Source organism: Oryza sativa, chromosome 1 (genome assembly GCF_034140825.1).
Source record: "Oryza sativa Japonica Group chromosome 1, ASM3414082v1".
Lineage (NCBI taxonomy): Eukaryota > Viridiplantae > Streptophyta > Magnoliopsida > Poales > Poaceae > Oryza > Oryza sativa.
In genome coordinates, this window is record NC_089035.1 from 18,432,843 (window position 1) to 18,497,035 (window position 64,193).

Sequence of the window (64,193 nt, forward strand, 5' to 3'; positions counted from 1 at the left end):
ATAATAAACAGATAAGTGAAGAAACATAGTGCTTGCTTACACCAGATGAAAGTAAGATAAGTGTGAGAAGATACAACACGCAGACATGGCAATATTTCTGGGATAATACACCATAGCTTGTTGTCATTGCCACTTCTGATGCTCTTCACAGTAGTTGTCTTCCAAATCAAGCCATGCAGTAGTAATGAACATAAAAATCTAAAAATTGCAATGAACGATATTACATCGAATAAGCATTCTATCGAGCAAATCTTTTTGCAACACACACATGAGAACAAAGAGCACCATAAGAACGTGGGAAGGGAAAAGGGAGAGAGGCCGAGTGTTGAAACTGACCTGCTAAGTGATCATGGAGGCGACAACCATGTAGAATGCTGGCACACTCCTAAGTAGTTGGCAGGGCAGGCACCTCATTGGCGGATAGCACTGATGGAGAAAGCGTTTGTAGTCCCGGTTCGTAACCCCCTTTAGTCCCGGTTTTCAAACCGGGACTACCAATCCGGGACTAAAGATCGCTATCTTTAGTCCCGGGTGAAATAACCGGGACTAAAGATCGAGCTGACCTTTTTGTTTGCATGGCCTTGTTGCTGCATGGTTTATATATATATATGACCAAAATATATATTTACATTAAAGAAAATGTGTATATGCATATAGAAAAATAGACATGTATTAATTACAATCCATTATGATGTCCTAGCTAGCTACGATTTCGACGTAGTAGTAGTCGTAGTCGTTATCTCAGAAGCTAAGGACCAATGAATTGTATTTCCGTCGTAGTAGAATTCACCCTTGGGATCAAGGATTTATTCGTTGATGAATCCCATGAGTTGTTCTTTAACCGCCGCGATAAATTCCTTGTGTGTGATCAGGTTATCCCTCATACGAATAAACTATATGAATGTATGAAATTAATTAGTAATTAAAAACAAATCGATATGTACGCAATGAAATTTTGAATTTATTTGTACGTACATCGAGCTCTCTTGTGGTGATGATTTGGTCTGCAAGGCAGTGGCAATACTCGCACACGTAGTAGCCGCACAAGTTAGTTCCCTGCTTTTGCTTTGCGCACTATAAATAAATGACAAACGGCAAGAGATCTAATTAATATACACTTGTATGTATTTGAATTGGAGATTGAATATAAATGTAGAGCATGTGTACTCACAGGAAAATTGAACTTCTGCCTAAGTCTTTCTCTCCATTTGCCGCGGACCAAATGACGGAACCGATACCAAGCCCTACATGCAGTTTAAAGCTATGATTCATAGTAGCAATTAATTATAACAAGATTCTTAATTAACATAGGAACTTATGACAGTACCTGTCTATAAGTTCGAAAACATTGTCAAACGTAGACTTTTTTATCTATTGAGTCATATACGTTGACGGTGCAGGCCTCTAGGTCGAAGAGTAAAAGGACCCAGTGGAATCTGCAATGTGCGTGGGATGCATTACATATGAAACACTTAGCATGTTCGTGCGGGAATGATATTTGGTATAGGAAGACAGTAAAAACTAACTCTGTGTTGTACGGCAATAGTATGAACGTCTTGTAATGCTGCGCCTTCAAGAGATGGACGAGATTGTCCTCTGTGGCTTGCGGATACTGGTCGAGCATTGCGACGTTTACTTTCCGAGGGTCAATGAATCCAGTATCAAAACCCCCCCGCCGTCGGGCCCTTTGAATCTCCATTCTACAACGATAAAAGGAAGTATATATTATATATAGTCTACTTATATACAAGGACCTATTTAATTAAAGGAAACGTAATAAGAAATCTAACTGAACGATACTTACAAAATCTAGCAACTCATAATAGAGACGTCGAGGGCGTCCAGCTGGTATAGTTCGTAGATACCCTTGAAATTGATCAAGAGAATGTCATCTCCTTGCAAGAAGTCCGTGTCCCTGATCCTCGCTCCGATCATCTCTCTACCGGTGGCGCTCATCTCCATGTACAGTTGATGGAACTTGTATATTTGTCTGGGTAGGGACTGCAGCTGCTCAGGCTTGACAAGCGGTTTACCGAGTTCGTACATGTATTTCACTTCCGCCTTTTCGATTGGTGCGCCTCGTAGCAATTGATCCATAGTTAGCCCGGTGTCATTAATAAATTCTTGTATTCCAAAATCTTCACCGGTCACCAACGGCTCGATCTCTTGGTTTGGTTCCTCTCCAAGCTGAGGGACTGGTTTGCTCATAGTCCGATAGCTTTATGGCCTCCTTGGTAGGTGCAGACATACCCCTGAAAAAGTTCCTGGCACTCGGGTCTATAGGAATCTTCTTTTCTGGACTTCGAGGCTTCAATTGTCTCCTGACTTATGATGCCACATAAGCGTCAAGCTCCTCTTGCATGCAATCGTACCCCGGGTCCTTGTTTTTTGTGGCGTCAACTTTCGCCTTCTTCGTTGCCCTTGTGGGGGCATGCGGTGGAGCTTGGGGGGCCCTTGACTTGGAAGGTACCGGATGAGGAGCTTGCGGAGGAGTTGGTGTAGGAGCCTGAGGAGGAGTTGGTGTAGGAGCCTGAGGAGGAGTTGGTGTAGGAGCCTGAGGTGGAGACGGTGCTGGAGCATGAGGAGGAGACGGTGCAGGAGCCTGAGGAGGAGATGGCGGAGTCGGAGGAGGAGATGGTGGAGCCGGAGGAGATGGTGCACGAGACGCTGCTTGTCAGCCAGGGAGGATGATATACCGCTTGCGCCATAGTATAATGGCGTGGCTTGTGTCTCGTAGATGCGACTCACCGTCTCCTCCAGGGTAATCCAACTCGAGGTCCTCGTACGCACCTTCCACCAACTCAACTTCGACCTTGGAGTATCCTGCTGGAATCGGCCTGCAGTGGTAAGTACCTGAAGGGTCCGTCGGGATGGCCATGCCCGACGCCACCTTCACGTGGTGAGAGGTTATTTATTAGTAATCAACATATATAAGCAGCAACTTGCGGAATGGACAAATCTAAAATCTATAAACTACGAGCTTACCTTTATTGATAAGTTCTTGAAGGGAATATGCAGCTCACATGGTGTCCGCTGAGTGATGTCATCAACGGGGCAGGTGATTTCGTCCTGGGTTTGCATGGCGTCCATGCTCTGTGATCCTACCTGCCCCGTGGAGGCGCAGCTGCTACGATTGCCTGAAGGGCTCACCATTGCAGGAGGAATGGTCGGCTGGGGATCATGGGACCGATGTGCGGCCATGTGTTCACCAACCTTCCTTGCCGCCTCCTCTTGCATGCTTAGCTCGTAGCTCGATACCCTGTACTCAAGATCTACAATCTTCGCCTCGGTATCTCTCTTGCTCCTCATCTGACTCCTGTACGTGTGGATGTCCTCCTTGAATCCAATCTTCCAAGGAATCACTCCTTTCCCTCTTGTTTGTCCTGGATGCTCTGGAGTCTGCAGGGCGAGTGACAGCTCGTCCTTCTCTCTGTCGGGTCGGAACGTGCCCCCCGAAGAGGCTTCCACTGCGTCCGTTAGTCGATGCGTAGCCTCGCGTATCTGATCGCTGAAGACCAGGGAGCCATCAACTGGGTTGAGCATTCCACCGTGAGCATAGTACCAGCACTTCGATCGATCCAGCCATTTAGCGGTGGCCAGTTCGATACCCCTCTCAAGCAAGCTTGCCTCCATCTCCTCCCACTTCGGCATAGCGACGCTATAGCCGCCTGACCCCAAGTGGTGATGGTACTTCTTCTTGGCGGCATTTTCTTTGTTTCTTTCCATCATCGCCTACCCTTGTTGACCTGTCTTATATGCAACGAACTCGTCCTAGTGATCCCTTAGCTTTGGGAATGTGTCGAAGTTCGGTGTCTGCCCCTTCAGGATATATTTCTGGTACAGATCTCCCTTGAAGCTCTGAAACAGTTCTGCCATTTTCTTTAGAGTCCACCTTTTCACTTTGTCCTCTGTACCCGCGGGAAGGGTGAATGTCTCGAGCATTGTGGTCCACAGCATCTCTTTCTCCGAATCTGGGACAAAGCTCTCATGATCTCCGCGTGCCCTTGTTCTGCGCCAGTACACCATACTGACAGGCACGTTATCCCGCACAACCCAATAGCTGTGTCGTACGTAGTTCTTGGCTGCTTCCGCTGGGGCACTAGGTCGGCCATCTTCGTCCACTTCCGTTATGATGTGCCGACCCTCTAGTTTCTTCGTGGCACCTCGTTGCCTGCGTGCCCTCTTCTGTCCAGCGGAGGGTTGACTTCCACTAGCCTCCTCCTCCTGGTTCCCCTCCACATCCCTCTCCACGTTCCCCTCCTGGTTCCCCTCCGCTTCCCTCTCCACGTTCCCTTCCTCGTTCAAGTACTGGTTTGGATCCTCGTTCCCCTCTTCTTCGTTCCAGTACTGGCTGCTTCCCTCCACGATTGTATTGTACAGTATCTGTTCCTCATCGCGATCAGCCATCTGTTCATACAAGAAATATTTGCTAAGTCTATAGGTCATTTTTGCTTTAACAATCTTATATGCTAACAATCATATATGCTAAGTCAAATATACTAAGTCTAACTGTCGTATATTAGAACCCTACACAATCCTACATGCTAAGTCTTATTAAAAATCTAATAATCTTATATTAAAGCTCTAATAATCTTATATTAAAACTCAAATAATATTGTATTAAAACTCTAATAGTCAACTATGCTAAGTCTAAGTGTCGTATATTAGGACCCTAGACAATAATTATATACTAAGTCTAATTACAAATCTAATAATCTTATATTAAAACTCAAATAATCTTGTATTAGAACTCTAATAATCTTATATTAAAACTCAAATAGTCATAAATGCTAAGTCTAACTGTCGTATATTAGAACCTTACACAATCTTATATGCTAAGTTTTATTACAAATCTAATAATCTTATATTAAAACTCAAATAATATTGTATTAAAACTGTAATAGTCAACTATGCTAAGTCTAAGTGTCGTATATTAGGACCCTAGACAATAATTATATACTAAGTCTAATTACAAATCTAATAATCTTATATTAAAACTCAAATAATCTTGTATTAGAACTCTAATAATCTTATATTAAAACTCAAATAGTCATATATGCTAAGTCTAATTGTCGTATATTAGAACCCTACACAATCTTATATGCTGTCTTATTACAAATCTAATAATCTTATACTATGCTAAGTATAAGTGTCGTATATTAGGACCCTAGGTAATCATATATGCTAAGTCGTCTAAGTGTCGTACATTTCAAACTTAGATAATCATATATGCTAAGTCCAAGTGTCGTATATTAAATCTAATAGTCTTAATTGCATTAAAAATCTAACAATCATATATTTACATCACTTGCCTGCGCGAATTCCTTCGAGGGTTAGCTACCACTCCGGCTTGAGGGACGACGACGACTACGTCTTTTCTGCAACATACAAAAAGATGTATTAGGATAAACGCAAAGTAACATATATTGTATTTCACGTTCGCGTTCTCACCAAGTTCATGTTTCATTCACGATCGTTCACGTTCGCGTTCTTGTTAAGTTCACGTTTCGTCCACCTACGTTCGTTCGTTCACGTGCGTTCACGTTAACGTACGTTAAGTTCATGTTCGCGTTCTTGTTAAGTTCACTTTTCGTTCACGCACGTTCGTTCGTTTACGTACGTTCACATACAACGTTAAGTTCACGTTCGTTCACGTTCACGTTAGGTTTACGTTCGTTCGCGTTCATGTTCTCGTTCACGTACGTTTCGTTCGTTCACGTTCGTTCACGTTCTCGTTCACGTTCGTTCGTTCGTTCACGTTCACGTACGTTTCGTTCGTTCACGATCGTTCGTTCGTTCACGTGGCGGCAGCGGAGCGGTGGTGTGGCGGCAGCGGAGCGGCGGCGTGGCGGCGCGGCTGCGGCTTGGCGCGGCGGCGGAGTGGCGCGCGGCGCGGCGACGGCGTGGCGGCGCGGCTGCGGCTTGGCGCGGCGGCGGAGTGGCGCGCGGCGCGGCGGCGGCGTAGCAGCGCGGCAGTGGCGTGCTGCGGCGGCGTCGTGGCGTCCTGGCGTTGTGCCGCCGCGGCGGCGTGGCGCGGCCCGGCGTCGTGGCGCGGCGGCGCGGTGGCCCGGCTTCGTCGGCACTGCCGGCGCGACGTCGTCGCCGGTGGCTGCCGTATCGAGGTCGGGGTCGGCATCGTCGGCGCGGCGGAGTCGTGTTCGGCCGCGACGACGTCGGCGGCGGCGTCGGCAACGAGGCGGCCGGCGGCGGTTTGGGGAGAGAGAGAGAGAGATCAAGGTTGGAGAGAGAGGGAGGCGGCGGCGGCTCTCACCCTAGAGATGCGGCGGCGGCGGAGGTGGCAGAGGCGGCGGAGGCGGCGACGACGACGCCCGCGAGACAACGGCGAGATACGACGGCGGCGTCGGCGCGGGGATGCCCTAGGCAGTGGCGGCGAAGGAGAAGCCGAGAGAGATCGATCGGGGAAAAAACTTCTAAGTGTTGGTGGAGAAGACGAGGGCGCGCATCGGGAATATATATATACCCCTAAATCTTTAGTCCCGGTTGATGAGAACAAGAACAACTGGGAGTAAAGATCTTATCAATCGGGACTAAAGATAAGATCTTTACTCCCGGTTGTTCTCAACAACCGGGAGTAAAGATATCATTACTCCCGGTTGTTCTCATCAACCGGGACTAAAGATAATTTCCCTCTATTTTCAAATTCTTTTTAAACCCGGTTAGGGTTAAGAACCAGGACTACTGATAAACGCACTGAATATTGATTTCCATTACATATGTGTTTCTAAAATAGAAAATAATGCACTAAAATTATTTAAAGTCGAAAAATTAATGACAATTACTTCGAAAAATTATTGTTGTCTGTAGTAAATTAAGTGGATAAAACGTAATAAGCAAATATATGATTTAAAATTAATAAAAATTCTAATAATCATATATAATTAGCATATGAATGATATTAAATTAATTGTTAAAAACTCTAATTAACATATGTAAATGCCACATGTATGATTTAAAACTTTTAAAAATCCTAATTATCGCATATAACTAGCATATGCATGATTTAAAATTGTTAAAAACTCTAAGTAACATATGTAAATGCCACATGCATGATTTAAAACTTTTAAAAATTCTAATTATCGCATATAACTAGCATATGCATGATTTAAAATTGTTAAAAACTCTAAGTAACATATGTAAATGCCACATGCATCATTTAAAACTTTTAAAAATTCTAATTATTGCATATAACTAGCATATACATGATTTAAAACTGTTAAAACCTCTAATAATCGTACGTAATTAACATATGCCATACAACAATTGATTTATATGGATAATCAATACATCCAAAATAGTTTACATCGTGTATACAATAATTACGGCAATACATCGGCGGTGACGGTTGACCGCACGTACTATCTCCTCACTATTGTTCCCTCCTTGTGATCGCTACGTGAGTAAGGGGTGTCTTCATTTGATAGGAGGATGCTAGGGTCAATCATCACCGTGGAAGGGGGTTGCCCATCCAACTAATCGTAATCCTCGTCAGTCTTGTCCTCAACTCCGACGATTTTTCTTTTGCCTGGGTGAACCACGTGACGCTTCGGCTCGTCATGCCCTCTACCCTTCTTTCCTTTGCTAGACATGTCCTTCACGTAAAAGACTTGCGTTACATCATTGGCAAGGACAAAAGGTTCGTCCGAGTATCCAACCTTGTTAAGGTCAACCGTTGTCATCCCACTGTCATCAATCATTACGCCTCCACCAGTCAACCTAACCCATTGGCACCGGAACAGAGGGACCTTGAGAGGACCATAGTCAAGTTCCCATATGTCCTCGATGGCACCGTAATACGTGCCGGTTGTTCCATCGTGTCCCATGGCATCGATACGAACTGCGCTGTTTTGGTTCATGCTCTTCATGTCTTGGGCTCTCGTGTAGAATGTGTACCCATTGATCTCATATCCCTGGAATGTCGCGATCGACCCAGATGGTCCCCTCGCCAGGAAGGCCAGTTGTTGGTTGATCGTCTCGTTACCCATGAGATGTTGTCGTAGCCACGCGGGGAAAGTATCAATGTGATGCCGTGTAATCCATGCATCGGACTTACCGATGTTTCTAGCGTGAACTAGAGCCAAGTGCTCCTCGATGTAAGGAGCTACCAATGAAGATTGTTGCAGAACCGTGAAATGGGCTTTACGGAATAAATTGTTGTCTACCGTCATTATTGCTTTCCTTCCGAGAGTTCCCTTTCCCCGTAGTCTCCCTTCATGGCGTGATTCAGGTACCCTGATTGGGCGAAGGTTTTCAATAAATTTTACGCAAAATTCGATGACCTCCTCTGTTCCATACCCCTTGGCGATGCTTGCCTCTGGACGAGCACGGTTACGAACATACTTCTTCAGAACACGCCATGTACCTCTCGAAAGAAAACATGTTGTGTAGGTACACATGCCCGAGAATACTGTTCTCTTTGACAAGGTGACAAAGCATATGCTTCATTATATTGAAAAATGAAGGTGGAAATATCAACTCAAAACTGACAAGACATTGCACCACATCATTCTGAAGGGCTTCTAATCTATCCGGGTCGATAACCTTCTGCAAAATTGCGTTCATGAAAGCACATAGCTTTGTTATTGTTGCCCGGACATTGTCTGGAAGGATACCCCTTATTACAACTGGTAGCAGTTGTGTCATCAACACGTGACAGTCATGAGACTTTAGGTTTATGAACTTCTTCTCCTTCGTGCTTATTATTCGGTTGATATTCGTGGAGTATCCAGACAGTACCTTTATGCTCTCCAAGCATTCAAACATACTTTCCTTCTCTGCCTTGCTAAGAGTGTAGCTGGCTGGACTCAAGTAATGGCTTCCTTTCTCCTTTGGTTCCGGGTGAAGGTCGCCGAGTTGTTCCATATGCTTTAGATCATTACATGCTTCCAATGTATCTTTCAACTTTCCATATACACCTAGGAAGCCAAGAAGGTTTACGCAAAGGTTCTTAGTGAGGTGCATCACGTCAATTGCGTGGCAGACGTCCAAGAATTCCCAATAGGGTAACTCCCAAAATATAGAGTTCTTTTTCCACATCGCTGCGTGACCACCTTCGCTCTCTATAGGCTGGCTTCCAGGCCCCTTTCAGAACACTACTTTAAGGTCTTTAACCATAGCAAACACTGTTTTCCCGCTGCGATATTTAGGCTTCGTACGGTGGTCCGCCTTATGTTCAAAGTGCTTGCCTTTCTTCCGTACCGGGTGGTTTGCAGCAAGGAATCGACGATGACCCATGTACACAACCTTCCTACAGTGCTTACGATACGTACTTTCTGTTTCATCCATACAGTGAGTGCAAGCCTTGTACCCCTTGTTGGACTGACCGGAAAGGTTGCTAAGTGCAGGCCAATCGTTAATGGTTACGAACAGCAGCGCTCGTAGGTTAAACTCCTCCTGTTTGTTCTCGTCCCACACGGGGACACCTTCCTTTTTCCATAACAGTTTAAGATCTTCGACCAGTGGTCCTAGGTACACATCGATGTCGTTACCAAGTTGCTTGGGGCCTTGAATAATAATTGGTATCATTATGTACTTCCTCTTCATACATAGCCAGGAGGGAGGTTGTAGATACACATCGTAACGGGCCAAGTGTGTCACGACCGGAAATAACCCAACGGGCGTTCCTTACGTGCGTGTATTATTCCTTGTCCTAGGAGGCAAGGTACACCAAAAGTTGATACAATTCAGAGTTTAACAAGCGGAAGCGTAAATAATTAATTTATTACATGGGCGGCGAAGGCCCAGCACACAAGAAGACAAACGAAAAACAGCGGAAGACTAGGGCGACGACCATAGGCGCTTGACGGCAGGCACGAGCTAGACACCAAAGCCTTCATCATCCAGGAACTCCTCTTCTGGGTTTGGGAAAAATTGAGCAAGACTGAGTACAACCACCATACTCAACAAGACACACCCACAAGTGCAGAATAAATGCAAGGGAGTACAAGGGGGTTATAATATGAGGGGTTAGGGTTTGCAGTAAACAGCATTAAAAGACACTTAGTTGCTCAAAGCTTATTTTGTAAATACGATCCTAGAGCTATACAAGATTATTAATCAAGGCCATGAACCCACACGAACCTGCCTTAACCCAAGGCCTACGATGATTCAGACCGAACTGGCAACCCGACCCTGGGTCCCAGCTCGTCCCAAGCCAACCCAGGCCAACCATTCCATATTTTAGTTGTTAAGCAGGTTTTAAGAATTAAAACACTAACTTGGGTACATTGCTAGGCTTGCCCATAACCGAGGGCGCGGCTATTCGAATAGGTTATACTCTGATCAGAGGTGTACATCTTTACCCACAAGACACATCTTCCTCACGTGTAACCACATGCCACATACCACCACGGTATACGGACGGAAGATGTGACATAGTTTCCAACCCATCCTAGCCATAGACAAGAGTACCGACCCAACCCCACCTACGGCCGGAACCTCCGGGACAGGTAGGCAGGACTGAGCCCCTAGCAGCAGGACACCAGCCCTGTGCCATGACATCTCGACTACCAGGCCGCAGCTCGTGTAGCCTTCATTTGCCCTAGAGATGTCCATCGACCCCCGACTTCGTCCATCTCCATCCGTGTACTTTTGTTTATAACCAGACTGAGCCACAAACTAAGCCTTACCCACTAGACATGTGGAAGTACGGTAGTGCTTTGCAACAGAAGCCCGAAGACCGGTCCTTATATGGCCGAGGCGCTACTATCAAAACCATGCACCCCGAGCCCAGCCTAAAACCATTTTGAGGATTTTGAATAGAGGGGGAGGTGTGAATCCAATTCCACAATAATCCAACCATTCCATAGTGTCCAGGTGATATGAATACTCCCAAAGTCTAGAGTTGTAAAACCACCTAATGTTGCCTAATTAACCAGCGAAGCATCTACCTAAATTCATACTAGTGGTACCACGCATAGGGTACCCACTAGTTGGAGGTTTTGTTTAGTCTAGGGTGAACAAGGTAATAATAATAATAGCAATAATAATAAGGTCATAACAAAGGTAAATAGGCATGGCTAAATAAAACAGTGATAACGCGGGAATTTAAATAAAGCGATAATGCATTAATTTAAATCAAAATAATTTTATAAACTGGGATTCAATATGTTCAAGGATGATGTGACTTGCCTTGCTCGCTTTCCCAAACGTCGGCTTCAACCTCCACGAAGAGCGGATCTTCCGAAGCTGCAGCGTCTACACGACCAATGGAAAATAAAAAGGCTTTTACTCTAATAAACTTCATATAACAAGTAGGAACAAAGCACAAAAATGGGTTCTTGACTTCTTAAGGAAAAATTAGAGACTTGAACGGTCCAATTCCGAGTTCAAATGGCCAAGTTATGGCCATTTGAGGTTTATATGCTCTTTAAATGAATATTTACGAATTTCTTCATTTAAATTTTAATTTAAAAATGGATTATTGCGTCAGCCGAGGGGGAGGGGGGCGCGGACCGGGTCCACGGGAGTGGGGCCCACGTGGCAGCCTCACGGTCCACGGTGGACCGGGCGCACCCGGGCTCGCACCGGCCGGCGCCGTGGGCCCCACGCGTCAGCCGCACCCGAGGGCGCGGGCGGCTGACGGCCGGGCCCCACGCGGCAGCCGCTCGGCGCGCCCGAAGGCGGCCACGTCGGCGTGGCCGGCGGGAGGCGGCGCGCCTGCGCCCCTATGGTCGCCGGCGGCAGCCATAGGCGCGGCGGAGCGGCGTCCGAGAGAGGGGAGGGAAAGGGGGAAACGAGGCGGCGGTCCACGGCTCACTCTAGGTCGACGGCGACGACGAAAAAGGCGACCGGAGCGGAGGAAGGCAGCGGCGCGGCTCGGGCGGACGGGGACGGCGGCGCTCTGGCGGTCGGCGAGCTCGACAAGGGGGTGGACGGTGACGGCGGCGGTGCGGCGAAGCCGGAGAAGGCGACGCTGGGGCGGGAAACGGTCCCGGCGAGCGGAGAGAGCCGGCCGAAGGTCGTCGGCGACGGAGGAGAGAGAGGGCGACGGCGCGAGCTCGATTCCGGCGAGGAGAAGGTGCGGCAAAAGGGTGGAAACGGGCGAAGGAGGTGCGGGGAGGGTTTAAATGGGGTTGGAAGGGGGAGAGGGCGGCCGGGGAAGGAAGGAAACCGGCCGGGAGGTCCGACCGCCATCAATGGCGCCGGCGAGATTTGCGGGAGCAAATCCAGCCGTTTGAATGCGAGAGAGAGAGAGAGGGGAAAATGGGGGGAAACGGGGAGGGGATCACGGGGAGTAATTCCCCCCTATTGATTTCACGCGGGGACGACGGGAGGCGGCGGGATTCACGGCGGCGGCGGCGCTAGGCGCGGGCGAGGCGGCGGGAGCGGCGGGAGGAAGGAGATGACGGGTGGGCCCCACCCGTCAGCGAGGGTGGCGGGCGGGCCCACCCGTCAGCGGCGCGCGCGTGGGGAGAGGCCGGATGGGCCGCGGGGAGAGAAGGGAGAGGGGGAGGGAAATGGGCCGAGCCGACCCAAGAGAGGGAAGGGGGATTTTTAGGGTTTTTCTTTTTATAAAACATTTTTAACTTTGTTTATTTCTTAACAATTATTATTTGTGCTCTGAAAATTCCACTAAAATTTATTTACACATTTTAGGCTTTTAGGAAATATACAAAAAATCCTCCAAGCCTTTATTGACTTTTAACTTTGCACATTTTAATTTTTAAAGGCTTTCACAAGGATTTTAATTATTCTAGGCATAATTTAGAGGATGTATTTTAGGGTTGTTTTGGGGCGCGACAAAGTGCTATGGCTGCTGCTCATCTCTCCAAAAGGATTCATGCCATCCGTACTTAAACCAAACCGTATGTTTCATGCGTCCTTTTCAAAGTCTTTAAATTTTTTGCCGATGTTTCGCCACTGCGAACCATCGGCGGGGTGTCTCAGCATCCCGTCCTGTTGACGCTCTTCAGCGTGCCATCGCATCGTTCTAGCATTCCCCTTATTCCTGAACAAATGCCTTAGCCGTGGTATTATAGGGAAATACCACATCACCTTATCAGGAATTCTCTTCTTTGTTAGCTGCCCGTCAACTTCTCCTGGATCGTCTCGTCTAATCTTGTATCGTAGTGCTTTGCAAACAGGGCATGCTTCTAGGTTCTCGTACTCCTCACCGCGATATAGGATACAATCATTCGGACATGCATGGATCTTCTAAACTTCCAGTCCTAGAGGGCAGACTATCTTCTTAGCCTCGTACGTTGTCTCAGGCAATTTGTTTCCCTCCGGAAGAATGTTCTTGACGAGTTTCAATAAATCACCAAATGCCTTGTCACTAACACCATTTTTTGCCTTCCATTGCAAGAACTCCAGAGTGGTATCCAACTTTTTGTGCCCCTGCTCGCAACCTGGGTACAACGACGTTCTGTAGTCCTCTAACATCTTGTCCAATTTATGGGCCCCCTTTTCACTTTCGCAGTCCTCCTTGGCGTCCTGCAACATCTGACCAAGATCATCCGCAACGTCGTTACCATCAGCATCCCTTTCCTCCTCGCCCATTTGATTTCCTTCAAATCCAGCGTCCTGACTAAAGTCCGGAATATTATCGTCTTCCACTTCATCTTCTTCCATTTCAACCCCTTCCTCTCCGTGGGATGTCCAACAGTTATAGCTTGGCATGAACCCCGACTCAAACAAATGGAAATGAATAGTCCTGGATGCAGAATACTCCTTCTGATTCTTACACTTATTGCATGGACAACAAATAAAACCCTTATGCCTGTTAGCTTCGGCCACTCTCAAAAAATAATGCACGCCGTCAATAAACTCTTTGGACCGCCGGTCAGCGTACATCCATTGCCGATCCATCTACATGAAAAGAAAAAAAATCATACATAAATAATTATTCGTACAATAATGACAGTCATACAATAATTATAAAATAATTACAAACTCTTTCAACAGTCATACAATAATGACATATCATTATTCATACAAAAATTATAAAATATTACACCAAATAATTCTTATTTACTATTTCTAAAGTTTTAAACTAATATTAATGTGTTGTACTTCTTTTAATTTTCATTTTAGTTTGTTTTCTATTATTTAAGATTAACTTTCACTATATTTTCCTTCTCAACTATTTTATAAAACCTTCTTTAGCAAATAAACTAAATTTCTATATATTCTTTCTTCCCCCACACAAATTTTCTCTCTCATCAACTTACAACTAAATTTTGGAGACAAAAAAGTGTGCAAAACATAGCTCCAAATGTAATATGACAAAAAAAAACATTGGAGGATGAAGTTACTAACCTTTTAGGCACCTCCGATTTGTATATAATCACCAAAATAAATTCACTAGAAATTTTGGCATGACCTCCCCTCTTTTTTGAAGAAATTTTGAAGCTTGCTCGGGCAGCTGGAGCAGGAAGAAGACATATATATAGGGGTGGGACTTTAGTCCCGGTTGGTGTTATGAACCGGGGCTAAAGATCCCCGTGATCTTTAGTCCCGGTTGGTAACACTAACCGGGACTAAAGTTACGATCTTTAGTCCCGGTTGGTAATCCGGGGGAGGCCTGGCAGGCCCTGACAGCATTTGAACCGAGACTAAAGATCATCTTTAGTCCGGGACTAAAAATTAAATATGTCCGTTACCCTTTTTAACCGGGACTAAAATCATCTTTAGCCCCGGTTTTTATTGCAACCGAAACTATTGTGGAATTCGGCCGACCGACGAAAGATGGTTTCTCCACCAGTGTAGAACAGCCTCCTGTATCCATGCACCATCTAGACCATCAGTACACTGAATAGAAAAAAGTTAAAAATTAGTTAAAAAAGACAAATCTAGACAGGAAATCCGGTCCCGTTCACAGGGTCCAGATGAAATGAAAGGTATGGACTTACAATTTGGCAGAAGATGGAGTGATTAATAAAAACACACACACACAATTTTGCAACGGACGAAGAGAAGACATGTCATGATCTGACGGTATCTCGATGTAGTAAGAAAAGATCAGAGCAGCCAGGCAGAAGGAAGAATTCTTAGAATGAATTAACCACATGAGCTTGCATTTTTTAGATAAAGGATTATCAAACCCGGCCTCTACACCTTTGTGGGGTATACACAGCCAAAATCCGAACACGAGTACATAAGACTCTCCCTAATAAAAGGGTACAAAATGCATCAACTGACCTCTCCCATTACATAAGAGATGACAGCACAAACAAAGGTTTTAAGAACAACAAACGAAGAAAAGACTAGGCTTCCAATCTTCTTCTAAGGTTCCAGCCATACACGGAGAAGAATTCCACCACATGCTTCTCCAACACTTTGCAATAGTTCTTAACTATTTCTTCATCGGTTCCCTTAAGAAGCAAAGACCAAGTCCTTGCCCAATGTGTTCCCATGAAAATGATCTGCAAGAAAGATGTAGGATTGGAGCCATTAAAGACCACATCATTCCTATATAATCAAATTGCCCAAAGAAATACAGCTATGCCCACACACAATATTCTCTTGAGCCTAGGTTCAACACAATTCAGCCAATTCCCAAACATTTGAGACATGCTACACGGTTGCCTAATCCCAAATGTAAAAAGGAGCGCACTCCAAATATATCTAGCCATTGAGCAATCAAAGAAAAGGTGTTGTATTGTTTCCTTAGAGTTACAAAAACAGCAACTTAGGCTACCCTTCCACCTTCTCTTTGCTAGATTATCCTTAGTGAGAATTACCCCTTCCTTGAGGTACCACAATAAAATTTTGATTTTAAGTGGAATTTTGAGCTTCCAAATGAAATTCTTCCTAGGAACCAGCCCTTCATACATGAGGAACTTGTACATAGATTTTACTGTGAAAATGCCTTCTTTATTGTTTTTCCAAAAGAAGCGATCTTTCTGATCTGTCAATACAGTGTTAACAACTTTCGACACTAGCTCATACCAGGCTTCCAAGTTTCTTCCCACTATTGATCTTCTGAAAGACAGATTTAACGGTATTCCACTCATTACCTTGGCCACCACCTTATTTTTATTTCTAACTAGATTGTAGAGGTTAGGATACTCCTTCTCAAAGGATTGAACTCCTATCCAACAATCCTCCCAAAATCTTACTTGTGAGCCATCTTGTAATAAGAAGGAACCGAACCTTTGAAAAGACTCTTTGGCTAATATGAGACTAGCCCAAAAATGTAAGTCCCCTGGTCTTTTTTGGACTTGCAAAATGGTTTTCTTTGTCAAATATTTTTTCCTAAGCAAAATTTGGTCTTGCATAGACCAGATATAATATAAATATGGCTGTATGAGAAAACATCAAACACCACTTCCCATATTTCCTAATTCCTGTCATTAACAAACGAATCACATTACAACATAACATGTATAATTTCTAGGTACATCAATAATATTAGTAATATAATCATCTAAAAATATTGATACAATGCAAGCAGTAGAAATCTGAAGTGCCGAATCAGCGTGGAAATAATTTTGTTGAATAACCATCCTTGATTTTTATTTGTGACGAACAACCACCTTACTGTATTATAGCTCTCTTCCTAGTACTATTTCAATTAGTGTATATGAAAAAAAAAACAAATATTCAATTAGTATTCATACATTGACAGTAGATCATGCCCACATTGTTGTTTGTGATGACATTCTTCCTTTTGAAGAGAACTGCTCAGTCAATGTACAGGATGCAAGTAAATAATTAAGGAGTTAGTTAATGTCAGCGTTGATTAAAAAAAGATGTGAAGGTGAACTTTTATCAATCATGGAAAAAATTGACCTATAAACAGTGGCAAAATTATGAATAGTGTATCTGGCATGTACTAACATTTAGTTTTGTATGGGGCCTATGGGCTAGTAGATTAAATGAGAAGAGTGCAAATACCGTGTTGTGGCATGTACAGAAGTGACCATGATCCCTAGCCTTCACACATTACAATAACCATCCTTCACATATGCGCTGCAAACTCAATTCGTCAAACAAATACACGCTGCTAACATACTGCATCTGGCAGGCGGTGTTGTTTTCCATCACCTCGTTGTCTTCCCCTGTTAAAAAACCCTGACAAATTAGGAAGAAAAAACAAAATAGATGATGGACTGATAGTCTGATACAGGGAGATCAGACTCATAGTCCCTCATAAATCAGGAATCACAATTTTAGATCATGGACTAAGACGTACAGGCAGATCAGGCTTATAGGCCAAGTTTGTAGAGCTCATCGATAAGGTCGTGCTGGCGTTGACATTGAAGTCAGCCAGGCTATTGCAACTGCAAGCCCTCGACAACATCACCGATCCTGTCCTGTGACCGAGATCCTCTCCATCGGCAGCGGCCGAGGCTGCGTGTCAGCCTATGCAGCCAACCCGATGGGTGATGGCCGGCGTACCTCGTTAAAACCTTCTGATCCTGCAGCAGGAGGTTGAGTGTAACGCCCCGATTTTCGTTGGGGATTAAAAATCAATTAGTAATGCATTTTCTAGGAATTATATTAAAATTTAAAGTAATTTAATCAAGGGAAATTATAAAGGAAATTAAAATTTTCTTTAAAAATCATTGGCCGGAAATATTTTGAAATATTCTCTGTGCCTAAATATACTCTCCGGATTTTTCTGTAAATTTTCTAAGAAATAATTTTAATAGCACAAAGTTCATTTAACCAATTAAATAAAAAGAAAAACAATTAAAATCCCCCTCTTTCCTTTCGGGCCTCCTTTCGGCCCAAGTTCTCCCTTCTTTTGGGCCGGCCCAGCTCCTCCCCCTCCCTCTCCCGCAAGTCCTCTTTGCATCCCTCCATCGGCCTCCTCCCCCTTCTCTCGCCGACAAGTGGGACCGCGGGCCCACTCGTCAGCTTCTCCCCTTACCTCCATCCGGCCGGCTGCAACCGCCATGGCTGCCGGTTTCGCCCCACGATGCCGCGCTTCCCGCGCTCCACCTCACCTCGCGAGCACGTGGACTCGATCCCCACCTCCTCCTCCCCCATTTCCCCCACTCCTCCCCGCAAAATCAGCGCCGAACCGCCGCCAACCTTCCCACGTCGGCGCCCCACATCGCCGGTCGGTTCCCGCCTTTCTCGGTCCCGATTTCCACCTCCCGGACCTATAAAAAGCATCCCCGGGGCCCCCTCTCCCATTTTCCCCAAATCCCCGGGCTCGCCGCGCCCCCTATCGCTCTCCCCACGCCGAGCCATGCGCAGCCGCCCGCCGGAGCTCTCTAGCCGCACCTCGCCGCCGCCCTAGTCACCGTCGCGCCACGCCACTTGCGCCGTCGGCAACGCCGTGCCAAGCTCTACCTCGGCATCCCCTCCGTTTCCCCAAAATACCACCTAAAGCACCTCTCCACCGTGCTCCCTCTCTCCACCGCCTCCCATCGCATTCAGCCGTGCACCATCGTCGCTCCCGTCCACCCCGCACTGCGCCGTCGCTTTTCCCGCCACCGCAGCCATCGTGAGCACCCCGTCCACCGCTCCATTTCCCCAATCCACTGCCGAAACCCTACCGCCACCACATACAAATAAATCATAATATTAAACATATAACTATATAAGCTAACATTATCACCTCACATAAATATTGCCTAGATATGTATACGACAATACTAGACATGAATATATCAAATATACGAAACATAGTTAAAACATACCGACGATTTTGTTCTAGACGAGGCGCGGCACTCACTGCCCATACGACGTGCGGTACAAAATATTGATGACAACACACATCGATGGAACATAGGAAAATGAGCCACAGTGGATGAACAATGAGCAGTCGTGCGGAGCACTTCCAAATCTTATCCGCCCTCTCTGGCTAGGTGCAGGATGTTAAAGGCAACTGTTGCATATAGCTGCTCTCCCGGATGCCCGTGCATGGTGGCGGGCGTGATGGAGTAAACAATGAGCAATGGGGCAATACAAAAGAGAAGGCAATTGTTTTCATGTAAGTTGCATATAGACGGCGGTTTGGTATTTATAGAGATACTGCAACGTGTGATCAAGAGGCTTGTATGATATCCACGCCACGCAGCAGACCATCCAGTGAGTTTAACAAACAAACATCGGATAATTCGTTAAATACAATAAAGCAGAGCTATAGAAAAAAGCGGCGTATGCGCGACCATTTGGAGCCCCATGCCTGAGCCCGGCCTGACGAGGGGTACGAGCATGCACATTTCTCTAATTCTTACCACATTGTTCAAGTGACTAGACGTCTACTATACTAGAACTAATAAGGTGGTACTATAAATTATAAATAATAAGATGGCACTATAAATATTTTCTATCAGGTAGGCTTTTAAGATATTTCTACAGATTATTCTTTCTGTAGACTATCTAATAATCTACTAATTTAGGTCTTCCAGCAGGGAAGACATTATGTTTGTTTTCCTTCAATACCAGCATAGAATGGCTCCAGCATAGAATGGCTCCTTCCATAGGATCTTCGAAAGAAATTTAAGCATCAATATTTTGTTTTAATTGTACCCTAAAGATCTAGATCCTCTAGAAATCCTTCACTTTTTCTTTTTTTTTTCCAAACGAGCCCTAAAGCATAACATTACCTGGGGCCATTAGAACTATAGAGGTCTCTACAGTATTATTTCAAGTAATAATATAAAGGCAAATTTTGTTACATGACACTGCTATTGTGTTGTTTTAGCCGTAGGACACCGCCCGAACTTACTTTTGGGGGAAAGAAACTAAATAAAAGTGGTAATTTGCCAATGTACACCGCACCGATTAGAATAATAATTTCCGATTGAAGAGGAGAGAGAAATCGCGTGAAAGTTCTAAAATGCCCTTGGGCCCACATGTCATATCTCTCTCCCATCCCTCTCTATCCCGTCCATGGCCTACGGTTGCCCACGGCCACACTTCCATGGCGCGTGCCGCGTGCCGCGCTGCCACACCACCACCGCTCTCTCATCTCTCTCTATCTGTCGGAAAGCTCGCGGACTCGCGGTGTCCGCCGTTGCCATCGCGGCGTCGGCGTCGTCCTCTGCCGCCACGACGATTTGACGGCGCTGCACACGCTCAGCCTCCACCTCAATGCGCTCACTGGTGCGCTCCTGGGAGACCTTGCCTCCGCCACGGCGCTCTGCAACGTGTTCCTCAACGGGAACAGGCTCTCCAGCGAGTTCCTGCAGCGCGCGCGACAGCTGCGGGTTGAACAGCTCCGCCGCGCGCATCACGTGCGGCGCGCACCCCAGCGGCCCCGTCCCCATCACCAGCACCCGCCTCGCCCCCATGTCGTACAGCCTCTTCCAATGCCATGCCATGCCAACGGACGAACACATCAGAGACGAATTGATCGAGAGGAAGAAGACGAAGTGTATACGGACCTTGTTGTGGCAAAACCCTCACACACGCGATCACTTGGATAAACACAGGAAAAACAAAAGTGTAGACGCGCGTGAAAGCAAAACGAACAGAGATGAACACAAGAACACAGGTTTTTGGTGCCGCGCAACGTCTTGCAGCTTTTCTGGTTTTTTTATCTCATTTATTCTCCAACGATTACATGCATAACAAACTAACAGCTTCACCTATTCAGCCGCTATGACCACTTCCTCCGCGCCATCCCACGAAGTGCTGATCAACGCTGCATTCTTGGCGAGTCACGCACACACGCACTCTCGGCCATGACGCGAACTCTGCGCGCCTCTGGCTCATGCAACATGTAAAAGAGAAACTAACTCGTGACAGAATCCAATGACCTGCCACGGATGCACAAACAAATGAATAACTAACCAGCTAAATGTGACAGGCTTAGTCTAACAAATCACCCCCCTAAGCCTTGTCACCTTCACGTTCTCGACACCCAGCTTCCGCCTTAACTCCAGGAATTTGACACGCCCAAGTGGCTTGGTGGGTAAATCAGCTAGCTGACCATCTGTGCCAATGTGATCAATCTGAACCTTTTCTTCCTCAACACACTGACGAATAAAATGGAATTTGGTGTCAATATGTTTGCTTCTGTCATGATGAACAGGATTTTTCGTAAGCGCTATGGCCGACTTGTTGTCCACCAACAACTTGAACTTCTTCGCTGCACCTCCAATCAAGTCATTAAGCAAGCGAGATAGCCACAGACCTTGACACGCAGCTGACGCGGCTGCGATGTACTCAGCCTCACACGATGAGAGCGCCACGACTTTCTGCTTCTGTGACGTCCAAGTAACCAAGCTTGCTCCAAGGAAGAAAGCTGCACCTGACATGCTTCTCCGATCATCGAGATCACTAGCGATATCGCTGTCACTGTAGCCCATCAAGCCATTATCAGACTGGTCTTGTTTGCGATAGCAGCAACCAAATCCAATAGTTCCACTCAGATATCTTAAAATATGCTTCACGGCAGCCATATGCTGTGATGTTGGAGCTTCCATATATCTGCTGACTATGCCAACTGAGTAAGCAAGATCAGGCCTAGTATTTACCAAGTAACGGAGACTTCCCACTATGCTTCTGTACTCGGTTGGATTCACAGCTGCACTGCCATCTTTCTTGCTCAACTTCAGTCGGTTCTCCATAGGTGTTGCACAAGCATTGCAGCCGATCATCCCAGACATCTCTAGGATCTTCTTTGCATAGCTACTTTGACACATGGTGATTATTCCTCTAGACTGTTGTACCTCGATCCCCAAGTAATAACTCAGGAGACCAAGATCACTCATACTGAACAATTTCCCCATTTGAGCCTTGAACTCCTCAATATCAGTATCTTTGGACCCTGTAACGATTAAATCATCCACATATACTCCAACTAGCAGTAGATCATCACCAGTCTTTCGCTTGTACACACCATGCTCCATGGGACATCGATCAAAACCAAGTGACACCAGGGTGGCGTCCAACTTGGAATGCTAGGCTCGCGGTGCTTGCCGCAGCCCATACAATGCCTTGCGCAGCCTGAGTACTGCACCGCCCTGCTTGTCGTCAATAAATCCGGGAGGCTACTGCACATAGACTTCTTCCTCAAGATCACCATTCAAGAACGCTGATTTGACGTCCATGTGATGAACTGACCAACCGTCATGTGCAGCCAAAGCAAGTAGCAGCCGCACCATCTCCAAGCGTGCCACCGGAGCAAACACTTCATCAAAGTCCACCCCCTGGCGCTGCGCATACCCTTTCGCCACTAGTCGTGCCTTGTACTTGACGATGTTACCAGCAGGGTCTCGTTTTACTTTAAAAACCCACTTAAGCCCAATGGCTCGATGCCCTTCTGGAAGCCTTGCAAACTCCCAGGTTTCATTTCCACGGATGGAGCTCATCTCGTCCTCCATTGCACGCCGCCAATTGGGTTCGGCCAGCGCACGTTCCACGCTGTCTGGCTCCTCGGCAGCCACGAGGCAAAACCCGCTGAAGTCGTTGACGTCCGACATCACCGTGTCATCGACCGGCAGCGTCGTCTGTTGAAGATTTTCCAGCGAACGGTAACGGAGTGGCATCCCTTCCGAGTCACACGAACCTCCCATCGGCGGACTGACAAACTCCACACCAGTCGAGGTGGTCGGCATGGATGGCGTGGCCGGCGGCGGCCGCTCCGGTGTAGCCGGCGACTGCTGCCCCGGTGCGTCGGACACCTCTTGGGTGCCTCCGTTGGATCCCAAGCTGTCTCCCATGTCCCTGGGAGTATACACAACAGTGAACGTGCCAGACCAGTCAGGATCTTGTCTGCCAGTATTGGTTTCCCAGTTCCACTTCTTCTCCTCCTCAAACACCACATCACGTGACACATACAACTTCTTTGCAACCGGATCATAAACCCGATATGCCTTGGCATTGTCTTCATAGCCGATGAACACGCCTGGGATGGAGCGATCGGATAGCTTCGACACCCCAGGCCCAACCTTTTTCACAAGAGCAGCACATCCAAAAGTACGCAGATAATGTACCTTGGGTTTCCGACGATACAACGCCTCATAGGGCGTCATGCCGTCGAGAGCGCGCGTGGGCGCACGGTTCAGGACGTGCACCGCCGTCTTGACAGCCTCCGCCCAGAAATGTGCCGGCACGCCCTTGCTCTTCAACATGCTTCGAGCCATCTCCACCACCGTCCTATTCCGCCGCTCAACCACCCCGTTTTGCTGGGGTGTATACGGCGCCGTGGTGTCCCGACGAATGCCCAGCTCGACACAATAGCTGGTAAACTCATTGGAGTTGAATTCTCCTCCACGATCAGTGCGGAAAGCTTTGAGCTTCACGTCAAGCTCGTTCTCAGCTGCTGCCTTGATTTTCTTGAAACACTTGAACGCTTCATCTTTGCTCCTGAGCATCTCGACCCACATGTACCGAGAATAATCATCAACGATCAAAAGAAAATAGCGTTTACCAGTAGTTGTTGTCGGCGTGATTGGTCCACACAAGTCGCCGTGAACTAATTCGAACCCTCGCTCCGCGCGGAATGCAGACGCGCGCGGGAACGGAGCCCTGTGGTGCTTGCCAAGGGAGCACCCCTGACAGAACTGCTCGACGTGGTTCACCAGTGGCATGCCTTCAACCATATGCTTCAGACTCATATCACGCAATGAGCGGAAATTGAGATGTCCAAACCGCTCGTGCCACCGCCATGCTTCATCATCTGCCTTCGTCAGCAGGCACACAGGCGTGGCCAGTTTCAGGGACAGGGTATACATCCTGTTTTTGCGTGGCACCCACGCAAGCAGCTGACGCTCTGCGTCGAACAGCGTTAGTGCGGCGTTTTCAAGGACACCTCTGCATCCTCCTTCCTCAAGCTGCCCGAGGCTGATTATGTTGCTACGCAGGCGAGGGATGTAGTACACCTCCGTCAGGGCACGGTGCTCACCATTTTTGCACTGGAACGTGACGGCGCCCATGCCCTGGATCTCGACCACGGAGTTGTCGCCGAAGCGGACAGTCCCAGTCACCTTCTCGTCAAGCGATGCAAACATCGCTCGGTTCCCAATCATGTGGTTGCTAGCGCCAGTATCAAAATACCAGACATCATCAGGCATCTCCTTCGGAATCACGCGTTCCTCGTTGAGGAACACCGTCTGGTGCACTTCGGTGAAAAGCAGCGCCGGCTGTTCATTCTCAACCTGCACCAGGTTTGCCTCCTCCCGCCACTCGCGGCGAGGCTTGCGACATTCCTTGGAATAGTGCCCAAGTTTATCACAATTGAAGCACTTTACCTTGGACCTATCCCACGTTCTGGTCGACGATGATCCACCGCCGCTTTTGTTGTCGTGGCCGCGGTCACCACGCCCACCGCTGCACGGCTTGTCATGACGGCTTTTCTCACCGCCGCCACCGCTCTTCGACCCGCTCGAGGACCCATCGTGGTCCTTCAGTTTCATGCGGGCCAAGCACTCCTCCTCGGTGAGATAGAGACGATTTCCGCGTGGCGCATCATCGTCGTCGTCCACGTTATCATCCCTTTCGGCGGTCGACAACCTCCCGACAAGCTCCTCGATTGGCATTGTCTTCAGATCAAGGAATTGTTCAAGTGCGACTGCCACCTGCTTGTACCTTTTTGGAACAACACGTAGGAATTTTTTGATCATATGCTCATCATCAAGCACGCCACCCATGTCACGGATGTCCGTGACCACCGATGTTAGCCTCAAGCTGAACTCCTCCGCAGTTTCTCCTACCTTGAAGCGCATTGCTTCGTATTGCTGACGGAACGCCTGTTCCTTCGCCTCACGAACACGATCAACACCCACTCGCATGAGTTTGATGGCATCCCAAGCGGCCTTTGCGGAGTCCTTCTTTGCTAACGGTCGTAGCATCTCCTTTGAGACAGCTTGCAAAATGGCTGCTAGTGCGACCCGATCTTCCTTGAACTCAGCATAGCCCGGATCAACTGCTCCCCAAACACCTTGTGCCAGGAGGCTGACCCTCATCAACATTGCCCATTCGGCATAGTTGGTTCTCGTCAGCACCGGATAGCGCACGGCTACGCTAGGATCCCTCGGTGCTGGTTGTTGGACGATGGGGACTTCAGCACCATCAGTGCCAGTGCCTGAACCACCGCCCTGCTTGCTGCCACTGCCGCTGCCGCCGCCGCCGCCGGCGCCACGCCGCCCCGGAGGAGTGTAGCGGCCACTGTCGCTGTCGGAAGACATGTTAAACTCAGGCTCTGATACCACTTGTTGTGGCAAAACCCTCACACACGCGATCACTTGGATAAACACAGGAAAAACAAAAGTGTAGACGCGCGTGAAAGCAAAACGAACAGAGATGAACACAAGAACACAGGTTTTTGGTGCCGCGCAACGTCTTGCAGCTTTTCTGGTTTTTTTATCTCATTTATTCTCCAACGATTACATGCATAACAAACTAACAGCTTCACCTATTCAGCCGCTATGACCACTTCCTCCGCGCCATCCCACGAAGTGCTGATCAACGCTGCATTCTCGGCGAGTCACACACACACGCACTCTCGGCCATGACGCGAACTCTGCGCGCCTCTGGCTCATGCAACATGTAAAAGAGAAACTAACTCGTGACAGAATCCAATGACCTGCCACGGATGCACAAACAAATGAATAACTAACCAGCTAAATGTGACAGGCTTAGTCTAACAGACCTGGAGGATTTTCTTGTACTCGGAGATGAGGAAGCGGACGTAGTCGGGGAGGGCGAACTGCTGGGAGCGAAGGGAGAAAGGGACGAGGTAGTAGTTGGTCATGAAGTCGTTGCCGCCGAGGGTGATGAGCACGAGCACGCCGTTCACGATCCGCCGTGCCCTCGCCGTGCCGACCAGCGCGCGTAGCCTCTCCTGTGGTACTCCGCAAAGAACTGCAGCTGCCTGCTCATCCTCACGATGTTCACCTGCAAGAACACCGCCATGAACGCCATGAACGCATCTCACCGACCGCGATCGATCAGTGATCAGTCAGTGGCACTCACGAACTGGATGCCGGTGTCGTTGAGGATGCCGACGCTAGCGGAGGCGAAGTTGGCGCCGACGAGGAGCTTGGCGCCACGAAGGTCCGGGCTGAGGTAAGGGAGGGTCGGCTCGGCGCCGAGGTGCTCGTTGATGATGTCCGGGATGTTGAGGCCATTGGAGAACACCTCCTCGTGGCGCGGTGGCTCTGGTGGTCGGTGCCCAAGTTCAAGTCCGCACAGCCACCAAGCCTGCCGCTCTCGCCGCCACCAGTGTCGCCGTCGTCCTACTTCGCCATCCCACTGGGGCTCAGCCCCACCGAGCTGCTCGACTCCCCCGTCCTTGGTGAGGCATGGCGTCATCGGTGAGGCATCGGCTATGGAAGCGTGGGAGGGGATAGAGAGAAGAGAGATGTTAGAAATATATGACATGTGGACTCAAGGGTATTTTAGAACTTTCACGTGATTTCTGTCTACTCTTCAACCAGGAATTATTATTCTAATCGGCGCGGTGTCCATTGATAAATTACCACGTTTATGGAGTGTCTTCTCCCAAAAGTATATTCGGGCGGTGTCCTACGGCTAAAACCACACAATAGCAGTGTGCTGTCGCAAAATTTGTCTAATATAAAATCCCTCCTTCGACGTTTTGGTCATTTTAATAATAAAAGTAGTGTCTATTCCCTCTATTCTAAGGCGCCTATAATATTAGGAAAAAAAGCAACATTTGCATCATTTTTATAATAATTAAACTAACTAACTAACTAACTATATATATATATATATATATATATATATATATATATATATATATATATATATATATATATATATATATATATATATATATATATATATATATATATATATATATATATATATATATATATATATATATCTAGTGGCATGCATATGATATCATCGTATTCGCATTCGAAAGCACATTCGTATGGTGTTAATTTTGCAGTTGTTGATAATGTATTACTTCCTCTATCCTAAAATGTAGATATTTTTTAGGTTGACACGGATATTAAAAAAGTATGTGAGAATGATTGGAGGAAGTGTATTATTGATTAATGTGTCATGGGTAGGTGAAGGAGAATGGTTGTGATTGGTTGAGAGGAGGAGGTAGGTGAAGAAATAGTTTTATTTTGGGATAAGGTATTGTGCTAGAAATAGCTATATTTTAAGACGGAGGTAATAGGGAAAATTTTGGGACTATCTAAAAATATTATAGCAAGTTATTTAATTGAAAACTTTCAAACATATACTCTCTATATATATAGTATATTTAAGGAGCTCGACAGTGTCATTCCTAATCAAGCAAATACAAGATCCAATCTCCTCATCTCCTCCTGACGTTGTTCCTTGTCGTGAACTCGTGATCACCACGGACGCTTGGTGTCCAAGCCACCCAAACCATGCCCAGCTATCTCACCCATCAAAAGGCCTGGACGAAAAGCTCGTGGCTTGTTAGCTCGCTTGACTCGCGCCAAGCTCAGCTCGGCTCGTTTCATTTTTCTAACGAGCCGAGCTGGCCTTTTAACTCGTTAGAGATAACGAGCCAGCTCGAACTGGCTCGCGAGCTGCTCGCGAGCCTTAATGAGCTGAGGTAGCTAGCCCATGCTGTTGTGGACTTGTGGCCCATATGTGCTTGAAGGGCCATATATGCATCAAAACCCTAGCTCTACTCCTCATCCCCAATCCCACACGAGTCGCCGCCAGCCCTCAACACCGGTCGCTCGCGCGGCTCTCCCCCAGGCCCCAGCGCCCGACGCCGCCGCCCGCGCCGCTCTTCTCAAGATGGCCATATTGGCGGTTTTGCACGGGGAAGAGCGGCTCCATCCTTATCAATTGCCCTCTCCCTCTCCATACAATAGCATGGATAAATTTAAGTGCATTTTGGTTGACGTACTGACGTGTTTTTATCTATTTGTCCCTCAACAGTGAGCAATGTGTTGTAGGAATGCAACATGACGTATTGTTTTTTCCTTTTATTATAACCTTCCAAGCTATTATAATCATTTTTCTACTACTCCCCTATCCCAAAATATAAGACATAACCATTATTTTTTTAATGTTTATACTAAAATATAAGACAACTATTTTTCTTATGTTTCATAATAAAAAAAACACGCATGTATGCATGCAATGCAATTAAGTAGCACACCCGTCTCCCTTAAATTTTGTTTGTTTAATCCTCAACTGTAATATCTCTAGTATCATTGGCTGCTTTCATTGTATTTATTGAGGTAATCTAGATAATAATTTTTTCTTGTTTTTTTTTACATTTGTGGAGTAATTTATTTCTGTTATTAATATGGAACCTCGCATCACGCGGTTCGTTAAAAAAAAAAAGGAAAGGCGACCGAAGACAAGGACTCGTGCGAAGTGAAAAGTGCTCACCTCACTGCTCAACGGTCCAATCCCACCGTTCCTTTGGGGGTTCACCGGCGGGCGGCGGCGACCTGCGTCGTGCGTCAGTATGTGTCGCGGGCCTCTGCCTTGCTATTCGCCACTCCGGTGAACTCCGCGCCCCTCCCGTCTCCTCCGGCCTCTTCCCGTAGCGCGCCGGCCGCCGCCCCCACTCCTCCGGATCCGGATGGCATTGCAGCCATTTACCGACGACCTCCTCGCCGAGATCCTTCTCCGCCTCCCGTCGGCGGCCTCCCTCCAACGCGCCGCGCTAGCCTCCAAGTGCTGGCTCGCCGTCGCCTCCGGCCCCGACTTCCTCCGCCGATTCCGCGCCCGCCACACCTCGTCGCCTCTCCTCGGCCTGTTCGTCTCCCACGGGAGCTCCGGCCTCCCCGTGTTCCACCCCGCCGCGACCGTCCGCTCCGACCCCGACCTCGGCGCCGCGGTACTCGGGGGCGACTTCTCGCTCATCCGCGTCGGGGACGGCGAGGATCCCCGCTGGCAACTCCGGGACTGCCGCAACGGCCGCCTGCTCCTCTGCGGAGGTAGATCCGTCGCCGTCTACGACCCGGTGTCCCGCCGGCGCGTCTCCATCCGCCGCCCACAGGACGACCCCTTCTCGGACGCCTACATTGCCGACTGCTTGCTGCACGGGCGCGGCGACAACGGCGCGGCGTCGTTCCGCGTGGTGTCCGTGCAGCGCCATGGCCGGAGGATGCGCGCCGCGGAGTACAACTCCGGTACTCGAGAGTGGAGCTTCCACCCGTGGGTGGAAAACATGAGGCGGCCTCGCCGGGGCCAGGCGATGCATGCGGCGGGGATTATCTTCTGGAAATGCGAGGACAATTTTGTGATATTGCTTGACACGCTCACGATGGAATTCTCCATGCTCAGTCTCCCTGTAAGCTTGTTCCAGCCTTCCAAGTACGCCATAGGGGAGATGGAGGATGGCGTGTGCTGCCTTGTATGCCTTGATGGCACCATGGACAACGTCCACATGCAAGTGTGGCTGCTCATGGAGGAGGACGGTGGTGGCAGGAGGTGGGAATTGGAGAAGGAAATGCCGGTTAGTGAAGTGCTTGACAGGCATTCCCTGGTGCGACAAGTCCGAACAGTGGCTAGTGGATTGGTTCTTGTTTCCTGGGATGACCGCTATCCTCAATTTGCCATTGACCTGAAGAATATGAAGGTCATGGCTGAGTTTAGGTGCAGCGGCGAGACTTATCTTTTCCAAACGCCATGGCCACCCGCTTTGTTGGTCGATAGCGGTAAGTCTTTCACACATCACTTAGGTACTTCCAAATATATGAGTGGATTGCTTCTTTAGACTACGAGTTGGAACTTACTGTGGATAACTTGCTATGAGAAGTGAGTTGATCTTAATTGATTGCTAGTGTAGTTTTGGTCACTGTGTTGGTAGAGGGCGAGCATTCCAATCACTTCAACAGCAACTTTTGGATTTAATTCTTAAAGAATTAAACTGAATTATAACTCTTTGGTTTCATGCTTCCTGAACTGAACTGACAGAACTACAAATTGGCTAATTTTATCTGTTTAATCCGAACTATTAGTTATGAAGAACATGTACATGTTTTTTGTAAAGTCATGTTTAGACTTTAGATGGAGACCTGCCAATGGCCGCATTTCATGGTAGGCATACTGGGTTCAATTAGGCATCTATTGTTTTGGAAAGTAATTTAGATGTCTCATAAAAATGCTACCCACACAGCTGTTTAGACATCTCATAAGATTTATGTGGTCATTTTTTAGTGGCTAACAAAAAGTAGGCATCACACTAACGAAAAATTGACGTTATTGTTTTGTTGCATTTCAGTTGGTTTGGCCTAAGTCAAGGTCAAGGTTGATTCATTTTCATCATTTTGCTAAACAAAAAATATCCACTCGATGCTGATCCAATGCACCTTAAACCACAGTGACCTTTTCTTGAGGTGTCAGACAAGATGCAGCTTGCTTGAATGTCCTCCTCCCTTGTTCTTATATACTACCTCCGTCCCATATAAATTGCAATTCTAGTTTGTTTAGTACTCCCTCCGTACTCATAAAGGAAGTTGTTTAGGACAATGTTTAAGTCAAACCTTGGGAATATAAATCATGAATAACTCTCAAGTTGTTGAGTTTGAAAATGTAAAAATTATATGAATAGATTTGTCTTGAAAAATACTTTTATAAAAGTATACATATATCACTTTTCAATAAATATTTTTATAGAAACAAGAAATCAAAGTTGTGTTTTGGAGACCGTGTCGCTGTCCTAAATGACTTCCTTTACGAGTACGGAGGGAGTATATATTAAGGTTTGAGAAGAAATACTATGATGCCCCTTATTAAATGGTGTATAGGTAAGAGTGGAAGGGTAGTGGAGGGTAAAATAGAAAAAGATTAAATGAGAAGTGATTAATGAGACCTATTAGTACTCTATTGTGACAATTATTTTGGGACAAATTCAAATCCTAGAAATACAATTATTATGGGACAGATGTAGTAGTTTTCAGCAATGTTCTTGTGATTCCCATGGTGTTAAAGCACTAGAGAAACTTATTACATGGTAGTAATGTTAGTGCCAAGTTCAGTACGGTATACAGTGGCAGTAGGAGGGGAAGGCTGGATGTATGACTGAGAGTCAAGTAGTTAAGAATGGAATAGTATGCTGTTTTCCTGTATTATATTGATGCTCAACCGTACAAAAATCATTGTTTAGCTTATTTGTATACCCTACAGAGGTTCAACCAGCGGATTTGGCTATTCCTTTACAATCTGCAGAATATGTGGAGCCGCTTCAGATGATCGCTACTCAGAACATGATGAAACATGTTAATCTTGCTGCAGAGAGAACTGATGTTGTGAATTCAGAGGTAAAGATCAGCTTCAGAGTTTCCTTTGTGAAATTTGTGTTGTTCTGATAATCTGTAACTAGTAACTACATATGCATGCAGGGCCCATTGGATTTGGTATTGGAACCACATGGCCCACTGGACGCACAACAAGCTATGGCTGCTGAAGCGGAGACCTTGGTGGTAACAGCAGACCTGAAATTAGTCAGGTCTACTGAAGCACAAAACCAGTCAGTAGCTGAAAAACCTGAGGTATTTAGCAATTGCTGCCTGATTTGTTTCTCTGTCAAAATTGTTACTCAAAGCATTACAACTCTGCATATTTTCACAATGATCGAATCAGATCATGAAGGGGCCTGAAGTCCCAGTTTCGAAAAGGAGCATGTCACGTTTGGAAAAAAGAAGAGGGGAAAGATATGAGAGTGCTCTCCACAAGGCAATGGAGAGGAAAGCTCGTTACATGGGTGGTGTGGAACAGCTTAGTACTTCTCTTGGAAGAAACTACAGAAGATCAGAGAAGCCAATTGTTGTGGACTCTAGTTACGAGAGATACTACCAGTGTCGTCAACGTCGAGAGAAGCCAATTGTTGTGGACTCTCGTTACGGTAAATACTACCAGCGTCGTCAACGACGACCAGCCGCAGGAGTTCAGGGAAGGTGAGGCAGGGCGCAGCTAAACAAGTTTGGAGGGAAGTAGGGTTGAAGGAGATTTGTATTCAGTGGTAGGAAGTTTATTTGTATTCAGAAATTACTAACCATTAACACCATTCATTCGCCTGAGCACTGGTATATGCTTTCGATAACTCATAACAGATACATTTTTGTAATTCATATTTACTTGAAATTTGTTTTTTTTAAACACAAATGACTTTATTAAGCAAGAACAGAGTTAAGGGATAAACCCCAGTACACAACCAAAGATAGAAATTGAAAGCAAAAGTGACAACCCTGAAAAGAGAGGGTGAACCGAACTATGGAAGCAGCCTTCCAGATGAAACCGAACAGCAGAAAAAGGAGCAAGCCGACAGGGAGCTGCAGTGAGCCATGACTACTGCAAAGCCACGACGTCTTAAAATTGTGTCGACTGCTGCCATGGGCCTCATGAGAAGTGCACACCGCTTGACAAACCGTTAATCCCCTTCAGTTACCTCCACGGGAATGGCACCAGATTGAGGTTGATTGCTGAGCCGAAGATATTGGTGTAAGCATCACCGGACTCAACAAAGAATCCCCACGAGGTTTGTCATTGAATCTGAGGAACTTTAACAACAGCCCTGTCAATCGAAATTGCGCAGGAGGTCCGAGCTCAACCCGAATGACAAACCAATCGTGGTTTCTGCTGCTAGGGAACAGTAGAGAGGGCCAAATCGTAATTTGTTAGACAGTCTAGGAGAGTATGAGTATCATTTTGTTGAACCATGTCATGAACGCAAATCATGAATAGCCTGAGAAAAAGAACCTTATCACGGTTTCTACTCGGCGGGTAATTTGCAATCAAAAATTATGGATTAAAAATGAAGGACAACAAGATACCACCAGTGATTGTAATCGGGTTTCCTTAAAAAAATGATTGTAATCGAATTAAGCAAAGCAACAAGTAGCTATGGGCCCAGAGCAATGTAGCAACTAGCAACCATCTCACAAATGGCAATGTGTTTTCAGGAAACAACTAAACATTATCTAACTCATCCATGCCTCTTGCAAAATACATGTTTGATGGATCCATTGGTTTAGGGATCTCTAATAATTTTAGAACGTTTTCTTAGGGTACTTAAGGAACCATAGCACTAGAGATGGCTCCCCTTTACATCTTCCTAGATGCACCATCGAGCGTCAAAAATAGGAGCCTTCAAATAACTGTTTTTCTAGGTAAAATGTTTTTCGTAGGGCAAACAAAAATCACTTCTCAGACTCAATGGTGAGCGAACTCTTTTGTTGGATTGATAGTCCGTTCCAATGAGAACTTTTCCGCTAGCGTCATCGTAGCTTCGAAGTGCCTGATAGTTTTTGGTGCTCGAAGCAAGCAAAAGGGAGTACAAAGTAGCTTGAAGCCTGCATTCATTGTCACATGCTGATTTTCTTTCCGAACTATGTTACACCCAATCCTATACCATGCCAGATTAAGAAAGCCACTAGTAGCCAATTCTTTCCAAGACATGATCTCTTAATGATTTTTACTACTAATTGAAGGGACCGTCTGTTGGTCGCCAGAAAAAAATTGAATCCGTCAGTCAATTTGTGTGAGCATTCGATCTGCATCCAACGGGCGTGTGACAAAGAAACAAAGGGAGTTAGTGGGCCCGTAGCACTCCTTTTGCGGTCCCATTTTGGGGTCTGATTTTTTATTCTCCGTATTGGGCTTTTGTCTTTTTCTAGGCAATGTGCAATGGGCCTGTATGATGTTTTATTAGTGGAAAAAAAAATCAACTTTAACTCCCTTAAAGTAGGCTGAATCTAACTCGTATCCCTTAACCAGAAAACCGGGTAGAACGACCCTGAGAAACTGGTATAATTTGACTCCTTCGATGGTTTTGGAGGGCGGTTTCGCTGACGTGGCGCTTTAACCCGATCCAACTGGTTGACTCTGTATGTGGGACCCACATGTCAGTGTCACATTTTCTTCTCCCTTTTTTTTTTCTCTTTTTCTCCTCTTTCTAGCCCGGCAGTGTGAGGCGGCCGGCAAGTCGGCAGCGGGGCTGTCGCTGACGGCATGGCGTTCAAGCACGATGTTCTACGCAGTAACAGTGATGCAGGGGTGGTCGCGACGAGCCCACCACCACCGAGTCCACCGCCGAAGCACGTCTCCGGCCTAGAGTAGCATGGCTATGGCCGCTGCCGTCATGGAGCTTGACATCGAGGCACCCATGGCGTCTAAGAGCATGGCGCAAGAGGCGGGAGGACGGAGGCACCAGCGCGTGGAGTTGGGTGGTCTCCTCGAGTTCGAACTCGTCCTCATGTCCCCGTTGTCACCGAGCTGGTGAAGAGGAGAGCATGCCACCACCGCCCTCCCTCGAGGCCCACCGCCGGAGCTACGATAGTGCTGTTGCATGCCATTGTCAGCGAGTCGAAGCTCGAGCTCCTAGCACCTCGCCGACATGGGCAACGGGACACGGGGATAGAATGGAAGGGGGAAGATGCTTGCGGTGAGAGAAGAAAGGACGTGTGCCGCCCCCGCCGGCTTCCGCGACCTCCACCGCGATCCACCCCTATCGATCTCGACACAACAGGAGGAGCGCCTCTTGGATCTCTGCTCCAAGCTGACCCTGTCCCCGTCCGTCGGTTTGGGCCACCGCCGACCAGCTCCTCTTCGCTCCACCGGACCACCCCTCTGTTTCCGTCGCTCAACAGGGAGGAGCCGACCTCTCCACCTTGGGATGTTCGCATTGCCTCTCTCAACGACCTCGGCCCTAACCTCGACGACATCGATGAGCGCTGCTTTTGCTTTGCCGTCGCCTCTCCCCTCTCCCCAACACGAAGATGAGCAGCGGCGGTGGCGCTGGCTGGAGGGGAGGCTGATGTAGCGTCACCTCGAGGCAGCGTCATCGCTACGCATCAGGGCGGCCTAGCTGCAGCTCCTCCTTGGGCCATGTGTCGCCATGGTGGGTAAAAGAAGAAACAAAGAGAAAGAGAAGGAAGAAAAAAAATGTGACTATGATACGTGGGTCCCACATGTTGAGCCAGTCGGTTGGATCGGGTTGAAACATCACGTCAGTGAAACCGTTCTCCAAAACCGCTGAGAGGGTTAAATTACACCGATTTCAATAGTTATGGGAGCCATCCTACTTGATTTTCTGATAAGGGTACGAATTAGATTCGGCATACTTTTAATTTCTCTGTGCTTTTTTTATATGTGGTTTTGGTCTAGTTTTGTTGAAAAAAAATACTGCCTTGTCTCGTAAGAGGCTGCTGCAAGTTGTGTGAAGTCTAAAATGCAAAATGAAACCAGCAGTTCCCCGAAACCATATTATACATTAATAAAGAGGAACTCGTTGCATGTATTACACGCATCCAATATAGTAATCACACTGAGCCAAATTTGATACATAGCCGTGAGAGTTTAATTTGCACAATTCGGTTATTAGCCAAACAATTAGCCAAATGATAAATATTGGTTCACTGTGATTTGGTTAGTCAGCTTCTGATGGTTTTCGTACTGATAAGCAATTAGTGTTAATTGACCAAATGCAATTAGAGTGTTAATTGACCAAAGTTAATAAGTTTGCACAAATTTTATTCGGTCACATGCATTGTGTCATATTTGTGTACAGGTTTACATGCGTTTAGGATTTTCTGTGTGTGATCAAGGCTGAAAGGAAGAACTATGATGTGAAGTAATCGCAGAAGATCTCGATGGCCAACATCTTTGCTGTCACTACCGTGCCACTGCCGTCACATTTTCTATCTTCTTTCTCATCTGCATGTGGGTCTCACCTATCAGATTCATCTTTTTCCTCCATCCTTCCCTCTTGTTTTTCCCATCTCTCTCCACCACCTCTCAGCCTCCCTAGCAATCCATCTCATCCGCTCCTCCCTCCTTAACCCGATACGCATCACCATCCTCTCCTGCCTCCTCACCCGGTGTTGAAGTCGAGGCCAGAGCGACCGGAGACGGGGTGGTGGCAAACGGTCATGGCGCACACAAGGGCGGGCGGTGCAGCCCGGTTGAGTCGTTTGCTCCCTCCGCCCCCATCGCTCCTCCTCCCCCTCCACCACCGCCGCTGGTTGCCGCCGTCGCTCCCACCTTCGGGCCGACTTCCTCACAGCCACCGTCGTCGCTCCTCCTCCTCCACCACCGTCGCTACCATTTGTCACCTACGCTCCCTTCCATCGCCGGTGGTGCCCCCCTCCACTCTCCACCCCTGTCCCTTTCTCTTCTCTCTCTAGCTCCTTGTCTCCTCTTTAGATCTGGAGGCCACATCCCCCGTGTCAGCCCGTTGGGTGACCGCGCTCTCTGCCAACCCCTCCTGCCTCTCTCCCTCGCCGTTGCCAGAGCCCTCGCGCTGACCTCCTCACAGCCGCGGAGGCTGACTGCCGCAATCGTCACAAAACTACCGATGTCTGACGCTCGCAAAGCAAGAAGATGAGAAGAGAGAAGGAAGAAGACGGATGGAAAATGTGATGGCAGTGGCATGGTTTCCAATTTTGCAAAATGTGTGTGGCACGCGGTTACGAATCTGTCAAAAATATGTCGAAAATCTCCGTTAACCTCAACTGCATGAGGGACCTAGCTGTCAGTTTCATCTTCTTCACTTCCCTCCCCTCTCTTCTCTTTTCCCTACCTCTCTCCGGTCTCTCCCTCCAGCGACGCTTCTCATTCTCCACCACCATCGTCGGGTGCAGGGGCCACGGCAACGATGGTGCTTGTCTTGTGCACTGCGATGTCGCGGGGGCACGATCGTTGGTCGGGGGAGGAGAAGGAGGCGCAGCGGGAATGGCGAAGGCGCCACTGCAGGCGCCGCGACTGTTCAACATCGTGCACAGGGGCTCCAACGATGAGCTTCCCGAGGAGACAGTGGTGGCGTACATGCGCGACAAACCCATCCCTGGCGGTGGTAGCGGCGTGACGGGCCCACGCAGCCGGCCGTGGTTGCCACTGCCCTTGTCGCCACGCCAGATCTGAGGCAGCCTTCCGCTTCCCGGATAACTTGGGCCTCGTCGGCAGCGCGGATGGCGATGGCTTCGACGACATCGACTCCGAGGACGACCTCTTCTCCACCTTCATGGACATAGAGAAGATCGTCGGCACCAACTGCGACAGCGCCGTCGAGACCTCCTCCCTGCCACGCCACACCAAGCACCACCATAGCGCTTTTATTGGCAGGTTTGTCTTTGGGCTGGTGCGGGTGGCGGTAGGAGGGCTCAGGAGTCGTCGTCGCCATCGACCTCCTGTCATCTGCCGTCGCACCAACCACGCGCCACCGTATCAGCAACACTAACCTGCTAAGAGAGGAAGAGGGAAGGAGAGAGACGGAATTTCGTGATGGAGTAGTATGGTTCCAATTTTTTTAAATTTCAGTGGCACACAACCGATATGTTAAATAGTAGTAAATAATAGTAGTATTTTTTTTTGAATTGGCATATTTTTAGTGGCATGGATCCAATTAAAAAAAAAGGACTTTCCGATAGGGTAAGGCCATGGGCTTGGGAAAAAAAGGCCTGCTGAAGAACTGTCCATGTAGAAAAACCTTCCACACTAGTCCGATAGTGTGCACAGATCTTGAAGCAGAATTCACGACCAGAGGGAGATGGATTACGAATTTTCATGCGAGTGCAAAATAGCAAAGCCGTAAAATGATTCTTGTATTCGGAAGTATCAGCCTCATGATTATGCTTATAAGCCAAAATTTGAATTTTCAATCTTAAATTTAGAGTTGATTTTGAAGTTTTTTTATCGTAGTTTATTTTTCAGTTTTTGCTTTTAGATCGCTAAGAACACGTATATAAAAATTTTATTTATAAATTATCTTCCCTTCACAAATATGTTGTTTGGTGAGTCATATATGGCCTTTTTTAGTTCTCAATTTTTTTTCCTAAAAACGTCACATCGAATATTAGGACATATGCATGGAACATTAAATATAGATAAAAAAATTAATTGCACAGTTTGCATAGAAATCACAAGACAAATCTTTTGAGCCTAATTTGTCCATGATTAGCCATAAGTGCTACAGCAACACACACGTGCTAATGACGGATTAATTAGGTTTAATAAATTCATCCCGCGGTTTCCAGGCAAGTTATTAAATTAATTTTTTTATTCGTATCTAAAAACCCCTTCCGATATCCGATCAACGTTTAATGTGACACCTATAAATTTCTCTTTTCGCAAAACACACCATATATATGTGTAGTTGAAAGAATGGGAATGTCAAGGTCAAGAATCGAGAATGAAGGGAATAACGGTAAGTGCCCAAGGTCATTGCCTGCGAAGACGAGATGACCGTGTCCCAGAATCAGCCGCATACGTAGGCGGGCCCCGCAAGTTTTTTGATTTTTCCAACTCGTGCGTTCCCACAGAGCAACCCCCCTCCCCATCGTCAGCATCTTTCTTTCTCTTCCCATCCCACTCCCTTCCCCACACGCTCTCCTTCCTTCCTTCCTTCTTCGCTTCTTCCGACGCCACTTCACCTCTCCTTCCTCCCTCCCTCGCCGCCGCGGGCTGCTTCCTCCCTCCCTCCCGCCGCGTCCCGCCACTCCCGGCTGATTACTCGAGCCGCCGCGGGGCAGATCCGTGCCGGGATAGGCCTCTCGCTCGCGCTTCGGTCCCCCGTCTCTTACCGGCGGATAAACCCTAACCGGAGAGGAGGAGGAGGGGGAGGCCATGAGGGGGAAGAAGCCGCACAAGGAGCTCAAGCTCTCCGTGCCTGCGCAGGAGACGCCCGTCGACAAGTTCCTGTAGGGTCCCCCTCCCTCGGTTCCCTGGGCCTGAAACGTGCTCTTTTTTTTCTTTTTTTTTTTACTGTCACTTGATTTCGTTTTCCTTTGTGTGTTCTCCTTTGGAGCGATCGGGTGTCATGAACTTTCGAGGTTTTGCCTCTGGTATAGAAGGGCTTCTGTGTTTTTTTTTAGTTATTTGTTGACGATTTTGGAGTTCAGATCGAATTGTCTTGCATAGTGTCTTACTGTGATTTTGGGGTTAGTTATGAACTGAGATGGAGATAAGATTTACAGAAGCGTAGGTCTACTTATACTGTCTAACTGATCTTTTGCTTGAAATATCTATGATCTGAGTTGCTGAACTGACTCTTCAATCCTCACTTAGAGTGGCTGAAATGCTATTCGTGGTTCCAGATCGTTTGTTATTTTGTTTATCCATCAGCCTAATCGTTGATTTATGTTTCGGGAGTTCGTGGTAAAATTTAATAGCTGTCACTGATCGCTGGTGCTCCTTTAGGACCGCGAGTGGTACATTCAAGGATGGTGAACTGCGGCTTAATCAAAGAGGTTTGCAGCTTATATCCGAGGAAACTGCAGATGAACCTGTGAGTTCCTGGTGCCATGGCTACTTTTTTTGTTTGTTCATATCTCCCTACTGGGTTCATGTAAACTGCTTTATCGTACTCCTTATGGTGACATGTAGGTTAGTGTAGAAGCACATGTACAGGTTGACTAGTTCAGTCAAACCTTATCATGCTTCTGTTGATTTTCATTTGGCTGATTGAATGCAATACTCACTTGCAATGCATGGGATCCATGCCACTCATGCATTCTCGCAATGTATTATGTGCTGCAATAGTGCTAAGGAATCATTGTGTAAACATTTCAGAGTTTATCCATGGATATAACATTGTTCACATTTCTCAATTTCTGTTTCATCTTTATGTCTTCCAGCAGTCAACAAACCTGAAGGTGGAAGATGTTCAGTTGTCAATGGATGACCTTGAGATGATTCAAGTCATTGGTAAGGGGAGTGGTGGTATCGTCCAACTAGTTCGGCACAAGTGGGTGGGGACATTATATGCCTTGAAGGTAATTTCCATTACACAAAATCCATCTAGTGTTCCACACTAATTCTTAAATGGAAAATGTATATCTTGTGGCTGCATCAGGCTGCGAGTCCTTCAGTTGAACTGTTTCTCTATCTTTATGTTTGTAATCATGGAAAGCTGGAAGTCAATCTCTCAGTTCCATTTTGAACATGTTTATCATAATCAGATTATTCTGCATCATAGCATTTGATTGATTTTTTAATCAATTTGGTAGTGTTGGCACCTATTAGTATGTTCCCTGTTGAAATTAGGTGGGGCATTCTACATAAATGGTGTAGCAGAAGCATCTGTCGTCAGCTTACGTGTTGCATGCAATATCTACATTGAACTCTGATTTTCAATTAATATTGATGCTAATGAAGAACATCATGTTATGATGTTCAGATCAATCAAGAATTCTGTGCATTGTCCCTGGTATTCATACTGCTGTGGCATTTAATTAACTAGCATTGCAATTCTGTCCACAGGGCATACAAATGAACATTCAAGAGGCAGTTCGCAAACAAATAGTACAAGAGCTCAAAATAAATCAAGCAACACAGAACGCACATATAGTCCTTTGCCACCAATCTTTCTACCATAATGGTGTAATATATCTTGTTCTAGAATACATGGACCGTGGATCTCTTGCAGATATCATTAAACAAGTCAAAACAATTCTGGAGCCATACCTGGCAGTACTTTGCAAACAGGTTAGCATAAACTTAGCCTTTTATTTCTAACTTTCCCTGTTTTCGGAATAAGCTTGGAATTTTGTCGCATCTATCCAGTTGAAAAAGTATTCTAACGTAAAAAAACATTGCATGATATTTTGACAACTCAGGTTTTGGAGGGTCTACTGTATCTTCATCATGAAAGGCATGTGATTCACAGGGATATAAAGCCATCTAACTTGTTAGTTAACCGTAAAGGTGAAGTAAAGATTACCGATTTTGGGGTAAGTGCGGTGCTAGCAAGTTCAATGGGTCAGCGGGATACGTTTGTTGGAACCTACAACTATATGGCGGTATGTTGAAATAATGACCTGCTTTATTTATGTACCCCTTAGTCTATGTTCAAGACAGTGATCTGATCTGGAATTCATAAATTTGTTCTCATAGTTTCTACCTTTCTTCCTAGTTCAGCCTGAGCGTATTAGTGGAAGCTCCTATGACTACAAGAGTGACATATGGAGTTTGGGCTTAGTAATACTCGAGTGTGCCATTGGTCGGTTCCCCTATATACCTTCAGAAGGGGAAGGTTGGTTAAGCTTCTACGAATTATTAGAAGCAATTGTTGACCAGCCACCACCCTCTGCACCAGCGGACCAGTTCTCTCCAGAATTTTGTGCATTTATCTCCTCCTGGTATGATAATCATCTCTCTGAAATTACACATGAAATTAGCTTTTATTACTGCTTTCCTGAGTATTCCCCTGCATACTACTTTGGCTGTTTTGCTCTATATTTCAAAGTCTTGTTAGTCTTTTGTGTGTGAGTCCAAAAAAAAAAAAAACTGGAACTGCAAAAGAAATGTTTGGAATTATTGAGAACGCTATTTGTAACTTGTATATATGTGTAGCAATTCCCTCTTCCAGGAAGTTGATGTATTTTCTGTACCAAAGTGTTCCTTTTGTTAACCTTTGAATATGCTTAGCTTTATTGTTAGCATTTGTGATCATGAAGAAGTTGATGGACACAATTAGTGAAATCCACAATCCTTTTTTTTAAAAATTTTCTACAACCTTTTATATTGCAGTCGATCCTGCAATGTTATCCACTGGAAAGTTGTAACTTCCTGCAATTTTGTCAGATCACTTTGCATACCAAGAGGCTTAAAGTGTAACTTTGCAGCCAATGGCTCAGTGGGCAAAACATGTAGCAGTGGGTTTGAGCAAGCAACCTTTGGTTTACTTTTGTAGACCATAGTTCTTAGCATTTTAACGTGATACCTACATGGCCATATTAAAAATTGTATTAGTCCTAAACGAGATGCATGTAGTCTATTAAGGTCTTAACTTCATCATTGCTTGAGCACTGAGGTGTCCAGGGGCTACTGTCACAGCTGCTGCCTCACCTAATTGATCATGTACCACTCTTTAGATGGTGAGTCTAGTATTTGCCACACTCTGGAACCTAATTGATTTCTTGCCACCCTTTAGATGGTGTTGGTTTACCAATTGCCTCTTTGAACTTAATTGCATCTCCTTTCCTATTTTGCTCTTGTTCAATGCTATGCTTCAAAAGAACAAGTGGAATAACTGATTTGATGAAGATAAGGGAGAAAGCTGGAGGTCAGAAGTCAGCAAATCTTTCAGTGTCCATGGTCACCCTCAAACGTTAGTGGTACTTATTGACAAAAAGCTGATCTGGAGCTCCAACTTGTAGAACTTGGCAAGCTTTCTGTATCTAGAACAGAAGCATGAGCAAGAATTTTGCACCAAGCAATTAAAGGTTATAATGGATCTGAATGACTAAAACCCAAGAAAGAATCTTGCACCAAGTAATATTGCTCGTTCTTACCACAAAGGAATCAAATCCAGACAAAAGTAGTCATCAATGTGATGAAATCACAGGAGATAAGCCAGGTGAGCTTGATGCACTTGGTTAGGTCAGAGGAGCTCTCCAATGAGTCGATGGAAGAGGCCATGGTGCTGGGGAGCTGGAGCCCTAGCTGCAGCAAATCCAGACAAAAGTAGATGGTGGGGGTATGCGGCGCTATGGGTGTGGAAGGCAGTTTAGGCTATTGCTGGCATCTCTGAATTGAAGAGGGGTGGAAACTTGAGGTCAGATGATGGAGTAAGAAGGGCAAAATGAGAACTTGTGGTGGGGATTGTGTAAAAAAAAAAGGTAGATGCAATTAGGTACAAAATAGCAATATTCTAGATCAAGCACATCTAATTGGTGGCATTTTATCAATTAGTTTCTAGGGTGATTGCAAATCAAGTTATTTAAAGGGCAGCAAAATATCTAGGTGTTTTCCAGATTAATAAAACCTTTGCTGTGAGATAGTTACGGACTAAACAGTAGTATACCCACCCTGGCCCAGTGTCCCACATCATGACTAGTATCAATTTGCGTTGCTGTCAGATTGTTGTTTACAGAAGTACTTTTGAACTTCTTTGCTTAAGTCAAATTATGCATGCAAATAACAGTGTCTTGTGTGCTCCTATATCTGATTTCATGACTAATCTATAAGGATACAAGCATGGCTTGAGGGTAAATAACAGTTTCTTCCAACTTATCATTAAAGATTCATTTCATCAGCTTATCATAGTCTAATCTTATTTATTGTTACATTGCTTTGCAGCATACAAAAGGATCCTGCGGAGCGGATGTCTGCTTCAGAACTCTTGGTCAGCATTGCCTTCTATTTAATAATTTTTGTAGCGAACTTAACTGTAATAACATCTTTCGACCATCTTGTTCTGAACTGTCATATATATTCTTGCAGAATCATCCTTTCATCAAGAAGTTTGAGGATAAGGATTTAGACCTGCGCATTCTTGTCGAGAGCCTTGAACCTCCAATGAATATATCCGAGTAACTTGTCATTGGGAGGAATGAGGTTTTGTCGGTCTCTTGGTAGCGGCACATGTTCCCTGCATGCGATGTAGTGTGTATGATGTTGAAAATTCGGGAGGAGTTGCAGTAATGTATCGGTATAATTTTTCTTTACCTAAGGCCCTTTTGTTGCCTCTTTTTATGGTCCTGTGACTTGCGAGCATGACAATAGAGGGAATCATGATTTCACCTTCGTATTGCATGGTGTCTTATCGTAGTTCTTGCTGCGAGTAATTGGTCCCCAATGTCCTTTTGATCCGTGGTCTTGCTTATTGTCGGCTCTACTTTTGGATTCAGTACCGAAATATTACGTGCTGTTTGAAGAACACAACGTGTTTTAATGCAGCAGGAATAAAAAACACTTTGGCGCTTTCCAAAAGAAAAAAAAAAGACGAAATGTTAAAACACTAGTAAATTTCCCTTTGAACTGGCATGATTGAAATTTCAACATTACTTTGAGATCAAAAAAACATCTGGAGTACAATTACAGGCGATGCCATTTGCACAAGAGGCAGCAAAGTTCAATTTATTCAAACTTTGCAAAATTATAATAGCATGGTTTCAATTTACCCTTTATTCAATGAGACAACAAAAGGAACTGAAGGTCTCCATGTTGAACCTCTCGGGCGTCTTCTGTTTACCAATCACAAAGACTCAAAAAGCATTTACCTTGGAACAAAATGCATCAAGCTGAAAACCGTTGCCATGTTTCGGTCGAATAGGAGGGGGGGGGGGGGGATGGCATTTGCCCCCTGCTACAACACACAAAACCGGGTGAATCATTTCAGGTTTTTTTTTTTTTGGAAAGGGGGGGGGGTGATAGACTCAAATTTTCATTCCAAATTTTTGAACCATCTGTGAGGGCTCCCCTGCTTCCTAAGCCCTCTCATTTCCCTTGTCCCCACCTCCAATGGCAGCCAAACACCCCCATCCATCCCCATCGCTCCCGACGCTTCGGCACCACCCGCTTATGTCTACCACCCACCATCGGTCCTTCGCTGCCCACAACCTTCCCACTAAACCTAGGAAAACCCCATCTTCCTCCGCTCCCTTCTAACCCACCCCCAACCCTAAAGCCTATCTGGTTTGGGGTCGTAGCTGTCGCTGTCATTGGAGTTCTTCAGGGTCACGAAGACGTACAAAGGGAGAAGCTCATCACATCATGAATCGCAAAGCAAATCTTAAGGTAAGAAATTTGCAAGATTTTGCCCTCGATGTTCACTCGAATGTGTTTAGCAATTCTGTTTTATTTTCATGTGGCTCATGGCAATCGTCTTGAAGCCAAAATGTCTATTACTGCCTCCATTTCATATTAATATTAGTCGCTTTATAAATTTAGTCAAATTTTAAAAAAATGACTTATAATAAGAAACATGGAGTTTTTTTTTTGAATGAACAACATTTTGGAGTACGAAATGCACATACAAACATTTAGGTGGTGTTTGGATCCAGTGACTAAATTTTAGTCTATGTCATATCGGATGTTTGAATACTAATTAGAAGTATTAAACGTAGACTAATAATAAAACTAATTGCATAAATGAGAGTTAATTCGCGAGACAAATTTTTAAGACTAATTAATCTATAATTAACACATGTTTAATGTAGCATCACATATGCTAATCATGAATTAATTAGGCTCAATATATTCGTCTCGTGAATTAGTTTAGGATTATGAAATGGGTTTTGTTATTAGTCTATATTTAATACTTCTAATTAGTGTCTAAACATCCGATGTGATAGGACCTGAATTCAAACTCATTTGTGGCGAGAAAGTTCAATTATTCAACGAAACACCAAACTAAAAAGATCCACATTCACAACACAGTTTCACTCACACTCACACACATACACACCAAAACAGGAAACTGCCATGTCAATTAGCGCCGCCGCTGCAATTCTCCTATCGACGGTGGCAGCTGCATGCCGCCGTGCCGCCGTTCCGGTGATGCATGCCATCTGCCTCCACGAATCCATGTCACTCATAGCGATCCTAGCTCATCGACAGCATCATCAGCGCCGGCTTCGAGTTCGAGGTAGTACGCCTTGATCTCGTCGTGCTTGAACTTGTGCCTCCCTTTACCACCCGTCGTCGACGCTGCCGGCCCGCCGCTGCAGGCGCCCTTGCCGCTGGCGAGCTCCCTGAAGGCGCGGCCGCCGGTGAACTTGGAGTGGTTGGTTGGCTTCCGCGGCGCCCTGATGAACCCGCCGTTGGCCACCGTCGCCGGCGCCGCCACCGCGCCCACCACGCGGCGCTTCCCCTCGGGGTCGACCAGGGCGCGGTCGTACACGCACACCCACCCGCGCTGCCTCCCCTCGCGACGCATGGCTCTGCTCCTCGCTCAGTTTGCTGTAGGTTTGGTGTAGGTGCAGGCGCGGCCAGCGGCGCATTTATAGTCTGCGCCCGTGCCGGCCGGGAGGTTGAGGTTGCTTGGCAGCCACGGTCTCGTTCGTTGTGATCGTCTACTTGGCCGCCAAGGCTAATCAACGAGAATTATTTATAGTAGGTTTGACAGCTTTGACCTGAGCTAGCTGGAACGTACGGGAGGAAAATGAGCGACAACCACGTTGTTCCTCAACCGTCGAGAGCTTTGGGTTGAGGTCGCATCATTGGAGCTTGGGTTGAGTGGTTGACCGTTGTAAGACTGAGGACGGACCTGTTTAGCTCTTCAACAAAATTTTTCGCGCTACCACATCGAATATTTAATACATATATAGAATATTAAATGTAAATAAAAAATTAATTACACAGTTCACCAAGAAATCACGAGACGAATATTTTAAGCCTAATTACGCCATGATTTGATAATGGTGCTACAATAAATATTTGCTAATGACGAATTAATTAGGCTTAATAAATTCGTCTCGCAGTATTCTGATAAAATCTGTAATTTGTTTTGTTATTAAACTACGTTTAATATTTCAAATGTGTGTCCGTATATCCGACGTGACATGCAGAGGGCAAAATTTTTTTTTTGCCAAATAAACAAATGCCTGAATGTGTGCGCTGGGATGAATTAAGGTTTTGGGACCCGGCATGGGAAATGCTAGACTTGTCAAGCCTGATCCTGAAAATTAACCCGTTCTTAAAATGAATCTTCTAATTAAATTTCTAAGTAACATAGGGAAAAAATCTTCCTTTTATAACTTTCTCTCAAGTTTAAATTTGGACCGAATCAACCCCTAAACTTTTAAAATTATGACAATTTTTTGGCAAATTTTGCTATAAAACACCGTGACGTACTAGCTGTAGAACACCGCAGTAGTGAATCTTTTGTGGAATGCATCGGTAAAAAGTGAATATTTGCTACTATTTAAATGTTTTTGGCTGTTTAGGGGAGAGGAAACTTCCAAAATGACGGTGAGTACCCCTGGTTTGCAAATTGCCCTCGAGTTATCCTTCCAGTGCTTCTCTTTCAAATCCGGCCACTTTGCTCGCCGGGCGATGATAGCAGGAACGAGAACAACAAGCTCTCGTTGCACTCACCTCTCCACTCACCCACGACCCCACCACACTGGCCCTTGCGTTCACCTCGCTGCTACCGGGACCCACCTAGCTCCTCCTATCGATCTATTCTTCCTCACAGAAGAAGCAAACAAATTGCCGTCATCCATGAAGCTTCCAACACCTGTAGCTTACTACTCTCCCTCCTTTGCATTTTTTTCTAACAACCCAAGTCGAGCAAAAAAAAATTGGTGTAGAAAAACTGATACAACTAATGCATGTTATACCTTAGGCCATGTTTAGTTCACCCTCAACTACCCTAAACTTTCAACTTTCTATCACATCACATCTAAAACTTACATACACATATAAACTTTTAACTTTTTTTCTAAACTTCCAACTTTCCTTAAACTTTTAACTTTTTTTTAGAAATTAAACCCAGCATTAGTTGCTTGAAGTCAAGAAGGCCTCCCAATTGAGCGAATGAGCAACCGTTTGCCGGAGTGAGGTGGTGGAAAAGCTGGCAAACTGTTGGCGGTGAGTGCATGTGCTACTTACTACCTTTACATCATCCTCTGCAGTGGCGCCAGAGATGCCATCAAATTGCAACGACTAGCACGACCCCTTAGAGTGTGTTTAGTTGAGGAAATGAACATTTTTGGGTGTTACATCGGACGTTTGACCGGATGTCGGAAGGGGTTTTCGGACACGAACGAAAAAAACTAATTTCATAACTCGCCTAGAAACCGCGAGACGAATCTTTTGAGCCTAATTAACCCGTCATTAGCACATGTGAGTTACTGTAGCACTTATAGCTAATCATGGACTAATTAGACTCAAAAGATTCGTCTCGCGATTTCCTCCCTAATTGTGTAATTAGTTTTTTTTATTTATCTACATCTAATGTTTCATGTATGTGTCCAAAGATTCGATGTGATGTTTTTGAGAAAAATTTTAGGGGAACTAAACAGGGCCTTACTTGATTCTAAATCTGCCACTAGCACGCATCGTTTTGGCGAGGCAGAAGATGAAGGCAAACTAGATGGACCGGCGTCTGTGGCAAACAAACTGCTCCAGCACAAGCTTCTGCTTCACGTCTTTGTTTGCCATGGGAGCTCCGGAGAGGGCCCTAAAATAGGCGAGGTCTGGACCTCCAATTTCTAATGGTGCCCCCTTGAAAGCTAGAGGTGGGACAATCTCCGCTCATATAATCTCCGCTCACATGGTGCACGAGACCGCATCAGAGCAACAACCACACGTGAGAAAGGTTGCTCCACCAGTCGCTGGAAACCACAGGGCTTTTAACTATTTGCCACTTTTAGATTTGGCAAATAACTACTCCCTCAGTAAAAAAAAAAGACAACTTCTGGGGATAAAATTGGACAAACATTTGTCCAGATTCATCCCTAGAAGTTGGTTTTTTATAGGACGGAGGGTGTATTTGCCACCCCTATCTCAATGACATGTGGGTCTACATGTGTCTATGATATGTGGGTCCAGTGACAAAAAGTTAATTGCCACATCTAAATGTGGCAAATGGTTAAATATCTCGGAAACGACTACTAGAAAAAATATTTTCCCAGACGGCCAAAATAGATTTTTGCAGGCGGAGAGTTGGACCGCCAGTAGCTCAACGACCGTGAAAATCATCGATTTTCGCGTCGGGGCAACAACCCGCCTGCGAAAATCCATTCAAATAAACAAAAAATATCACGGGCGGCGGCTCGCCGCCGCCGCCCTCCTCTGGCGTCGCCGCGCCGGGCGGGAGGGGAGCTGCGCCGGGCGTCGTCGTCGCCGCCGCCCCGCGCCGTAGCCACCGTAGTCGCCGCCGCCGGCCTCCCCCCTCCCTCCTCCGGCTAGATCTGGGAGGGAGGGGGAGGGGAGCCGCCGCCGGGCCGCATCGTCGTCACCGCCGCCCCGCGCCGTCGTCGCCGCCGCCGGCCTCCCCCCTCCCTCCTCCGGCCAGATGTGGGAGGGAGGGGGGAGGGGAGCCGCCGCCGGGCCGCATCGTCGTCGCCGCCGCCCTGCGTCGTCGTCGTCGCCGCCGGCCTCCCCCCTCCCTCCTCCGGCCATATCTGGGAGGGAGGGGGGAGGGGAGCCGCCGCCGGGCCGCATCGTCGTCGCCGCCGCCGCCCTGCGTCGTAGCCGCCGTAGTCGCCACTGCCGGCCTCCCCCCTCCCTCCTCCGGCCGGATCTGGGAGGGAGGTGGGAGGGGAGCCGCCGCCGCCGCCCCGCGCGCGCCGTAGTCGCCGCCGCTGCCCCCGCCGGCCTCCCACCTCCCTCCTCCGGCCTGATCTGGGAGGGGAGGGAGGGAGGGGAGCCGCCCCGCCGCCTTCCGTGCCGCCCCGCGCGCGTAGCCGCCGTGGGAGTAGGGATGGCAACGGGGCGGGGCGGGGCCGGGTTGGACAGGAACGGCCCTGCCCCCGACCCCCGACTTTATCCTCCGCCCCCGGCCCCGGTACCATCTTCGGGTGAAAAGCTTCCCCCGCCCCCAACCCCTACGGGTCCCCGACCCCGACCGAGGCCCCACAAGCTATAGAGAAAAGAGGACAAAACCAGGATTGTAGCAGCTAAGATGAAGTGGCTCATCGAGGAGGCTAGCATCGCGGAGATTTGGCGGAGGTGCAGAAGCCGGCGACGCGCGACGAAGACAAAGGCGAAGCAGCCGGCGACACGCGGCGGAGTTGCAGCAGTCGGAGACGCAGCGAAAGTGCAACGGCCGGCGACCCGCGGCCGAGACGGAGGCGCAGCAGCCGGCCTGGGCAGAGGCGCAGCCTCGCAGGGAGCTGACGAGGCGCAGCAGCTTGCAACGACTGCGGTAGCGCCGATGCAGTCGCTACTCGTTGACTGTATCTTTCTTTTTTTATTCTTTTGATTTGAAAGGTCATTGACTCGATCTGGATGGATGGCTCCGTGACTGTATGTATGGCTGGGGTAGATAAGATGGGATAGGAAAAGTTATTTCACAACATGGGCTTGTTTGGGCCACATTTTTAATTTGCAATCTACGCATGTACCATATTTCCGGGTCCCCATGAGTCACCCGCGGGTGAAAACCTAGACCCGCCCCCGTCCCCGCATATTTTCGGGGCCCCACCCCCGCTGCACCCGCGGGGCCAAATATAGCCCCGACCCCGGCCCCGTAGGGTCGGGTCCCCGGCGGGTACCCGCCCTCGTCGGGGAAATTGCCATCCCTACGTGGGAGAGGCCGGCCGTGGAGAGGTGAGGTGAGGAGAGGCCAGCCGTGGGTGAGAGGAGAGGTGAGGTTTTGAAACTTAGAAAAAAATCTACTCCTATCCAAATCTATTTATATTCAAGTCTATTTTCGCAGGCGGACCACTTAAGCGGCGCCTGCGAAAGTGGTCCGCAGGCGGACGGTAAATTTCACCCCGATTTATATTTTTGTAGGCGGTTATTTGGCTCTAAGGGTTATGACCGCCACATCGAGAAAAATGATTTTTCTAGTAGTAAACAATGCTAGTTCAAGCAGCAGCTACGCAGACCATCTTTCTCCTCCTTATCGGGGAAGAGATTTGATCCCTTTTCTTCTACCCGATGCAGCTAGTGAAGACCCCTGCTCGAGCCTTCAATGTCGCCCACATATTGGCTCTATCGTAGCCGCACAAGAAAAGGAGGACGGGGACACAAATCTGTAGGGGAGGTTGCCATTACCTTCTGCCTCCTCAACTACCAGCAGTCGCAAGGGTGTGTGGCGAAGGAATGGGAATAACGAGGAACCGCTGGTCAACACGGGGTATGGCAGGCGATGGAAACCTAATGGACCTTGACGTCGTTATACATCCACAATCCTGGACCATCCTCTTTTCAGCCCATAAACACAATATTTGGATCAGCTTCATGGGCTAGCTGGAATTCAACCCAGCCGAATTGGTACGTTCGAACGCACCCTCCATCGATGGCTCACCATTCTCATTGCGTGTGGCTCTTAGTTTTTCATTTGTCGAACAACCACTACTAGATGGTTTTACTAGGACCTTTGATTGTCGACAATCATCGAGGGACGACGATTAGAGCACCCGCAATGGTAAAATAAGGTGCTCTCTATAAAACATGTACATCTCAGCAATAAACTAGATTAATAGTAAACCACCTCAATAGTATGTCTACATGGGTATCTATAGCTCTCTAATGCATTGCCTCGTTTTTCTCTATAGACTATCTCCAGGTTAGTAGATAGTTTTGCTCTCTCTCTTCATTTAATCTCTTCTATGTAGAAAAATATGCTGACATGGATATCTTGTAGAGAGCCTATAAATAACTATTGCGGGTGCCTTTAGAGAAGTAGCTCCTATTATGATCGAGAAGACCGACCACAGATGACTAAATGAGGTTCAGCAATCTAGATCATCCATAAGTGACTCATGTCTATTATCTAAAAAAAAAAAGTGACTCATGTCTGCTTGTTTTTGCATGGGATGCAATTATTGGGGCATGTAAAGGCATGGAATACTAGTGTGAAGAGGGGAGAGGTGGTGAAAACCATCCGATTCTTCTGGACTCGACAACATCGTCATTTGTGTGTCATCTCCTTATTAAAGACACCATCTAAAAAGTTGAATGAAAATTTCCATCTGATTTTGGATAACAGCAAGAGAAATAGTGGATCCTTTCCGGAGGCCTTTTTTTAAGTAGTTGTATGCTTTTTGTTCTTTCATGTGGATCCATTTCTACAAAAAAAAAACATATCATGATTTTTCTATGACGCGTCATGCGTGACGGTGGACTAAACAACACAAGTTTTATTTTTATTAAGTAGTTAAAGATAAAATTAAATGTGGTAGATGAGAACGTAGTGGAGGATAGAATGGTGATAAGCAATTTTGTCCTTTTTTATGAGATATTATCTTCTCTTTGCCAACCATAATTAATAATTTCGGTTGATGGGAGTAGATATATTTATGATGCCATATTTTTAAATAAAAATAGTTACTTCTCTCTGTTTCAGGTTATAAGACGTTTTGACTTTGATCAAAGTCAAACTGCTTTATGTTTGACCAAGTTTGTAAAAACAAAATAGTAACATTTTCAACCCTAAACAAATTTATTACAAAAATATATTCAAATATTTATTTGATGAAACTAATTTAGTATTATAAATATCGCTATATTTATCTATAAACTTAGTCAAATTTGAAACAGTTTGATTTTGACCAAAGTCAAAACGTCTTATAACCTTAAACGGAGGGAGTAGATTGTTTATACGTGTAAATTATGTACCTTACATTATAATTATGCTATAAATTTCAAAACTTATGATGTAATAATTGTAAGTTTCAATATTGTAATTTTTATAATATACAATGTATATAAGAGAATTGGGATTGAACACAATTTATTGTTTTTATATATAGAAGAGGGAGCAATTAAAATGAAAGAAAAGTGATTGAAATTAAGTGAAAATGTGACGTCATAATTTTAGCAATCCGATAGTAACAATTTGATAATGCTATTTTAAGAAAAATATAATCATGTTTAGAAGTATCTCAACTAATCATTACTATTTCAGCCCGTGGTAGACTTAGGCTGAGTTCTTATCTCTACTTTCTTAACTCACCTATCACTTTTTTCATGCGCACACACTTTTCAAACTGCTAAACAGTATGCTTTTTACAAAAATTCTCTATATAAAAGTGACTTAAAAAATCATATTAATCCACTTTTCAAATTTATTTTAGCTAATACTTAATTAATCATGCGCTAAATGTTGCTTCGTTATACGTGCTACTCCCGAACACAGCCTTAGGATGAGTTCTAATCTATCCTTTCCCAAATTCTATTATCTCTTCCGTGCGTATGTTTCTCGAAATAATAAACGGTGTATTTTTTATAAAAAGTTTTTATAAGAAGATTGCTTTAAAGAATCACATTAATCCATACTTTAACTTTTTAGCTAATAACTAATGGAATTTTTTTCTTCACCCCTAAAGTATGGGGTTGGTCTCCTTAACCCCTGAAACATGAAATCTGGTATTTTACCCCCATAAAGTATGAAAACTGTCTAAAATAACCCTCTTGAGTGGTTTTTTAGGAGGTTTAACTATGAACATGATGACGTGACGGTGGTTTTAGCCACATGTCATTAGGTGGCTAATGACATGGTGATAGACTCAATTAATTTTTTTTCACATGTGAAACGGTTTGAGAATGATATACATTTGTGCTAATATATACTGCTATTTCATAATCTTGCCAATCAGCGAGAGAAAAGAAAACTGTTGGATCAACTTTGGTTTAGTGGACTGATCTTCATGTCATGTAAACAATACCGCTACCACGTTATCATTAACATGGCAAAACCACATAAAATATCACTTAAGGAGCTTATTTGAGTTGGTTAACTTCAGGAGTAAAAGACCTGATTTCATATTTCAGAGGGGGAAGTATATCAACCCAATACTTAGGGCCCCTTTTGAATTGTAGGAATGAAAAAACAGAGGAATAGAAAAAACACATGATTCTGACAGGAATACAATTGTAAAACAGAGGATTACAAAACACAAGAAAAACACAGGAATGGCTGTTTGATTGGACCACAGGAAAAACGCAGGAATCAGATGAGAGAGATAGACTCAGAGGAAATGTTCCAAGAGGTTAGACCTCTTGCTAACTTTCCTCTAAAATGTGCATAGGATTACCCATTCCATAGGAATTTTAAAGGATTGGATAGGATTCAATCCTTTGTTTCAAAGGCCTTCATAGGATTTTTTTTCATAGGATTGAAATCCTCCAAAATTCCTGCATTTTTCCTACAAATCAAAGGGGCCCTTAAATTGATAAGGTGAAATAGACTTTTTTTAATAATTAATTATAATCTATACTAATATAAAGAGGACTTGTCCCTTGCAATCCTACCAATGAAATCATTCCATCTCATCTCATCCTTCCATCCGCCCTCTCATCTAATCTCATCCGTCCACTGTGGGTCTATCCTCCTTCCTATGTCAATCCTCCGCGATTCCCACTGATTCCACCAATTTCGCCTCCACGTGATGATTCTGCCACAATGACTCCGTTGCATGCATCCTCTTTCGCTTCTTGCAATAGACTAGCGCCACTGCAACACCGGACCAGAGCTGAGCCATCACCACACCGGTGCCCACTGACGGACCAGCGTTGCCGCTGCTACGCCTCCACCGCATCCCCCATCCGCCGGAGCCCCAACCGGGACTGCCCCCGATGGCACCGCGGTGGTTCCCTGTCACACTCGGAATTTCTATCCAAAATTCCAAACGCTTACATGTGTGTTAAATCCTCGTCCAGGAATCAACCGAGGCACACAATAACAAATTGATAATAGAGCACTATCAAACAGCTAATTAATAATCGCAAAATGTTAAATTATTATAGAGGTGGATAGTTCCTCTCAAAAGAATGAAATTCTACGCAGCGGAAATAAAAACAAAAGACTAAACAGCTATGGCGACTCCACTCCACAAGCATCTTGACCCGAACATAGCCTAATCCTCCTGAACAGCACCTTCATTGAAGTACTCCTCTGATGAATGAATATTGCAAGAATGAGCGTATGACATACTCAACAAGCCACACAGCAAATATGCAAATGCACAGGATAACAAAGGATGGCATAATATAGCTTATTTGCATAAACAACATTTAATAAACATTTGAGAGAATAGTAAAACAATTGTATAAATTAAGCAATATTAAATAAACACTATACAACACACCCGTGTTGCATAGGCCCAAACTCATCTGAACAACCAACCCCGGTTGTACAAATCAAACCTCCATACCAGGAATGTACCATTCCAAACCAGGAGTCAATTTAATTATCACAGTTTATCACCAATAATGAGTAGTGTGAGACTAATCACGAAAAACATTATTAGACCCGCCCATAACCACGGGCACAGCTATTTAAATAGTTTTACTCTGGCCAGAGATGTACCACTTTACCCACAAGACACAGCTCCACGACATGTCACCATGCGCCTCAATACCACCACGGTATCTCGGAAAGGAACTGTGACAATACCCCCTCGCACAATACAACTCACCACAGTGCACCAATCCTGGATCATAATCACCCCCTCTACAACCAGAGGCATGAACTCCCCAGCGACCCCCATAGACTTCTCGCCGCTTCTCAGTCTGGCACCCCGTAATGAACCATGCTATACTGAAGGTAAAGCCGTTGCCCACGCTGGCTTGTGGTTGGCACGGTAAATATTTCACAACAGTAGCTCGCGAACCGGTCCTTAATTGTCATGAGACTACCATCAAAACCATGTGCTCACAACCCACCATTAATCAAATTTTAATTATCATAGCACGATTAACCATCGTGAGCTACCATTAAATATAACCATAAGTAGTAATGTAGTGTGATTTATCCCATTAATGAGCTAATGTTTCTAAGCATGGCTAAGCAATTATATATATAGCATTTAGGCTAGCTGAACCAAACCAATATATAAGGTTCGAGCTAATCAATTTATTACCCATAGTAAGATAAAGTCATCTTCGGCCATAATTAATTGGGAAAAGGCTCACCACCCGATGACATTCGAAAATAATGCATAAGTTGAAATAAAACATTAGCTTTAAACGGGTTCAACATGCTCAAAGGGTTGTTTGGGATCTGTATGACTTGCCTTGAGCTTCTTTAAACACTTCTGAACCTTACTCAATGTAAACGCTCTCCTCGGGAACATCGGAAACTAAAGCAAATGAACAAAATCAACAAAACAGTACAAAAACAAGCATAAACAGTACATGTGGATATTTTTAACATGTAGATCTCGATTTTAGATGAATTTAGCAACTTGAACCACTTGAATCCGAGTTACGATGATTTAGCTATGAATTTCCGAAGTTTAATCAGTTTTTCACCTAATTCAGAAAATTATTACGATTTAAATAAAAAATTTATGATGTCAGGATGACATCACTGCCGGGCATGGTTCTGGACCACACAACCGCCGGCGAACGAAGGCACAACGGCGCAAACAGAGAGCACCATCGCAACGAGCACGACGAGAGGAACCCACCGGTGGTGACGGCGACGACAATCGACGACAGAAAACGGCCGGCGACGAGCTTCCAAAAGCGGCGGCTTCGGGTTGACGGCGACGACGGCTTTCCGGCGGGTTGCAACGCCGATGAAGGGATTGACGGTCTGCGGCTTCTCCTCGCGAACCCGGTGAAAGCGACGGCGACCGGCGACGACCACCACGGCGACGGCGCGAGGCGGCTGAAGCGGCTACGGCGGCGGCGCTACGAGCGACGGCTGCAACTAGAACACGAGGCAAACCGAAGAGGGCGACTAGAGGATGCTATTTATAGGCTCGGATTAAGGAGATCGAACTCGGAACGAAAGGAATCGAAACCGGAAAATCCGATGGTTTGGTTGGAGAGATAAACTCTAAACGAGTTTGATTCGGTTGAAATACAAGGAATTAAGCTCCGGTTTTTAAGGGTAAAGATAGAGAACATCGAGGAGATAAATTCCCCTCATCCAGTCGGTCTCGGGAGCAACTGATGGAGGCGGATTCAAAGGGAGGCGGCAGCAGCTCGGACACAATTGGCTGGCCTGAGGTTGAAGATGAACAGTGCCGAGGGAGGCATTGTAGACTTTCAGAGAAAAGGAAAAAGAAAGGAAAAGAAGGGAATGGAGCAGCAGGCTGGCATGGCTTGCAGCCCGAGTGAGGCTTTGCCTAGAGAAAGGTTTTAAAACTTTTTCTTATTTAAATAATTCGTGAAATGCTATTTTGTTGATTAAAATATACTTCCCTTGCTAAAATAATTCCCAGAAAATTCCAGGAAACAGATAAACAAGCAAAGTATTTAATGATATTTTATCTAACTCAGTTTTATGTTGCATTTTACCAAGATTTTATTAGGGTTTAACTTGTAGGCTTTTAAATAATTTCTAAAAATGCATTAAAGAATAAATTATTAAATTAGGCGATTTTGAGGGCGTGACATTCCCCTACTACCGAAGCCGCTGCGGCGCTCGACCAGTGACGACGGACCAGCACAACGCCGGAGCTCCCTTATCCTCGTGACAGACCAGCGCCGCCGCTACTGCTGCGCCTCCACCGCCGAACCACCGCACACCACCGCATCCCCCTTCCGCCAGAGCCCCTCTCGGGACTACCCCCGATGGCGCCGCTGTGGTTCCCTCTACTGCCGAAGCCGCTGCGGCACTCGACCAGCGACGGCGTACCAGCGCACCGCCGGACCAGTGCCGACGGACCACCATAGCGCCGAGCCACCACCGCAGTCCCACGTTCTGCAAATTCGCGCACGCCACGCTGGTCCGAGTTTATCCCTACCGGCGCCGAGTTTGTCCGACGTTCCGCCAAACCTTCTTCGAGATGCTTGGGAACTGGTGATTTGGGGACTATTTTAAGGTGGAGGCATCTCACCCAGGTATTGGATCCTTCTAGATTCCGTGTTTATTCTCATTCTCATGCAATTGCGGCCGTGCTGTGCGAATCTAATGTCGCTTCTAATTGAGACTAGAATCATGAGTTGGTTGGGTTGGCGAGTTGCAGATTACGGGGTTGTTCAATGAGGAAAATTGAGGAGGTAAATCCGTTGATTTGGGGATATAATGGTGTAGCCCCTGATTTTTTTTGTTACAGCATGACAGAAATTTAGTATTATTGGATGGATTCGCAAGGTGCGCTGCAATTTGGGCAGAAAAGGCAGTTTTTTGTTGTGTATGATAGATCAAGTTTATTGGATCAGCTTCTCTTGGGAACTCCCTGTTCGAATATTATTTTGTTTTGGTATGTGGAAAGTATATACCTGATTTTCTGCCGAGCTGTAGTGGCCCTCCATCCATGCCGAGCTTCTGCCTCCAAGGCCACAACGATATCTTCTTTAGTTCTCAACTTACTGTCAGGTGAAAGCAGAGATGTTGCTCTTTCTTTTCTATAGATTTGCTTCCTCTGATGTTGTCATCTCACAAGATGGATATGTCAAACTCTTGCCTTCATTCTCCTCAGGTAACGTCCTATATGTGTACTAGCTGCTTGATGGAATTCCCACATGAGAAAATTTTGTGTTTTCTGTTTCAGCTTGCATAGAGGAGTAAGGGAGGTGTAGGATTGAAACACAAGAACTAAGCCAACTAGAGGGTTGGTATACTAAAAAAAACCCAACTTTTTACGGAATTAAAAGTTACCCTCAAATTCGATGTAGATCGGTCTGACCGAGGTTGATCTGCCAGTCTGACTGCGCCTGTGCCGCCGGTCTGACCGGTGTAGATTGCCCGGTTGGACCGCCCTGAAATCGCCTATGCCTCCTGAAGCCGTCACCGGTCTGACCGCCACTCCTCTGCCGGTCTGACCGCCACAATGCCGCCGGTCTGACCGCCGGTGTCTCACCAGTTAGACCGCCAAACCCGAGAAAACATAAATCAAAGAACTCTCAAAGTAGATGACAACTTTATTACTTCTCTTTGTGTTTATAAAGTGCAACAACAACACTCCTCATGAAAATCTCGACTAAACTCGAAACCCTAACTAAACTATCAACTCAATGCTCTCAAAAGCGATACCGGGAAGTCTCACGCTCACTCTCTATTTATACATGAGGTAGGCAGCCTAAAGCCACGAACCAAACTCATACTAAAAGTCCTAATCCACATAGGAAACCTTCCCGTACAAGAAACAAACTTTACAAACTCCAATCATACCAAATTTGGACTCTTTCCAAATTCGACTCCGCATCCCATACGCACACAATACCTTCATCGTATGCCATGTGGAATCTTCACCAACCACGTGTATTGAACTCTAGCCTAAGTATCCCACATGATATCTGACCGTCGCGGACATCGTCTTATCCCCAAGCCGACTCCCGATCCATCACCGGCAATACTCTCCTGAGGCATCAAGTCACCTGCATATGAATCAAACAAAGAAACTATATTCCGAGACCAAGCTATCTCCAACTTGACTCATTAGTAGCAAACAACAGTATTACATACGCATAGTATCTATCTAGAAGCCATATACATGAAACAATCACGGATATCCAAACAAACAACCGAAACCGAAACCGAAACCGACACAGAGTCGGCCGGTCAGACCACGGGCTGGCCGGTCTGACCGCTTGATACATGCCAGTCTGACTGGCAGCACCAGCCCGGTCTGACCGGACCCGATAAAAACAGTAACCCTGTTCATCACCTGAAAATCAATCATCTCCAAAACCACTTCGCCAATAATCTCTAAATATCAAAACCAATAATCACATGTGCCAATTGTTCATCACAGAATAACAAGCAAAAACACTTTGATTCTACGGGAGGAATTTCAGGACTATGTACAGATAGACTCCAATGATTTGCTACCATATACTGATGTTCGTGCTCGACTGTTTACTAGCCACCATCCTTGTTAGATGCACTCTTTCCTCTCCAGATGAGAAATAGGAGTATCGGACTCATCTTCTGGTCAGTGTGCCATCATACTGCAAAAGAAGGCAAGTTCTTTTCTTTTTTTGAGAATTTAATGTTGCTCAGCTCTCTGCAAATGTGCCTCATACACACTTTTTGGTTTTTTACTTCTATCTTTTTGTTTTTAATAATATTTGTATTAAATAAAATTTACTCAAATAAAATAATTTTTGACCTTTATTTCATTAACAGATCTAATATTGTGTATGATGTTTGCAAGGAGGAGAAACAGTATTGAAGGAACTGCAAGTTACTCTTAGATGATCTTTATGATAATGGATGAAAATGATCACTGGGTGTTTGATTCCAACAGTATGATCCACTTATACTCTGTAATCATGATGCATGTTTCCTGACATAGATCTCAAGTTTTTGCACTCCAAATCCTGTAAGTGAGCAACTAGAGGCGCTATTCAGTTTCACTGAAAATAAAAGAGAAGTAGACCAACCTTTGGACAATTACAGAGTCCATTACTGTCGGTGACATGGGATCAGGAGTATCATGACTAGAGGTTTGAGGCAGACACAAACGCCCACGTGGCCTGGCACCCTCGGGGGACGTCGGGCCCGAGGGTGATGTGTTTGCCCTCCTCTTAGTCCCCCCGAGGGGGTCGGGCCGCACCCGCCTCGGCCCCGAGGGCCGAGGCGCCCCGACCCCTCGTGGGTTTTCGCTCCGCGTGTATGGGTTAGGTGAGCACAGTGGGGCTCACCTAACCACATTTATTGCGGTTTGGCTGAGCGTGTCACGCCGCATGTAACGCAGTGCAGTGCACTCATTTATCCGGTCTGTGACCAGTCACAGACCGGTCAGATCGCGGGTTAGGTGGCGACAGGCGGTCTGACGCACGCCTCGCCCCATCCCGTCAGGACGAGGGCTTCTAGGCGCTCGTCCCCAGCTGGAGCTAGCGTGTTACCTCCCAGAGATGGCACGTTAGTCCTGATCAGATATATGCCAAGCTTCATCCTAACCATTACAAGCAAGATGTTGTGTGAAGAAGGGCGAACATGTAGATTGCTAAGCTGACATGTGGTGCACAAGAATGACCGACGTGACTGGTCTGACTCCGGTCATGTCGTCAGCAGGCGGCCACGATTCCACGTCGCATCTGCTCCCGGCGAAAGTGGAGGTAGTTGTGGGCCGTCCCATCAGAAGGTGACTCGGACGGCAACGATACAAATCTCCGTCCATTTATGAAAAGGTGGGGGAAGTCCCCACAAAAAAGAGGGAAATGGTGCATGTGGTATCCCCTTAAGATATAAAAGGAGGACCTTGCCCACTGAGAGAAGGGAGATTTTTTTGGACTTTTCTAGATTGGGAACCTAGAACGAGGGAGAGGCTGGCTCATACTTTGTAGCTCCTTCATACACAGATCTCCCAAAACACAGGAGTAGGGTATTACGCTTCTCAGCGGCCCGAACCTGTATACATCGCCGGCGTCTTGTGTGCTTCCTGTCTCGTGAACCTTCCACAGATTGGGAGCTTAGAGTCTCACCCAGGGTCCCCGGCCGAACCGGCAAAGAGGGGCCAGCGCGGTCTCCCGGTGAGGAGCCCCACGCTCCGTCAATTACTCTCCCCCAATCTTCCCTTGCAACATTTTCTAGTGGTGATATTCTGATTCATCATTCATGTTTGATCAACAAATCAAGGGGCTTGCTCGGCCTAGAGTATCAACCAATTGTTGTAGTGGTTTTAGCAATGACCAGGAATATTTAACTATTGCCTAACTGATATGCAACCAGGGAGTCATGTCTTAGATCCATATGTTTAGCTCTTATTCTGCTGCTCGCTTTGCTTCTTGCCAAAGAAGTTTGATGGTGTTTCGGTTTTAGCCTACTATCCCATGAACAAAATAAATATTGTGCACCATGCTCTACATGCTGGATTTTGACATTTTTCTACCCATTTTTTGTGAGTTTGATTGGTATGACACTACTCTACTTGCTAAATGGTTTTCTTTTGGTGAAACACAAACTTACCTCTGTTAATAACGGCAAGTCAGCAAGGATGACCACCTATTTGGGATTTTTTAGTCTGGTCATGACTGGGAATAATAGTAAGGATAGTGATGATCTACCACCACTCAGTCTAGGAACTCATGGAGGTGCGTAATAGTTATGATTGTTACATATAGGCTAGCAGAATAGTATGCTGTTATTTTTCCATTAGAAATTTTCTATATACATGATTATGCTCAATCAAGTTGTTACATATTATAGGAAGATCTTTTACGGTGTTTGCGAGGTACTTGGAGGTGGAACAACGTGAACCGTTGATCAAGAGAGGGGCAAGGTACGGAACAAAAATATTGTAACATGATGGCAGTGGAGTAATTAACTTGTAAAACATGGGCATTATACGTTAATTGAATACTAACATCCATCTGTCAGTATTCAGATCGGTAAGTCAGTATCCAGATCGGTAAGCCATCAGAGAAAAGAGTAAATCACGGATATCAATCCGATCGATCCGTAACAGATCGCATCTCCATTCTTCTTTCCCTTGGGTTCGTTCTTGTTCTAGGGTTTGGATGTTTCACCGGAAGGAGACAGGTTCACCGAAAGGAGAACCTGTAGTTGATTAGTTATTTATGTAGTTCACAAATTTCTTCGTACAAGGGATCAAAAAGAGATATCCTAATATGTTCTTCATATTGGGGTTTGAATAGGTGAACTTGCTTGGTGACATAATTGAGGGAGAAGCATTGGCACTGTTTTGTGTTTGAATATCAGACATAATCTGATTGACAAGTACGTAACAAGTGCATAGGTAAGATCTCCTATGCTTATTTACGCAATTGTTATAGTTTTTACCGAGTTCATGGATCCCTAAGTTTACTTGGGTAGGGCCTGAATTGACACATATTGAATTTTCTTATTTACATAGTTTAGTTCTTGTTAATGCAGTGCACTATTCTTTCGTATGTACCGCATGCAAATTAGTTGTACACTAAATTAGCTTTTGTAGATTTGTTTATACAAAGCAATTTGCTATGTACAATTTGAGTTAAAATTATAAATTAACTCAAGATGGTAAAGGGTGTTCTAAAAATTAAATGTTGTTTCTTGTAGGTTTTAAGCACTGATGGAGGATACATGGATATTGGTTGAGGAATTGTTGGAGTACCAACAAATTGTCAGCAAGACATTCAATAGTGAGGATGAAGGAATTCACTTCTACAACAAGTACGCTTGGGATAAAGGCTTTAGCATAAGAAAATCATATGCTGAAAGAAGAAATGCCGCAAAAGAGGTCAAACGGAGAGTGATTGTCTGTAGTAGGCAAGGGTATCGAGAATCGAAGCATGTGAAGAGGGACAACAGGATAAGGAAGGCAAGAAACATCACTCATTGTGGTTGTAAGGCCAAACTGGTAATAGCTAAACAAGGACATAGGTCAGTGGTATGTGAAAGACTTTGTTGATGACCATAATCATCCGTTAGCTGCCCCAGATCAGACATGTTTTCTCCGTTCCCATCGGGTCATTAGTGATGTGCAAAAAGAAGAAATAATCGAGATGGAAATTGCAAGAGTTCGAAAGCACCATATTATGAATATAATGGAAAAGCAATATGGAGGTTATGAGAATGTTGGGTTTATAGATACAGATCTATATAATTACTGTCATAGATACAAGATTGAAACAATAGTAGAAGGAGATGCTGAAACTGTTTTAAGACACCTAAGGGCACGAGAGGAAAGGGATCCAGATTTTTTCTTCAGATTTGAGGCCGATGAGGACCGACATCTAAAGCGACTATTTTGGGCGGATAGTCAATCTCGTTTAGATTATGAAGCTTTTGGTGATGTTGTTGTATTTGACAGTACATACATGACCAACAGGTATAAACTGCCATTTATTCCTTTTGTGGGATTGAATCAGCACCGGAGCACTGTTGTGTTTGGTTGTGGCATAATTGCAGAGGAAACTGTTAAGGGCTATGAATGGCTGCTAAGCACCTTTTTAACCGCCATGTCCCAGAAGCATCCTTTTGGTTGTATATGTGCGAATGTTGGAATGTAAATAGGCTAATGGTACAGAATGCTATGCGTTGAACTAATATTAGAGTTAGCCTGTTGTTGAACCTATGACCTTTTGTTGTAAAAAGGCTGTTGTTGATGAAGTTTGTATAACATATTTATCTAGCGGATATGATATTGGTGTTTGTGAGCATGCTCACCATGAGTCAGACTACTTGTGTTCGTATGTTGTTGGTTAACTTGACATAGCATGTTCAATTGGAAGCAAGTATCATAAATTGATGAAATGTATAATTTAAATTGATGCTAACCTTGGGTGATATTTTAACTGGTCATGTTTCTGAAACACAATATAAATATCTTGCTAGAAACAAACTATAATTTTTAACAGAATTAAGGTATGAGTTTTCATGTGTTCGTTGGAACAAAATGTAAATGTAGAAAAAATTCACATAATTAGGCTACTAATGTATTATAACAATACAATGTAAATCTAGAGAAATCTACGCAAAAGAGAACATCAAAGAACACTACGGTGGCTTAACTCGAATACAACGTAAATCTTCAAGAAACCACGTAAAAGATACGCTGATACTGTGTAAGATACGCTGATACCGTGTAGAGCGTACCTATGCGGTACCTATTATAATTTGGAGGACAATTCTACCCTTTTCACTCTACTAGCAAAATTATATTTTTACCCTTAGTACCTAAATACCTATATCAATACTTAAATACCTTTAACATAGTACCTGTGATTGAGGAGCGTTGGATCTTTACCCTTTTTGGAATGCAAACACCGTAAAAGTTCTCTATTATAGGATAATGTCCAACGAAATATGCTCAACCAAGCTGTTATCTCAGGTTGATTTCTCAGCAAAATTATGCTGCTTGAAGATATACTTCAGAGGAAGATTTGAAAATGAAGCTTGCACATGGTGACATTACTTAACTATGAGGTACTGTTTCACTTTCGTTCTAAATTAACATGATAAATTCTAAAAGAAATTATAGATGTAGCTGTTAATTTCTTTTACATCTGCACATGATGCAAGATTAAACTGCAAGAGCTGAAATCTTTCTTCCCAGGTCAAGAAAGAACATGACCCCGTAATTGTCAGGCATAATCCAATTGTTCTATATTATGTTTTTCACCCATGAGGGGCCATGTGGTGGTCTATGTGTGTCAAACTATTGCAT

The 64,193-nt window shown here is 45.6% G+C and overlaps 4 protein-coding genes and 1 long non-coding RNA gene across 15 annotated transcripts; 2 read left to right on the forward strand and 3 right to left on the reverse strand.

Annotated features, from left to right (window-relative positions):
• Positions 1 to 15,014: 15,014 nt before the first annotated feature.
• On the reverse strand, positions 15,015 to 18,722 carry LOC4324020 (uncharacterized). 3 transcript variants are annotated; one of them, XR_001544300.3, is made up of 5 exons: positions 18,615 to 18,722; positions 17,156 to 18,466; positions 16,858 to 17,021; positions 16,581 to 16,640; positions 15,015 to 15,383 (listed from the first exon to the last, which is right to left on the reverse strand). It is a non-coding gene; the product is annotated as an uncharacterized lncRNA (long non-coding RNA). The 3 variants fall into 3 exon arrangements; XR_010740540.1 differs by lacking the exon at positions 18,615 to 18,722 and having other exon boundaries at positions 17,156 to 18,498; XR_001544299.3 differs by lacking the exons at positions 16,581 to 16,640; positions 18,615 to 18,722 and having other exon boundaries at positions 17,156 to 18,491.
• Positions 18,723 to 19,465: 743 nt separating this feature from the next.
• LOC107277159 (GDSL esterase/lipase At5g33370) lies at positions 19,466 to 28,344 on the reverse strand. The gene is given in 5 exon segments (XM_026022677.2): positions 19,466 to 20,225; positions 25,520 to 25,714; positions 25,717 to 25,764; positions 25,843 to 26,195; positions 28,225 to 28,344. Coding segments are annotated over 4 exon segments (990 nt in total). The 5' UTR covers positions 26,182 to 26,195; positions 28,225 to 28,344; the 3' UTR covers positions 19,466 to 19,817.
• On the forward strand, positions 28,243 to 31,950 carry LOC4324022 (uncharacterized). Of its 2 annotated transcripts, none has more exons than XM_015774187.3 (4): positions 28,243 to 29,501; positions 30,973 to 31,106; positions 31,188 to 31,337; positions 31,429 to 31,950. In XM_015774187.3, the coding sequence occupies exons 1-4, from the start codon at positions 28,421 to 28,423 to the stop codon at positions 31,744 to 31,746; spliced, it is 1,683 nt and encodes a 560-aa protein (XP_015629673.1). In that variant the 5' UTR covers positions 28,243 to 28,420; the 3' UTR covers positions 31,747 to 31,950. The 2 variants fall into 2 exon arrangements, with proteins under 2 accessions (XP_015629673.1, XP_015629678.1); XM_015774192.3 differs by having other exon boundaries at positions 31,015 to 31,106.
• A 6,174-nt stretch (positions 31,951 to 38,124) lies between these two features.
• On the forward strand, positions 38,125 to 43,312 carry LOC4324023 (mitogen-activated protein kinase kinase 1-like). 8 transcript variants are annotated; one of them, NR_190225.1, is made up of 9 exons: positions 38,125 to 38,480; positions 38,980 to 39,067; positions 39,417 to 39,554; positions 40,042 to 40,266; positions 40,398 to 40,580; positions 40,699 to 40,919; positions 42,707 to 42,770; positions 42,862 to 42,907; positions 43,006 to 43,309. NR_190225.1 is itself a non-coding variant. In XM_015765910.2 (9 exons), coding segments are annotated over exons 1-9 (1,020 nt in total). In that variant the 5' UTR covers positions 38,319 to 38,406; the 3' UTR covers positions 43,007 to 43,312. The 8 variants fall into 8 exon arrangements, 5 of the variants coding, with proteins under 5 accessions (NP_001414976.1, XP_015621396.1, XP_015621392.1 ...); XR_003242753.2 differs by having other exon boundaries at positions 38,319 to 38,480; positions 40,675 to 40,919; positions 43,006 to 43,312; XR_010738824.1 differs by having other exon boundaries at positions 38,319 to 38,480; positions 39,420 to 39,554; positions 43,006 to 43,312.
• A 1,564-nt stretch (positions 43,313 to 44,876) lies between these two features.
• On the reverse strand, positions 44,877 to 45,480 carry LOC4324024 (uncharacterized). Its single transcript, XM_015779419.3, has one exon. The coding sequence runs from the start codon at positions 45,440 to 45,442 to the stop codon at positions 45,098 to 45,100; it is 345 nt and encodes a 114-aa protein (XP_015634905.1). The 5' UTR covers positions 45,443 to 45,480; the 3' UTR covers positions 44,877 to 45,097.
• Positions 45,481 to 64,193: the final 18,713 nt, after the last annotated feature.

Excerpts from the sequence above, each read along its gene's own strand:
- LOC4324022 (XM_015774187.3), top strand. The coding sequence starts at position 28,421 with ATGGCATTGCAGCCATTTACCGACGACCTCCTCGCCGAGATCCTTCTC. Across the intron at positions 31,107-31,187 it reads CTGATGTTGTGAATTCAGAG|GGCCCATTGGATTTGGTATT; the intron begins GTAAAGATCAGC and ends ATATGCATGCAG. Across the intron at positions 31,338-31,428 it reads CAGTAGCTGAAAAACCTGAG|ATCATGAAGGGGCCTGAAGT; the intron begins GTATTTAGCAAT and ends TGATCGAATCAG.
- LOC4324023 (XM_015765906.2), top strand. The coding sequence starts at position 38,407 with ATGAGGGGGAAGAAGCCGCACAAGGAGCTCAAGCTCTCCGTGCCTGCG. Across the intron at positions 38,481-38,979 it reads ACGCCCGTCGACAAGTTCCT|GACCGCGAGTGGTACATTCA; the intron begins GTAGGGTCCCCC and ends GTGCTCCTTTAG. Across the intron at positions 39,555-40,041 it reads GGACATTATATGCCTTGAAG|GGCATACAAATGAACATTCA; the intron begins GTAATTTCCATT and ends TTCTGTCCACAG.
- LOC4324024 (XM_015779419.3), bottom strand. The coding sequence starts at position 45,442 with ATGCGTCGCGAGGGGAGGCAGCGCGGGTGGGTGTGCGTGTACGACCGC.